Source organism: Crinia signifera, chromosome 1 (genome assembly GCF_055691185.1).
Source record: "Crinia signifera chromosome 1, ASM5569118v1, whole genome shotgun sequence".
Classification (NCBI taxonomy): Eukaryota; Metazoa; Chordata; class Amphibia; order Anura; family Myobatrachidae; genus Crinia; species Crinia signifera.
Genome location: NC_139217.1, coordinates 447700719 through 447772807, shown reverse-complemented (window position 1 = coordinate 447772807; position 72089 = coordinate 447700719). Strand labels below are relative to the sequence as shown.

General features: G+C 44.3%; 2 protein-coding genes across 2 annotated transcripts in view; both read right to left on the bottom strand.

Annotated features, from left to right (window-relative positions):
- Positions 1-12046, bottom strand: part of LOC146016973 (complement component C6-like) — a 35497-nt gene extending 23451 nt beyond the window's left edge. The window contains exons 1-7 of the mRNA XM_083151770.1: positions 11985-12046; positions 11670-11826; positions 11052-11196; positions 8166-8304; positions 4204-4351; positions 2064-2264; positions 79-319 (exon numbers count right to left, since the gene is read on the bottom strand). Coding sequence (XP_083007896.1) covers positions 79-319; positions 2064-2264; positions 4204-4351; positions 8166-8304; positions 11052-11196; positions 11670-11826; positions 11985-12046 — 1093 coding nt within the window. The remainder of the gene's footprint in view (positions 1-78; positions 320-2063; positions 2265-4203; positions 4352-8165; positions 8305-11051; positions 11197-11669; positions 11827-11984) is intronic.
- Positions 12047-20606: 8560 nt separating this feature from the next.
- LOC146020815 (complement component C6-like) lies at positions 20607-71343 on the bottom strand. Its single transcript, XM_083154311.1, has 15 exons — positions 71296-71343; positions 70125-70282; positions 69647-69803; positions 66102-66246; positions 65002-65140; positions 55675-55822; positions 54150-54350; positions 52994-53234; positions 52555-52677; positions 47791-47957; positions 43261-43486; positions 40867-41038; positions 25926-26037; positions 22535-22667; positions 20607-21070 (listed from the first exon to the last, which is right to left on the bottom strand). Exons 2-15 carry the CDS (start codon positions 70265-70267, stop codon positions 21060-21062), a joined length of 2118 nt encoding a protein of 705 aa, XP_083010437.1. The 5' UTR covers positions 70268-70282; positions 71296-71343; the 3' UTR covers positions 20607-21059.
- Positions 71344-72089: the final 746 nt, after the last annotated feature.

Here is a 72089-nt window from a genome sequence, read left to right as displayed (position 1 = left end):
TACTTATTTTACAACAGAACATCTAATGCAGCTGTTTTATGTGTCACTGCCGTAGGATTATCCCTATGACGGCCTTACCTGAATTCTTCAGTTCTTCTGCGCTATACTGGTAGAGAAGGTCGTACGATCCACCCATTGAGCCTTTAGTGATGTAATGGGTGCCAAAATTATCAAATATTCTACTATACAGAGGATAGTTGTATTCCAAGGGAAGGTGATAGAGATCCGCCAGAAAGACATTTGATAACCAGAGATTGTCCGTCTTCATAGCGAAATCTGACACCGAGATCACTTTACTGATCCTAATAAAATTAGAGTTCTAGAAAGGAAAACATATAATATAGTGTCTCATTATTAGTATCAGATGGATTTCATTCCATATGTTATAAATCTATTAGAGGGAGCTGTAGTTTGCTGCTTGAAGTTTACTGTTTGCCGCAGGTGGCTGTTCGTTCCAAAGTCTTTTAAGTGATACAGACCACAGTAGTAGAGACATAGGGGGTGATTCTCTTACACAGAAATGCGGTAAAAACCCCATTATCAGGGTTTTTACCGCATTTCTGTATGTGTCACCGCTGCGGAGGGAATCGCCAGCAAAAGCTGGCGATTCCCTGCAGAAGCCTATGGGCTTCTTACCGCAGCGCTGTATGAGGGAACCGTCACGGATCCCCCCCAGCATGCCCTGCGGCCGGCGCCGTGCTCTGCACATGCGCAGATGGACTCCCGGGTCACAGACCCGAAAGTCCCGCACCGGCACCGCATCGCAAGAAACAGTTCTTATCGCAAGAGCTGTCCCTTGCTTTAATGACCGCATAAGTTAGAGCATATTTGGTTATTAATAAGGCGATGCAAGGCGATACAGGGCCCATAGTGAGGACAGAGACGTAGCAGGGAATGGTAGGGCAGCATTGGATCACTAAAACAACATCGGGTGCAACACATTGGGACACAAGCCAAAACAAAGACAACCAGGAAATCTTCATCCAATGACAGAGATCCAGGGCCGGCGCCACCACTAGGCAAATCTAGGCATTTGCCTAGGGCGCCGGCCACTGGAGGGCGGCATTTTGCCCCCCCCCCCCGTGCCGCCCGCGTACCTGTCCTGCGGCGCTGTGTATTTAAAGCTGGCGGCGGAGGCAGCGGGGGTCACTCTCAGCCAATCAGCGTGCTGCCAGTGTTTTCACAACAGAAGCGCTTCCGCATAGCCCGGCGGATAGCGCTCGTTATTTCTAATGGACTGCAGGGACCCCCGCTGCCTCCGCCGCCAGCTTTAAATACACAGCGCCGCAGGACAGGTACCCCCCTCCCCCGGCACCGGACAGCGCCGCAGGACAGGTACCCCCTCCCCGGCACCGGGGCACCCCCACCCCGACTCGTCTGGGGCACTCCGGTGCCTTGCACCGGCCCTGCAGAGATCCCTTGCCTCTACCCTGCCCCTAAATGGCAGCATCATGCCACATTTTCCCAAATGTCATCGCCCCGTTCCCATCTGCATAATGGCATCAGATTGTCAATCAATGACAGTCAGATGCCGTAGTGAGTACTACATCGCAGGACCCATTTGTGCATCCCATAGCATTTGCCGAATAAGCCCCATTTTTCATAGTTTGGCCACACTCCTCAGTAGCACCAGGGTCTGCAATATGTCTTTGTGGCACTGTCTTTACCAATACTAGTTAAAGTAAAATCATGGTTTTATGGCCAGTGGGTCAGGGGTCTAATAATAATTTGGCGATTGTCCCTCTCCCCTCTTAAGGCCCCCATACACCTGAACAATATTGTACCCGAAAGTACAATTTTGAGTGGTTGTACGATGGATGGTATGCACATCGTGTGCACTGTGCGCATGGTGCGCGGTCCCTCGAGTCGCGAGGTCCACCGTCAGATCAGACGTGCTGTACTCTCATTGTGGTTGAACGAGCATTCAAACGCTCCACGACCTGCTTACGATCAGGGTGAGGTCAAATGTCGGTCATCCACATGTAAGGCCAGCTTTTGAGGTCACTGCCTTGAGCCCAAGTTCTGAAGAACACATGATCCCTGAAGTAATAGAATAACTTTACCTTTTTGTTAGAGGCTTGTACAGTTTCCTTAAATGATGATGTTGATGTCCATTTCGAGCTGGATTTCACACTGAATAATATTGGAATTCTAAAAGAGCCACCTCCAGAAGACTGTGCTGACTGACTGCTGCTACTGTCACGCCTAAAGCCATTCAGGCTGTCATAGAAATTAGAGACTACATCATCCGTTTCGTTCCCCACCTTTGGGAAGCCATGTCAAAAATATGTCAAAAAGTTAGTACTGTATAACAAAATATTCTCTTTTGCAATGTGTTTTGGCGGAACTCTCCTTGCCATCTTTTTTTGTGACCTTGTGTATCCACTATTCCCTACACAGACCTTTGCTGGACAGTAAATCAAACCTTTAACGCTATCATTTTACTTACCGATCTAATTAACCTTGCAGCAGCCAATCCTGGTGCCGTCTATCCCCAACAACCAACCAGAAACTGACTCTCATCAACCGGGGCTGATCTCCTCATTTCCGGCTCCCTATTCTCAATCGTGGTTCCCCCCCTACCACCCGATCCCTCCCTGTTTCTACACATTTATGGACTGTCCATTCTCTACTAGACTAGTGCTACTATTTGGGGCAGTAAGGATCGTGTAATGGTTATCATTACTGCTACTGAGGTCATGGGTTTGATTCCCACCATGGCTCTATCTGTTCTGAGTTTGTATATTCTCCCCGTGTTTGCGTGGGTTTTCTCCGTTTACTGCGGTTTCCTCCCACAATCCAAAAATATACTGGTAGGCTAATTGGCTCCCAACAAAATGAACCCTAGAATGTCTGTGTGTGCATGTACATGTGGTAGGGAATATAGATTGTAAGCTCCACTGGGGCAGGGACTGATGTGAGTGTTGAAATATTCACAACCATTACCAGTGACTTCAAATGGGGACCAAACATAACCACTAATGTCAAAAAAGCCCAACAGCGACTGATCTTCTTGAGGCAACTCGAGAAATTAAACATTCCACAGGATCTGCTGTGTGTTTTCTACACTGCAATCGTGGAGTCCGTCCTATGCTCCTCCAACACAATTTGATATGGGGGGGGGGGGCAGTAAAAATGACAAACAAAGACTACAGAGGGTGGTGAGGACAGCAGAGAAGATCATTGGAACTGGCCTCCCACCTGTCAAAGATATATACTCAGCCAGGGCTAGGAAGCGTGCAGGAAGGATTGTGTCAGACAAGTGGAACCCAGTTTACAACCTGCCTGTTTGAGATTCTTCCATTGGGAAGATGTTTCAGGTCCGTCCCTGTGAGGACTACCAGATCTGTAAGAAGCTTCTTCCCATTAGAAATCCACCTACTGAACAACTGAGTCCAAGCAAGCGAAATACTGAACTCTGCCCGTTAAAATATAATAAACTCTTAGCTAAATGTCCACTAAAAATGTACCTTAAGGATTGAAATGCTTAGAATGTATGTACTCCCCCTCCCCCCCCCCCCCCCCCACACACACACACACACTTCCTTCTTCTCGTTATCACACTGGTGCTGCTGTGTTGTCCACATAAGATTCCTAGTGTACACATGTATACATGGCCAATGAAGTTGATTCTGATTCTCTGTAAAGTGCTGCAGAATATGTATGCACTACAGTACATACGAAACTGTTAATAAATATATAAATTATTGATGTATAATAATACATCTGCTGCTACCATTAATATTGCTGAGGTAACCGCTATCTTCTCATCCTATATAATAAAAAGCTAATGCTGCTCCTCACCTCTTTGAGGTGAATTCAAGTGTTGTGCAGACCGACAGGCACTAGATGGCGCTTGACTGGATAATTTAAGTGTGTTAAGTCTGTTCAGACGCACACAGCCGCTGGCGCGGACATTCTTGTTATGTACAGTAGTTCTGTCATTTTAGTCCCGTTTCCTCTCTGCTCCTCCCCCAAATTCATCTTTCTGGTCCTTAGTTTATATTTACATGGCTCCTCCCTTTTCTCCGCTCCCCTCTGCATGCATCACTGCATCTTTCTCTGCCTCCACCCTTTGCTCTAAGCCACCTCCCCCTAACTACAGTGCCTCTCTCTTTTTCCTCTTTGATCCCTCCTAGGCCCTAGATAACTCTACAATATCCTGCATGCACATCATTTCCAACAAACATGAATGCAATGTACCTCAAATGTGATACTTTCTACATTTGCAGGAAGGCGATACAACTTTCTACTTCGTCCTGTTCCATTTCCAGAAACTGTTTTGCGATTTCCACCAAAATAATTGTTGTCGAATATCTCACCTGCGCTTTCACCGGACAGGTAGTTATACCTATAAGCCAGGATATATGATTGCAAAGCATCCAGTAAATGAGAAGTGGTAACACGATATCACATTTTAAATAGGATGGATAGGGGGATTTGGGACAATATGAATTAATTCCTGTTCCGAGACAATCACAATGGCACTCTACTGAATGCCAACATATTTATTTACCTGTAGATATCACATAAAAATATAGATATCACTACATGCTGCCATATTTCTGCAAGAGGCAATGCTACGGTAAAGGTCAATAAACTGCCTTTGTTGCAATTTAGCATATTCTTTCCATCTTTTTATGTTTGCATCTCGCAGGATATTTAAATAATTTGCATGTCCAATGCTGCTTTCCCACTGCAGACCAGTTTAAAGTACTGGTAATCTTAAATGGTATTTAAAACGGTATTAGCATTCCCACTGCAGCAGATTACCGTTTTAAATACCATTTAAGTACCATTCCCATTGCAGTGAACCGTGTAAAATTTACAGTGCCTACCCCCCCCCAGTGTAAAGAGTGAGTAATCCCTCCCCCCCCCCAAGTGTAAAGAGTGCCTAACCCCCCGTACCTGCCCTGTGCCCCCACCTCCCCTCCCCTTTTACCTGCACGGGGATGCAGGGCAGTGGGGAGGCAGCGGGGGTCCATGCAGGGTTCATGCGGGGTCCAGGCAGTCCCAGTGCCTGATGAGAACTAGTAGTTCTCACTTTGCACATATGTCATGAGTGCACGTGCATAATAATGAGCCGCTCATTACATATGCGCATATGTAATGAGCGGCTCTTTATCATGCACGTGCACTCATTACACATGCACAAAGTGAGAACTACCAGTTCTCATCAGGCACAGGGACTGCCTGGAGGCTAAATAACGTTTAAGAGGCATTCCCACTGCCTCTTAAACGTTATTTTAACGTGTAGGACTTGAAATGCCATTTAACTTTAAACGGTATTTCAACTCTGGCACTTTCCCACTGCAGCCTTAAAACGGTAAATTGCGCTGAAAATCGGCAATTTACCGTTTTTTAGCTGCAGTGAGAAAGGGGCATTAAAATAGCACAATTAAAGCATCAAGTTGTTGTTATTATTATTGCTTGCAATACTGCTTTCATAATGTTATTTCCTATTGAAAAGATTTATATATACAAAATTGTAGACCGGATATCAGGCGGTATAAAAATACCCATCTGTCCCTGTGACTGGTGTGCTAAATTAAATCGACAATCGGACTTGGGCCCTTATTCTGGTTCATTCGCAAACACAAATTCCTTCTCAAATGGACAAAACCATGTGCACTGCAGGTGGGGCAGATGTAACAGGTGCAGAGAGAGTTAGATTTGGGTGGAGTTTGTGCTTCAAAGTGAGATCTATATTGCAGTGTAAAAAATAAAGCAGCCAGTATTTACCCTGCACAGAAACAAAATAACTCACCCAAATCTAACTCTCTCTGCACAAGTTACATCTGCCCCACCTGCAGTGCATGGTTTTGTCCATTTAAAAAGGAATTAGCTTTTTCCAGTTAACCAGAATAAGGGCCAATGTCTAGGTCGATCCCAAAAACATTGACATGCACAAGGTCGACAATGGAAGAATAGTTGACAAGGAAAAGACAGACTCATGAAAAGGTCAACATGAGTTTTTTAAAGTTTTTTTTGGGTGTCAATGTTGACACTTGAGCATGTGGACCCCCACCTGGGGCCTGATTCAGACCCGCTGTCAGCACATGTAGGCTCAAAAAACAGTGAAAAACCCCATGTTGATCTTTTCACTGTCTACCTTGCCCATGTTGACCTAGGCCCATGTTGACTTAGGCTTATGTCGACCTTTCAGCATGTCGACCTAGTGGTGTCAATGTAATGACTGTCAAACAACTTATGTTCAACCAAATGACCGTTTCCCTTTTTAGTCATGATAGGTGTGCGATTTGAAAAATATTACATTTGCGAGTTTGATCTTTTCTATAGGAAAATATCTGGATGTGATTTTTGAAGTGCAAATTTTTGGTCACGGCAAACAAATGCAAATTTTAATAAAATTTTTGAACGTTTGGATACATTTCGCCCACTATCTTCTAGTGTGCACACTCAATATCGTTAATGACACACTTCCTTGACCAGCATGTAGAGACAAGGGAGGTCCTCATTAACAACGGCCGCGCTGCAGTCCCCCACCATCTATCCCTTCCCCGCTGGCAACGGCAAATGTGTAGGCAAATGCCAATGCCGTATGTGTACTTGCCGATGCCATCTGTGGACGCGCACAAGTGTGCATGCACTTGGCGATGATGGCAACCTGCTGGGTACTGCCAAAATGTAAGTTCGGTGGAAATGCGGGCCAAACTTTTTTAAAGGGGTAATCACTTAAGGTACAAGGCAGAATTATCCCTTTAAAAAAACGTCCGGGTTCAGCCAGCATCCCGCACTGACGCCGAACTTGGGCGGCGTAACATTCGGTCCCTGGCTTAAGATGCTGTGCATACAAAGGGCAGTATTCAATGTAGAAAATTCTCTGTGCATGGCGAGAGATTTTTTCTCTCGCCATGCACTCGCCGTGTTCCGGAGCCTCCTGCTCCCACTATTCAACGTATTTAAGACTCGCCGCCACTCGCGGCGAGTCTTAACCCCTGCAGCGGACGAGCGTCCGCGGCAGGGAGCTGACAGGGAGCCGTGGGACGGTGGCATCCAGGGAGATTAAAGTCTCCCTGGATGCCCCAGAACATATGTGGAGGGTAGGGGGCCCCCCCCGGGACCCAGGCAGCACAGGCTGCCCCCCCTATAGCCAGCGGGGGACCCAGTATTCACTGCACCCGAACGTGCATCGGGTGCAGTGAATATATGAATATCTAATGAGCGGCTCGAGCGCTCCGGCCCCCTGCTGGCTGCACTGTGTAAAAAAAAAAAAATATTTTTTTTTTTTTTTTATTAAATATATATTCATGTGCTATAAGCACATGAATAAAAATAACATGCCCCTTCACAGAAAAAAAACCCTGATTTTTTGACACAAAAATTAAAAAAAAAAAACCTTTTAGATTAAAAGTTCACATTCCAGCTCTCCATCAAAAGATGGAGAATTTCTACACGGAGAGAGACGGCGAAAATCACTTAGAAAGACGGCGAATATTTCACATTGAATAGGGTGGTTCACTTTTGGAGAGCAAAATGCTCCGTCCAGGGCGAAAAAAGCAAAAATTCTCCATAAAACACGGAAAATTTTTCTCATTGAATACTGCCCAAAGACTATTTATATAAATAGTATTTTAAGAGAATTGCCATGACGATTTTTTTATACATATTAGTTCAGCTCCCAAAATAGTTGCCTCCATAGGGTTCTACTAATTTAGCTCACTAAATGGCTGCCTCTATGAGGTGCTATTAGTTCAGCTCCTAATATGGCTGCCTCTATGAGGTGCTATTAGTTCAGCTCCTAAAATGGCTTCCTCTATGAGGTGCTATTAGTTCAGCTCCTAAAAGGGCTGCCTCTATGAGGTGCTATTAGTTCAGCTCCTAAAATGGCTGCCTCTATGAGGTGCTATTAGTTCAGCTCCTAAAATGGCTGCCTCTGTGAGGTGCTATTAATGCAGCTCCCGAAATGGCTGCCTCCATGAGGTACTTCAGTGTTGCGTCTAGTTCCAAGTAAATTTATAGGTTGAAGTTTCAAGACTATTAGTAGTAGAACGCACCAGAGAATAGTCAGGTTCTGCAGCATATATCAGTGGTGTTGATGGGTCACTCATACTGAACTGATTCTCACAAAGTTAAGCAATATGAATACTTATACTAATGACACAGGAGACTTCACTGCTATTGACTAAATGAGGTCTGCTTACCCGTTTCCCATAAGCTGAACTCCTGGAATATTCTCATATGTCCTCTTGACTTCTGGCTTCCTCCTACAGTCTCTCTCATCAGAATTGTCTCCGCAATCATTGTCTCCATTGCATTTCAATTTTGTGTCGACGCAGCGACCTATTTTGTAGAAGCCCAAAATTGTGAGCAGAGTCGTTTTTTTTTTCTTTCGTAACACAAAATTTTGTGGCTAAAACTATTTTGTTAAATATGATTCAACTTTACGGCTGTGTCGACGATATGAATGCTGACATGGAAGTCGACAAAATATACCCAGTCCCATTTTGTGCTCAAGGGCTCAAGTTTTTTGTTCTGAAACTTTGGGTTTTCCCCATTGTGTATCTTGTGCACGGTTTGTGACTTGCAAAGGGATTTTGCCATAGGACAGAGCGGCTGTTTTCTGACCCATGGGTTTCTGTTAAACCTTCTATCGGATGAGGTGAGTCATAGATGCAGATCACTTATAATAAATGTAAACTCTAAATAAATAAAGACACTGAGACATAAATTGAGACTGGCAAATGTCAGAAGGGCCGATGGCCAGGTGGGCCGATTGTCTGTCAGCTCAGCACCGCAGCTTAAGATACGTCATTTGCATATGACATCATGCATAGGCGCGCTGCTGCAGATTCCCGGACCGCAGAAGCACCCCCAGAGCCGGAGCAGCATGCCCACAGGGGGTGCACAGGCACCTCCCAATGAGCAGCATCCCCCCGCACTATTGCAGCACCTTCTAGTGATCGGCGCTGATCTGGGCGGAAGTTCCCAGTCCTCACATCAAGGCTGCAGCAGTACAGCCGCTCAGAGGGGGGAGAGTTCCGCGATTCGCAGGTATTGAGGGGTGGGGCTTAATGCCTCGAAATGCCTGCCCCATCAGATACCTTGGCTGGAGCCTGGATAATGTAGCTAGTGTGCTGGCCCCCCTGCCCACTCTCCCACACTCTCCCTCTCTCTCTGATACTCTGCCCACTCTCTCTGACACTCTGTCCACATGGTGTGTGGTATTATATGTAATGGGCATTACGGCATGTGCATAATGTGTAATGGGCATCACACATATCAAATAATGCACAATGGGTATCACAGTGTGTGGCATAATGTGTAACAGGCATTACGGTGTGTGGCATAATGTGTAATGGGCATCACAGTCTGAGGCATAATGTGTAATGGGCATCACGGTCTGAGGCATAACGTGTAGGGTGCATCACAGTCTGAGTTGCAATGGGGCATCACAGTGTGAGACACAATGTGTAATGGGCATCACAGTGTGAAGCGCAATGTGTAATGAGCATCACAGTGTGAGGCACAACATGTAATGGGCATTACGATATGTGGCATAATGTATGGGCATTACTGTATGTGGTGTAATGTGTAATGGCCATCACGGTGTAAAGTGGAACGTGTAATGGGCATCGCAGTGTGAGACGTAATGTGTAATAGGCATCACGTTCTGAGTAATGTGTAATGGGCATCATGGTGTGAGGCGCAACATGTAATGGGCATTATGGTGTGAGGCGTAATGTGTAATGGGCATTGAAGTGTGTTGCATAATATGTAATGGACGTTACAGTGTGTGGCATATGTAACCTGTAATGGATATTATGGCATATGCTATACTATTTTTGGGCGTGCACTGTCCCTACTGGCCCTATTTTACAAAAATTTGTCAAGCCTTGGCATAATCTGTAATGTCCGTAATGCCATATGGTATGTGGCATTATGTGGAATGGGCATTACTGTGTGTGGCATGTGTGATGGGCATTATGGTGTGTTCCATAATGTGTAATGGGCATAACGGTGTGTCCCATAATGTGTAATGCCTCCTTTTTGTGATGCCACACCTCCTTCCCATGAGGACACGCCCCTTTTTGCCGCGTGGCTTTGCTGCGCAAGGGTCCCACCTGCTACAGGTCAATGAGAGAAGTTCACTCCAACAAACCAAATTGCACTCGGACTGGTGACCTGCCGTTCTTTCCCGCCACTGCAAATCGTTCCCCATGGGAACGCCCATCGTTTTCATGGAAATGCCCATGAAACGCTGGGCGCTCCCTTGTGCGAGTCCTTCCGCCTGCAAACCCCCAACCCACCCACCGCCCGCACAGACCAGAATAACTCCCTTAATTTACCTCTTTACATATCCATTCATTCGCATTCTCATATCTGCCTCAGCTGATAATACATCAGAAGTAGCAAGTGTGTGTGTGTGTGTGCCCCAAACGGAGCTCTGTTAGGCCCTCTCCATTGGCTGCCGGTGACATTACAGAGGTGAGGAGCAGCATTAGGCTTTTACTATATAGGATACAGCTAGGTATGTTTATTTTATGTTATTTATATAGTCGTTTTGTTGCTGTTATAAATTTAATCCATTTAGTAGCCAGGAAATTCAGCTAATACAGCAGATGTGCACGATGATGGGCCAGTAAAAAGGGCCTGATTCAGCCATGTTCGCTGAGAGACTGGGCATGCGCGAGGTCTCCGCGTGAATCAAGCCAGCGTATGTAAAGGTGGCCATACACATGCAGATTTATCTGCAGATCTGTCTGGTTGGAACAAAAACATGGTTATGGATGAGACCAAATGACAGTTGACCATTTGAAGATCTGAAGATAAATCTTACTAGTGTATGGGCACCTTAAGACTATCACTGCGCATTGGGGCCATGAGGATTTGAAACACGTTACACTTTAACTAGCAGGAGGGGATGGGAATAATACAAATGTGATGAAACGTCCGACCTCTACAGAGCTATCAGTGAAGCATTTCATTGCAGGACACCACTAACGAGAATGTTGTGCCTTGCCATTGTCAATATACATAGGGCCCATTGTGTGTAGATAATGAGTGCGCAGTTAACATAAACAACTTACCAGTGTCACACCTGAACTTCTTAGTGCAGTCGGCTTCCTCGATGTTACACACTTTTTTCGGGACACACGGTCGGGAGTCTGACAGGAGTCCAGCGCAGCTTTCTCCTCCAAACTGAGAAGGGCGTTCTAACGATCGCACACGGTACTGGGAATACAGCGGGGTGTTAGCGTCCCTGGGCAGTACTGAGCTCACTGCTGGGCGTTCTGTGCGCTCTAGCATCGCTCAGAATGCTCAGCAGTGTCGCTGTGAGTGTAGGCCCCTCATACCTCCCAACTGTCACGATTACAGCGGGACAGTCCCGATTTTCGGGTCCTGTCCCGCTGTCCCACCCACGGCAGGCATTGTCCCGCTGCGGGGGGTGGCAGTTGGGAGACCCCCCAATCTAATAGAATAGATGCTGTGCGCATGCGCACAGCGTCTATTCTCGTATGAAAATGAGGTTGCGGCTAATTAGCATAAGCCGCAACCTCATTTGCATACGCCCCGCCCCCCTTTGCGGGCGCTTCGCCGCGCGAGTGTCCCTATTTCCCCAACACAGAAGTTGGGAGGTATGGGCCCCTTATTGCAGTGCCCTGCCCAAACTTGCATTCTTATTTACATAACCTCATCCATAGTACCTGCTTCTTGAGACAAGGATCACAATCTGACCATGGCCCGAAGTCACCGAGTCGGCAGTTGATTGGACATGGCTGTTCGTTGCACGATCGACTCTCATAAAACGTGCAAAGTTGTTGACAATTATTTTTCCAGTAGTGCTCATCGTAGACCACATTCCTGCAGATAGAGATAGCAAATTAGTGTGTTGGGTATTTTTGAATATCAAACTGAGTATGGTATCTTCTGCTGCCCGCATTGTGTGCAAATCCTGTTTGTACTACGTCAATACAATAAGATCTAATGCTGGTAGACAGTATCATCTTTGCCTTGTTCACCTGTTGTCTGGCTTTGCCTGACACAGGGCTTCAAGTGGTCCTGGAGAGTTATGGGAACTCATTACCTTAGCCACCTAATGCCAGCCCCCCCCCCCCCCCCCCCCCCAGTCCTTCCAGGGCCAGTGGTAGGGGTGGTAGGGTCTTTGTTTCCTCCCCTGCAAGCTACAGATGGAGCCCCTCTCATGCTTGCCCGGCACTCGCCAGAACGTCCCCGCTGGCGAGCGCTGGTGGAGAGGAACTCCATCAGACAGGGGGTGTGCCCCCTTTCCGACGGCTGGCGGCTGGCGGGGGCTAGTGATGGACTCGCCAGCCCCTGCAAAGAAGAGGCTGGCTCCATCTGTATAAAGCTGTTCTTCTGTTAGAATTACTGTGCAGGGATAAGGTGGAGCTAGGTTGATCTAGTTCCAACTGCCCAAACAATACAAGTGGTATAACTCAGGGGCAGATGTATGAAGCAGTGATAATATGGGAGGAGAAATGAGCCAGAGGAGAAGTGGCCCATGGCAATCAATCAGCTGCTCTGTATCATTTTATATTATGCAAATGATAGATGTTACTTCAGTGCTGATTGGTTGCCATGGGCCAGTTCTCCTCTGGCTCTCTTATCCCTGCTTCATACATCTACCCCTCAGTTCCATCCCATCCCCCTCCACTTTGACCCCTGGCCCGACCCCATATTTTTGATACATAATACTTGTAGGGCATCGTGGGTCTCTAAAGGTGCATACAAACTAGATGTTATGTTACACGATATGCATGATAACGACCATCGTTTTGATATTTTTGTGCATTATATCATTAATGATGTGTGCCTCCGTTGGTCATTTGTGATGTCCTCCATTATATGTATTTGTAGGATGATGGAGGATACCTCTAGCGAGAACTGCTAGCGCAGCTTAGCAATGGTCAGATCTCTGGTTGACCAGCAGTGGTAATCTTGGGGCATAGTTTACATGTTGCAGGGGCCATCTTGGGGGTGTGGTTGAATCATCCTTTGGGATCTGAGCAACCCCAATGCTGCTTGGCTATAAATTATCCCTGGTGGCAGGGGTTAAAGTGATGGGGAACGGGGTGGAACTGAGTTCCACCACCTCTAATGGTGAGTTGGAACATTTTAACCTCCACATTGGCCCTGCACAGTAATTCTCACAGAAAAGCATTTTAGTTTGCAGGGGGATGCCAAAAACCCTACCACTGGCCATGTATCTGCCTAATGGGGGGAGGTGAGGGGCTATAATTAGGTGGCATGGAGAAATGAGTTCCCCCTCCTCTGCATGACCACTTTATGCCCTGCCTGGTGGCAATAATGTTATAATGGGAATTGCATGTTAGAGCCCAGCAGAATTCACCAACAGGTTAGGCAGGGCCGAAGCTAGGATTTTGGTCACTTGGGGCAAGGCAACATTTGGCTCCACCCCCCCTTCCTGCACATATGGGTATCACATCCAGCACCCGGGGCAGGTGACCCTTAGCTGTGGCCCTGGGTTAGCACCTACCGTTGTCTCCTCTGAGTTCCGTGTTCACATGTTTTAGAACAACTTGACCAAGAGCCCCATGGGTAATGTTCACAAAAGCATGAAGAGGCCTCACCCACAATGCAGCTCAGCAGTAGCCATGTGACATAAATTCTAGGAGCCATTGATTGGAGCTGAAAAAAAATACAAACTCAAATTGTTTAGGAACACTTCAAATCTAATTTATTAGAGCAGTGGTTCCCAACCTCGGTCCTCAAGGTGCAATAGTTCACGTTTTCCAGGTCTCCACACAGAATCGAAGAGAATGAAATAGCTTCACCTGTGGATCCTATAAAATGTATCACTGAATAATGAGTAAACCTGTGCACCTGCCAGGTGACCTGAAAAATGTGAACTGTGTGGAGTACTGAGGACAGAATTTGAGATCCCCTGTTCTAGAAGATAATAGATAGTATATAATTGGTTACCCATAGCAACATCTCTCTGAAATAGAACTCCCATCTTAATAAATTTCCCCCAACAAGTATCCAATTATTCCTTTAGTCCGTCCATGACAAGTCGCCCTTTCCGCAACACTTCTGTCTTTACACCATGAACGTGCCCTTCGTTAAAATGCTTAGTGGAACTCTGCCATATTGTTTGAATCTATCTATATCATACCTTTCATACCTATCATACCTTTTTGAACCACATTACCCTACAATATCATAATATTGTTCACGGCACCCCTAGGTCAAAAGTTTTGTGTTTAGAAATTGTTTATAAATTTCGAAAAATGAATAAATTAAGTAAATTGTGTTTTTATGTCATCCTTAGGATCACTTTTGTAGTGAGGAGCCAGATTAGCTTTTGTTTGCCCACATATTTCTTGATTGGCAGACACCAACTCTGGTTTTGCCCATAAATATTAGGAATTTGAAGAACACAATCCAAGGGCCCGCTGCAAGTGCCCCGGGGGCACCACAGAGTGCCTTGGCACATGGTTTGGGAACCACTGATCTACTGTATATATATATATATATATATATATATATATATATATAAATAAATGTATATGTGTATGTATGTATGTATGTATGTATGTGTATGTATGTATGTATGTATGTATGTGTATGTATGTATGTATGTATGTATATGTATGTATGTATGTATGTATGTATGTGTATGTATGTATGTTTATGTATGTATGTATGTATGTATGTGTATGTATGTATGTATGTATCTATGTGTATGTATGTATGTATGTATGTATGTGTATGTATGTATGTATGTATGTATGTATGTGTATGTATGTATGTATGTATGTATGTGTATATATGTATGTATGTGTATGTATGTATGTATGTATGTATGTATATGTATGTATGTATGTATGTATGTATGTATGTATGTGTATGTGTATGTGTATGTATGTATGTATGTATGTATGTGTATGTATGTATGTATGTATGTATGTATGAATGTATGTGTATGTATGTATGTATGTATGTATGTATGTGTATGTATGTATGTATGTGTATGTATGTGTATGTATGTATGTATGTGTATGTATGTGTGTATGTATGTGTATGTATGTATGTATGTATGTGTATGTATGTATGTATGTATGTATGTATGTATGTATGTATGTATGTATGTATGTATGTGTATGTATGTTCGAGCATAACTCCGGAATGCCTCAAGCAATTTGCACCGAACCTGGTACACATATGACTTACAATCTGGAAAAAAATACTGTGGGGGGTAAGACTCCTCTACAGATGGAGCCCCTCTCATTCACTCTCAGCGCTGGCGAACGCTGGCGCAGAGGGACTCCATCAGACTGGGATGTGCGTGCGTCCCAGTCACTCGGTGGCCGGGCGGCGTGACCCTGCTCGTCTCCGCTTCAGGGAGACGGGAAGGGTTAGGGGGGGTTCTGGTCGGCGGTGGGGCGGTGCTCCATCGAAATGGGGTGCATGAGCGTCTCATGCGTGCGCCCACTTCCGGGGGCTGGTGGGGGCTGGCAATGCAACCACCAGCCCCTGCAATGAAGAGGCCGGCTCCATCTGTACCACCCTTGTGGGGATCCTGGGGGCTCAAAAAAGGGGTCTGGACACTACAAAGTGGGCCAGGGAAGCATGCAATGTTACATAACATAGAGGACATGGGGTTCAAGAGAAAAAAACCTGTGGTCAGATCCAGGAGCCCACAGACAGGTGTATGCCGGTCCCACCATGGGCATGGCGAGCAGTTAAGCTTAAAACAAAAGAAGGATAACGTTCAAGTAATGCACAACCAAACCCGAGCAATGGCTGGTACCTCAGCTGGTTTTACAATAAAACAATTCTGTGAATATTTCCAATTTAGGATTTCTTAGATAGTTTTCATTTTATCCTCTCGTGCAATAACTAGTCAATATTAATCAGCAGGACTTACCCGAGCGTCTGCTTCTGCTCTCTCTGTGTAAGAGACTTGTTTAACTACTGTAGGAGTCCAGGGTCTATGTGTATACATTGGTTAATCTTACACCATTCTTAACCCCCAGCTTCCACTGAACAGCAAAGAGCAATTTGTGACAATATTATTTTTTGTGTAACTGAACAATGTGAGTGTGTGTAATCCAATTGAGACTAGAGCTAGTATCTACTAAAGAGTGATTGTGATGGGATAAATTATACCCCTTTCACACCAGCCTAAATTCCCAGGATTTCAACCCTGCTAAGGAGCAGGGTTTTCCCGAGTTCAACCCAGGGTCCTGGCCGGTGTGAAAGGGATAGGGGTAATTACTAAGGTTGCCGGTCCTCGATGCGTGCTGTCAGATGGGGATCCACACAGGCGGCGGGCGCAGATGACAGGACAGGCGGCGTATATAGATGACGCAGCTCTCCGGTGCCCTCATTGCAGCCGAAGAGCTGCGTCATCTGCACCCGCTGTCTGACCTGTCATTCGCGCCCGCCGCCACTGTGGATCCCCGGCCTGCAACGAGGACCAGCAACCGGGGTGAGTACTCTCCACCTCCTGCCCGCCTCCACCGCCATTCCACTGCCTGCCCGCCTCCTCCCCGCCTCTTTACTGCCTCCTTCCCACACCAGAAAATGCAGGGACTTTTCTGGTGTGAAAGGGGCCAACCCGGGAATGGCCCGGCATATTCCTGGGTGGGTCCCTGCATTTTCTGGTGTGAAAGGGGTATAACTAATAAACACATACAACACCACGATAGATGGCCATATAGAAAGGGTGCTCACTTATCTATAAACTGATTCTATTCAATAGTTTTAATCAAATAACTCAAATAATTGTAGATTCCAGACCTTTTTTTTTACTTTACGGCTTATATAAAGTGCCCTTTTCTATTTATCTATAAACAATGTTTAATGTGGTATTTGCAGTATCTTAATACAATCTATATTGCAAATGTGATTAACTGTTGAAAAAATTAATCCCTTCTAAGATCTATCTACATTATGTTGGGCAGCACAGACAGTGTTATGGTTAGCATTGCTGCCTCACAGCGCTGAGGTCATTGGTTCGATTCATCCTTGACCCTAACTGTGCGGAGTTTGTATATTCTCCCCATGTTTGTGTGGGTTTCCTCCGGGTACTCCGGTTTTCTCCCATAATCCAAAATTATACCGTTAGGTTAATTGGCTTCCAACAAAGTTAACCCAAGAGTGTATATGAGTGCGCGTGTACATGTGGTAGGGAATACAGATTCTAAGCTCCACTGGGGCAAGTTATGCAGAATATGTGTGCGCACTGCGCTATATAAGAAACTGTTAATAAATGTTTGAATATTTTACTATTTCAATGTCTATTATCTGTACAGTGTTGCATTGTGCTCCCCCCCTTTTTTTATTTTTATTTGATCTGTTTTGCTCTTTCTTGAAAAAAAAAATAAAGATTATTGAATTAAAAAAAAAAACACAAACACACACACAACACCAGTCTTTAAAATAATTGGGGCCTACTCATATCAGGGGCTGGGTGACCTCCAATAATTAACTATCCAACTAGCAGCAATTAGCGGCGGTGAATACTAAACACTGGAGCAATTCAACCCTGTAATTCAACACTGCACCAGTGCGGGGGACAGCTGATCTGTAAATTAGCTGTTCCTGTAGTTAAGATTACTGCTACATTGGTAACAGTGAACAGTAGCACTGCTGAGTGTTAGTGCGCATACTTGGGATCATGCATACTCACAAAGAACCCTACTGCTGACAGATGGATCTGAGTATGGGTGTCTACGGTGGAAACTTTTTTTTATTATGTTTTTATTATTTATTTATTTTTCCAAATATTTTTTCTTTGGGGGGGGGGACAGCCCATATGTACAGTATTTGGCTGCTGTACATTCAGCAGCCAAATATGAATGGCGTTGGAAAATATGAATCAGGGGAATATGGTAGCTTTGTAATTTTTTGTTTGTACTGCGGATCGGCCATAATCGGTCATCTGATTATTATTATTATTATTAATGTTATCAGAAGTCCTGCACTCAGACCTGAATCAGGCCCTGTATGGTAGGGGTGAGTGATCTGGCTTTCTCTGGAGCTCCTGTCTCTTTTGGTCATCCCGGCAAGCGTTGGCTTCCTGAGGTGGGCAGCAGTGCGAGTTGTGTGCCTGGAATTGCCCTGGATGTGATACTACATGTGGTAACAGACCCACAACAGTTTGCTGTCTGGTACGAGCTCACCGCACTGACTTTTAGCTACTGTGCAACTGTGGATAGAAACATTTCTGCACATTTATACACCCCCTCCGTATCTTTGCTGGACATATATATGATAACATTTGCTGACTAGACCTTAAGGTTAGAACAAACATTTAACTTCCCCTTATCATATGTTTACTTCATGCATCCCGAGTGCCTCCTCGCCGGAATTCCAGCAAAATGTTCAGTTACAGTATTTCAAAACAATCCTAACAAATGTGTTGAAATGCATAGCCCAGTGGTTCCCAAACTTTTTTGCATCATGGCACCCTAGATTGTCAGAATATTTGTCACAGCACCCCTAGGTGCAAAGTTTGCTACCGAGAATTTCAGAAAACAATATTAAATTAAATAAGTTGTGCGTATATGTCATACTTAGGTCCAGTTATGTGGTGAAGGACAGGATTCACTTCTGTTTGTCCACATATTTAAAATCTGGAAGCCACCAGCACTGATTTTGCCTATTACATTGACCAAAAATAGTTTGAATCGGTTCTGGACAACCAAACCGAGGCACCCCTGCAAATGCTCCGAGGCACCCCAGGGAGCCTAGGCGCACAGTTTGGGAACCACTGGCATAGCCAGATTAGTTGGGTGAGTCGGAAAGGGTGAGGAGAAATACTGCCCCCCCTGGCCATTCAGGGGACCACTGGCTGAAGCAAGATGAGATCACTACCGTAGCTCTACCTCTTCTTCAACATCAGAACCAGGCAGTCAGGAAGTGAGCAGGACAGTATGCAGTGCAGGCAGAGACACCGCTGTAAGTGACCCGAGGATCCTAGATTCTTCTCCTCTCCATATACTGTATGTGTCCAGGTCCTGTGTATCCTTTTATCTAATGAGAGCATTTTTGTTTACAAACAGTTCTCTGTAGCCCTGTATCATTGTGTAAGTATTAGTCATACCTCCCAACAGTCCCGATTTTAGCGGGACAGTCCCGATTATCAAGGCCTGTCCCGCTGTCCCACCCGAGGCCGGCAGTGTCCCGTGGTGAGGGCGGGCTGTTGGGAGTCCCCCCTGTCGGCTGCTAAGCAGCGGGGAATAAACACTGTGCGCATGCGCACAGAGTCTATTCCCGCAGGCTGGGGGCATGGCCAGAGGCTCACAGAGCCTCTGGGTGATGCCCCCATAGCGTCAAAATGGGGGTGTGGCCTCATGGGAGAGCCGCAGTATAGGGCACGCCCCCGAAATTAGGCCATATCCCAAGAAATATTGTCAACTATTGTCACATCAACTATTGTCACGCCTCCGGAAGCTTGAAAGTTGGGAGGTGTGTATTAGTAGTACCAAAGATGCTGCTATTTTTCTGTGTGACCAGATAAATGATAGAGTTTATTTTTTCATGTGTATGTTAAAGTTGTTTAAGATGTCTTTATTCTATGCTTGCGAATTTCAGGCTGCCGCCTCCAGCTTCGCATTGCAAGTGGGGGTGGCTTGGCATATGGGGTGCATGCTGGTGGGTACGATGATGCGAAGAGGCAGAACAGGTGCGTCATTGTGGCCATACCCCCACTATAAAATGCTGAAATGACATTGTGGGGCAGGACCATGGTGACGTGATTCATTGGCGGGGGTTGCGTGGTGCAGTGCCGACCATTCGCAAGCCTTGCCCACTTACCCAGGGGGCTGGGAGAGCCATCTGGCCTTCCCGGGAAAGTCGGCTACAAGAAAACCTTTCTCAGTTAGTTTGCGCTATATACAGTACCCAGGCATTATTAAAGTACAGTATTTATTTAAATCTAAAGGCCCCATACACTAGTCCGATGGCGACTGCACCGATGGCCATCTCTACGCCGGAGCGGGACTGGGGCCGTGGTGCCCATACACAACATAAATGCATTTTAGCACTTGGCGCCTAGCGCCGTTAGTATAATTTTTAATTTGGCATCTAGCGCCCTTTGACCGAATTGGTGTCGGGGGCAGAGGGTTAACTTGAGTGCTGCAGCAGTCATTAACCCTGTGGCCACGGTGTCTCCAGCCCCAGTATGTAGTAAATTAGTAATAGCCATCGGTGGCGATACTGCAACCAGCCATCGATAGTAAAACACTATGGGATGGATGATCATCGATAGTTTTACCTATCAATGGTCATCCATTCTCTTTGACTGACTAGCCAGTTGGCCAAACAGAACATGGGGGAGGAGCTATACTATGTCTCGGCACCTTAAAAAAAAAAAAACGGTTTTGCTGTGCCATCGATGGAGGGAAACCTAGCAAAAGTATTCAACATCTTCCATAAACCATCGATGATTTTGAATCATTGATGGTCAATGGCCATCTCTAGCTGAGACAGGAAACCTTCTACTCTGTCTGGTAAGAGGACACATTACAGAAGATACCAGCTCACTGTGTGTTATAGACACATTACATCCAGCGCACAATCGCACACTTCCAAAATCACATATTACTCTGATTATAATAAATATATAACATCCATATAATACGGCAGAGGTGTCAGTGTAATAAAGTATTTATATATGGAAAACCTTTATTACATATTAGTGCAATTTTTGGAAAGAGAATTAATAATATTCTTATTATACAGCATCATATAATATCATCTACATAAATCATCAGCTCCTATACAGCAGAACACAACTGCAGCAATTCCGCCATATTAACATGAATTCCTTATGTAGATATTATATATAGGGTGAGGGTTTTTATATGGAGACAATGCACAGAGTAAGTCACGGGTCGGTACAGGTAACAAAGCACGTTATACAGTATGTATTACACAGTCCTACAGAACAGAGATATTAGCAGTCCGTCTGTGGATTCAAACAGAGTATGTCTCATTGTCATCCTCACTTGGCCATAAGCTGCAGACAGGGAGGGTGAAATGAGCCTTATATGATGCGCCGTATACCAATATGCCCCTGACGCGTTCCATGCCATGCACTTTCCTCAGAAGGTCCCTGTTTGGAATAAAGAAGCAGAATAAAGTCTTGTTAACAATGAACAATGTTTTAAACCTAATGGTTGATCATCTTTTTAAAGGACTACAGGGCCTCCTCATTCATAGCTGTCCGCCAACCTGAGGGTGACTCAGATGGCCAATGTTTACACAAGTGACACGCCGGACCCTTGGACACAGCAGCGGATAACACAAAGATGCCGGAAGCATCTAATAACCCGAGGCGCCTCCTGCAGGATTAGTATAGTCTAACACAGTAGCTGCATCTAAAGACATCGCTACCGTACTACTGAGCCCATCTCTGGCTCATGCCTGCTAAGAGGGAGATGTATCAAACCTTCTAAAGAGGCCAAGTGTGCCCTTAACAGCCAATCAGCTTCTGTATATATATATATATATCACTTATCAGGTACACTCTATAAAATAACACCTGTAAGCTAAATAGTTTCTATAGACGGGATACATACAAAATCCTGGCAGTCAGGATGCTGGCAGTCAAAAGTCGTTAGGAACCTGCCTCTACTTCCCTAACCCTCCCGCCCCATACCCTGACCCTAACCATCCCAGCTAATGCCTAACCCTAGCCCCTAAATCCAGCCAACTAAATCTACCCCCGCCCCACACACAAAGCCCTCTTCTAAGTGCTTAAACTCCCCCTCCCCCGCGGGCTACCCCTAATCCCGGGCGGGGGTGGGGGGGGGGGTGCTAGTGTTGATATTCCAGCATCAGCATCATGATTCTTTTGAGGTTCCAGTGCCAGTGTTCCGATGGTAGTCGTAATGCCATTATCAGTATACTCAGTACCGCATCCTGACCGCATCCCCTATGGATGACTTCTACACCTGAACTCTTTAGAACGGCTGATGCATCTATCCCAGCAGGGCATATTTATTGAACTATATTTGGAGGATATCCCCCAATAATGCCCATTTTCAGGGGTACACACATCTACTAAGGATCCCCAAGATCAGCAGCACCATAGGTTTCTAAGGGGGATGCGTGCTGCTGGATTTGCCAAGCTCCGGAAAAAATGAAACACTGCAGAGATTGTCTGCGGATGACATTAGCCTATAGTAGACTATGAGTTACCTTTCACTGTTTTTTTCAGGCGTGGGCCACATCGGTAGGGACTTCTGAATGAAGCCTAATGTTTCAAAAGCTTGACACTAAAGAAATCTGTGATTTACCACTTACAGTGGGACCTTGCAATTCATCACGAAGATAATTGTACCCAGCATTGGGGGAACAGTGAAGTTTTGGAAGCTTTGCTGGACTCTGGGTCAGTGCGCATAATTTGCTAATTCGTTTTATTGTACCCCTTAGTTGGTGACTTTAGGCTGCTGGTGTCAAGGAGAGTACCATCATTGAGAGCTGGATATACATAAGTAGACCTCAAAGTTTTTGATAGTCTATGCTACCTTTCCATATCAAATAAATAAATTCATAAGAAGAATACAATACTTACGAAGACACTGGACATCTTCTTGTTTCCACGTTCCATTTGGGAGACACCTTAGGAACTGGAACCCATAAAGGTCATAACCAGTGAAGCAGGTTACTTCAACCTCCTCGGCTACGTCATACCATCTCTTCTCATTCTGTGGGGAGAAGATCATTATTCTACAGCACATTCTTACATTGCAGGATGATTAATGAAAAACAGTCATTGAGTCCGTTTCTGAAGCTCTTTTCTGGTGTTGCACTAGTATGCCACCTGAATGGGCACCTGTTCTTTGAACTTATGTCTCCTCTGTGAAATAAAAGGGTCCTGAGATTTATGAAGAGACGGAACAAAGGGAAGAGCGGTGTATAGTATAATCTTCCAACCACCTACCGCCTGCTGCTCCTCCACATCTCTGAAGAACACCAGTGTTTCCAAAACTACTGATTGATTTTGCCTAATTTATTATGAGAGTCAGGTGACTTCCGTATTGTCTTTATTACATGTGGCGCTCATGTGTTTGAAGCTTTATTTCACAATGACGAATGTTGGTCACCACCAAAGTGCTATTGGAAGGTGTAAAACGTGGCCACTACAGATGAAACGCCTCTCAGCCAGCTCTGGTGCTCGCCAGAACGCCCCCACTGGCGAGCCAGTGCTCCATCTGACTGGGACGCGCGAGTGTCCCAATTTCCTGGCGGTAGGAGGTGCAAACCCTGCCAGTCTCCGCTTCAGGGAGACGGGCAGGGTTAGGGAGAGGAGCGGGGAGGAGGGATTGGGAGGCTGGGACCGGCGGCGAAGTGGTGGGGACCTGCGGGGAGCTCCGTAGTAAGGGGATGCACGCACGTCCCCTTCCGGCGGCTAGCGAATCCACCGCCAGCCCCTGCAAGAATGAAGGGCACTCCATCTGTAAATTTAAAAATCCTTTTCAAGGTTTAAATGGCCCTGCACCCTAGCAGTGGGACTTCTCCAACCTGCTTATCTCATTTAAATGAGCTCTTACTCTGCAAAATAAAATCGCACTTTTGCACAGGTTTGCAAAAACAGGTTCAATGTTCATTTAAGAACCCGGGTGAATAACAGTATAAGAATGCCTCCCAACTGTGCCAGTTTTCATGGAATAGTCCCATTTATCTGGTCTAGGATTGTCCTGCAGAACACCCTGGTGGTAGTGTGTATATGCGGGGGGGATTGGGATGCTGTTCACATTCATAAAATGGGCCTAATTCTGGTTTGCTCAGTAAGCAGCGAAGTTCGCTGCTTATCGAGCACTGAAATGACGCCCCGCCAAGAGCCCCCACTGCCAAATCGCCTCGCATGCGTACACTAGCAGGAGAAATCATTTGATGTTGCCGACCATCGTATGATTTCTCCTGCCTTCGGAAATAAAAGTGTCTGAACTGACTTTTAGTTCCTTTGGTGTCTCCCGAAGAGGGGACAGGCGCTGACATCCTGCGACGTCAGCTGCACGCCCCTGGAACATTGGGTGTTCCTATGGTCAGCCCCCTTCCGCCCCTGGCCCTTACACCCCGCAATGAATGGCCCAGCGAGTGTGTAACTCGCCGAAGCTGTTCGCTACCAGGGTTTGCACGTGCGCAGAAATGCGCATGCACAAACCACAACCATTCACGCTCACATCGAGTGATCCTGAATCCTCCCCAGTGTCTATTCACAGGAAAGAGGGACAGGAGTATGAGCGCAGAGCGTGCCCCCACATTGGGGCATTCGCACAAACCCATGTCCCCGTTTGCCGAGGTCCCTCCGCCTTGTTGGGAGAGAGTTCCAATTCATAGTCACAAGATGTTGGAAGATTAGGAACACGGACGATGAAGATATCAGTCCAAAACGCAACAATACGGTCTCCTTTGTAGCTTGCAGTGGACCATTATGCAATACAGAACACCTATCCCTTGTGTATCAATGCCTTTTTCCCTATAGATTGTAAGCTTGAGAGCAGGGCCCTCCTACCATTTGACTGTCTGTTGTTACCCAGTTTGTTTTATCCCTATTTCTAATTGTAAAGTGCAATGGAACCTGCTGCGCTGTATTAGAACCTGTTAATAAATAATAATAATAATAATAATATAGTCCTTTGGATGCTAATTCTATATAGATTGTGCATGGGTTGTGTAAACACTCTGATTGGAGCCAAACACTTTTTACCTAATGTCCATGTTGTTTGAGTGACGATGGCGCAGCTTTATGTTCCACATGAACTACGATTGGGAACGGTTAGAAGCCCGAAGCATGGTAAGCGAAGCAGTATGCATTACACTCAGTGGCGTAGCTAGAAATTTTTCTCCCCCCAGCCAAAAAAATTTCCGCCCCCCAAGAAGGGGTGAGGCGATGGACTACGGGCGCCGCTGGCTGAGCTGACAGGTGACCCAGGCAGCAGTGAGCGCTGAGCTGGTCCTGCTCCGTGCATATCTAATGTGTGGGGACCCAGCGCATTGTACTGACCTGGGGAGAGAGGCAGCTGCAGCCTGTCCTCCCTCTCCCTTCACAGGTGTGCGATCACACCAACACACAGCCGCAGTAAAAAAAAAAGGGGGGGGGGGCATGGCCACGCAGCTCCCAATTGGTCATGCCCCCTCATTTTACCGAGGCCCGGCAGAGCTATCACTGCCCCTGCTGTCAACCCTATGTTCCAAAGCCCTTTTAATACTTTGTAATTAAGGATATTTCTGTGGCTTATATCATTGATTTTGTTTGATCCATTTTGTTGGCTGCCAATCTTAATCAAAATAATTTCTAGTTGTTATAAGAGGAGATCACATAAATATAAAATAAGTTCACAGGAGAGAGGGACAAGGGGCATATAGCAGATACTGAAATAGGGTAAGCAGAGACCTTGCTGTTTGCATAGCCGGGAGCGGGGGATCAGGCATTCCTATGCTTCCGCTATGCCACTGAATGGGAGCCGGTGTGTGCAATTTTCCCACTTCCCATTCACTTTAATGGGTACCGGCAGCGATGAGAACAAGCACAGGCTGCTGTGCCATTACACTGCGGCACGCCTATGCCATTACACTCTGGCACACTGCTATAAGTAGCAAGGCTGTATCAGTACGCATCTGTATTGTATTGCTATATACTGTAGCGTCAGCCGTATAGCACATTAATGCAGTTCTATAGATAAAACATTAGCATTACTTTACTTCTTAGCTCACTGAAATTATGTAATGGGTGACACTGTCTGATATATTGTATATTTACCATAGGCAGAATTATTCCTACATCTGTTTACTGTATGTGAAGGTGTATGAGGGACCCTATAATAAAGATCACACCGCCAATGATCTGTTCCATGAGATCTAGAACATACAGTACATCTCTATGAGTTGCCTGATACCCGTCCTGTGAGTGCTGTATTTAGTACTTGCAGTACTGTATATACTGTAGAATAATGTCTTACTATTAACATTCCGTGTTCCGGTGGTTCAGGTTTCGGACATCCATTCTTCGGATCAGGTTTTCCCTGTTCAATTTCTTTTTTGTCATCATCGTCGTTAATACATATCGTTGCTCTAGACGGTAATTAAAAGATATATACATATAAATATATATATATAGAGAAAAGTGCCCCGCTCACACTGTAGAACATTCCAATAAAAATAACGCTGACGGCCCCAAAATGAGCCTTTCCCACAAATGAAATATTACCTGCAATTAATAACATGGTTTGCGGAAGTTAATCTCTAATATTTCATTGGTGCAGAGCACAATGAAACATGAAATCAGCATTTCTAAGGCTCATCAGTGACTCTGGCCTTGTCAGTTGTCTCAGGATCTGCTCACTAACATGATCGTTCTGGTGTGAACCCTACATAAGCCGATGGGGGTAATTTTGTGGTGTTATGGGGGCATCGACATAACAAGTAGCTGCTGTGACCCAAGACATGGCGGCCCAGTGTCTACCTTTGCACTCTAGGCTGCGCAGGCCAGAAACACGCAAGCGCTGTGATTACAATATTTTGCAATTGCATCTCGGTGAAGGATCCGGCATGCAAGGTGGTCTTGCCCTGTCCTGAGCACCTTCCTGTATGCTAGCAATGCATACCTCCCAACATTGTCATTGTAAGGCAGGAAGGGATCCCAACTGCCCCCCACCCCCACCACAAGACACGGACGGCATCCAAAAATGGGACTTTCCCACGAAAATCTGGACAGTTGAGAAGTATGGCAATGTGAGTTGTAGTTTTTGAAAATTTTCGTAAAAAAAAAAACAACCACTGGAGATCGCTCAAAAATTGATGTTGCTATAGGACTCTGGCTTTTAGATCCTGCTAGCGGCAATCATTAGCATCCTATGGCAAGTGCACCTGTAGATACAGACGAGACCCACTTTAAGAACTACAACCTGTTCTGCCCTCCGCTTCTTGTAAGAACAGGCCATGAGCCAAACAAGAAGGAAGCAGATGTAACCAGTGTAATCTGTATTTATCATCTCTAGCTGATCCGTTCCCTATCCTTTCCAGAACACGTATCGCTGGAGATTGCCGTCTTGTGTCTGCAATCTGTGGATTTAATTTATTTATGAATTTTGATCGCGCTTCTGATTTAAACTCATCCACCAGGGATTTATACAACCATAGAAGTATTAAGTTCCTGTATTCTTGTGGATTTAGATAATGTTAGCATATTTGAGCGGTGTATAAAAGTAGTTACGGGAAATCCCAACTTAATACTAACAAAACTCAGACTTATGGATGAAATTAGCTTACAGTGTATATATATAATATATATAAAAAAGTTGCTTGTACACAATCTATGCCAACATCGGGTGTTAGGTCATATAATCAAATAGTCTTGCACCAATTGCAGTATCCCATGGGTAATGCAAAAGATAGAAGCAGCACATCCAGTAAACATGATCAAAGCACAGTTTTAATGATAAAGATATGATACTCATCTCATTCACACAGGCTATAGCAGCTCGTTCTCCACAGATACAATACAAAGTGGAAGCAGCATCTTTAAAAGCCAAGAGACTAGGGCCAAATGTAATAGGGTGAGAGTTTCAGAAAGTGAGAGATTTTGGGAGAGTTTTCCCGTGTTTTTTAAAGCAGCAATCAATCACATGGCAAAATCAACCAGGTTTTGCAGTGTAAATGATTGCTGCTTTAAAAAACACGGGAAAACTCTCCCAACATCTCTCACTTTCTGAAACTCTCACCCTATTACATTTGGCCCTTTATATATATATATATATATATAATTCCGAGCTGCAGGCACTCTCTCTGATCGGGTTCTTGTGCCGGGGTGCCTTGTCAGGGTTGTAGCATACAGTGTATCCACGTGGGGCCGGCACTCGGCGGACTTGGAATCAAAGGCAAATACCCAGTAAATACTTGCAAAGCAAGTATGGGTATTTGCCTTTGATTCCAAGTCCGCCGAGTGCCGGTCCCACGTGGATACACTAATATATATAGCAGACAATGGACAAAGTGCGCCCTCTTAAAATATATCCACCACCAATAGAACAAATGGTGACAATGCGGTCACAATACAACAAATTTAATGTATAAAACAGATAAAATATAACAATAAAACAATGTATTCATCTGTGTGGAGTCATGGATTCTAAAACGGTCAATCATGCACAAAACCCAACGCGTTTCGTCGTTAAAACGACTTCCTCAGGGGTAAAAATAAGTGGTGAAAATAAGCATTATTATTTATACACTAATTGAAGGCTGAGAAATTAACAAAGACCTAAATGGTCAGTACTGAAGGTTCATTTAAAGGTACATACCCACAAGTAACCTAATGTCTCTCAGTCAAAGTGTAATACAGCTTTCATTAGAAAGAGAGGGAGTGGATCCTTAGCAGATCTCAATCCTTATGCCTGTCAGCATCTAAAGCATGAACTAAACATATACAATATGTCAGGGAGGGAGCAAGGTAGGACAGAGGAAAAATTATAATAATGGCAATAATAAAAATAGAAATGGAATAAAAACATACCAATTTCCATACCAACTGAAAAATGAAAGATGGGGTAATGTCCTGAAGAAATTCAGGATTATTCTTAAGTGTGGTACAAACGGACCTACAATTATGATGGATCATGTAAACCATAGGCATGGACCAAACAGAACAATAAGAACTGGGTAGATTGGATAAATTAGTGTGGATCAATAAGAATATAGGAATTAAATCCAATTCAATAATAAATTAAAATTAAAAGAAATGGGCGCTTCTCAAAAAATGACACAATACAGAATAATTATTATTAGTATTAGGGGCAAATGTTTGGAGGGAACAGGTACTCCCCAATAAATGACAAATATGCAAACATAAATTATTTCTAGGTGCATATAATCACCAATAGCAATTTGTGTGTATCATACACTAAACTCACAATCAATGTAACATGCTCACAGCAGAGAGCAACAGATCAAAAATAGTTATATTCCAATGGATATGATATAAATGATAGGAATAAATCACATTTAGGACACAGATGGCCAAGTGTCCAATATACAACATAGAGGGAAACATAATAATACAAGCCATAGTTCTTTGGAGAGAGAAAACCAGTTCTTACATACCTCACTAGTTTTAGTTAAGCAGCCAGATCAGGGACCAGACTTGAGGCATAGACGGGACAAGATAATAGACCCCGTAACATTTGATGGATCCAGGACGCCTCATAGATAGAGGCTATGTTAGTGTGGTGACATACTGATCTATGTTACATCTGCCCCACCTGCAGTGCACATGGTTTTGCCCATCTAAGAAGGATTTTGTCAGAAAGAATGAACCAAAATAAGGCCCATAGTGATAACCATCAATTGGTTGATGAAACAGATTTGGGCCTCAGATTAGTACAACAAAAAATACATTCACATTAATTATTATAATACATAATGAAAATTAATCAAATTGTGTATATTCACCGGAAACTATAATACAGTGCAACCTATAATAGTAGCATTTGGCATAAGAAAAAAGTTTTGTAGTGAATATGTTTTTTCAGAGTTCTGCAAGACCCATATAACCAGAAATAAGGTGCAACATATAATAGTGACATTTAGCCACAAAGTGAAAATGAATGAAATATTATAGGTCGATTATTTATAAGTGATAGGTAGATACAAGTCCTAACATTTAAGTGGGTGAAGAATATGAGTGCTGTGTTATAAAAGCGGAACAGTTATATGGGTTTAATAACCTAAATATTCAAACATTATAATTATCCAAAAAAGGGGGAGTATGAACTAGATTAGCCCAGAAATGAAACTATGTCTACGTTCTCATTCAGACCATGTGGATGAAGAGAATTCAATGAGTAAATCCAGAATGTCTCTTTTTTGGACAAAGTCAGGTCCCTATCTCCACCTCTAGGGTTTTCTGGAATTTGCTCTAATACAGTAAATGAAAAGTTATGGATATTGACACTTGAGTTGTGACACTCAAGGAAGTGTCTGGGTAGACTATGGGTAAGTAACTGGGGGGTGGGTGTGTAGCAGGGAGACCCAATGCTGGGACCACCCTAGAAACACACTACCCGGCGCTAGGCAATATAGAAGAATTTCTAGTATATTACATATAACTAAGTTAATACAGCTGCAGCATATACTCCTGTGAGTCTGTCACGACTCACACAAGTAGAAAAATAGAGGGGGGGGGATTGTGGAGTAAGTTGCGCTGCTGTTTTTAGACAAATATATATAAAACAAATAGACACACTATTGGGTGGCACGAGATGAATGAAGGATGGACACACTGTTTAGATTTAGATTATTTTATATGATAAAATAGAAAAGAAATTTATAAAAAATATAGCATAACATTTAGACATAAATTTAATAAAACAATTTCATAATTGGATGCAGTTATATATAAACAATACACCAATTAGTGATATCCGGTTGAATAAGAATTAGCAAGTAATATTGGCAGCAGACACTTAATAGTTCACTGGGCTGTGATTAATTCATGAAATATTCACCTATTGTAAATGGGGCAGTCCAGGACTGACAGTCTTAATTAAGGACAGTAGCAGCAGTGTTAATGAGAACAAAGGTATTTCACATATGCTCACCCTTGGATGTGGAGGATGAAAACTTGGAATTTCTCCAACGCTCAGTTGTTAAGCTGCGTTAGGCACTGATGACTTTGCTGATAAAACAGCTTTAGATGCTCCTCTCGGCTTCTGCCGGTGTAGCCAACCAGTGGTTAGGTATAGATTATACCTTTACTTGCCACGGTGGAGAAGGAGATATTGTGTGGTATGGATATCCAAGTTCCTCTGGTGCAGAGTAGGTATACTCGATGGAACAGCTGATGGCCGGCAGCGTGGGGGGGATCCGCTGCACTTCAGCTGAGGGATGAGGCTGGGGAGCGATGGTCTGGCGACAGGTAATTACCTGTATTGATAGCGAAGCGGCTTGTCAGCGCCGCGTACCTGCGACTGAGGGTGAAGCCGGCGTATAGCTATAGATAGCCTGTAGCGTGTGCAGGCTTTGCGGGTACTGTTATAGCTGCTAGCACGGTCCGGAGGTGAGCGGGGACGCCGCACTGATGCCGGCCAGGTGATGAAGATGCACGGCAGTAGCGGGCTCCGGAGAGAAGTTCAAGTCAGCGTGTGGCGGCAATAGAGCGGCAGCGTGTAGAGGGCTGCGCTTCTGTTGTAAAGTAATAGGTGTCTGCTTGCGTGGATCAAGTAAGTATGACGTCAACGCGTTTCGTCCCCTTCAATCAAGTGGGAACTTTTTCAAGACGGATGGTGTGTCGGTCTATGGAAGCTTTATTTAAAGGGAGCTGATTGACTTTAATTGGCTAATTGCAATCACTCACAACAGGTGATATTTCACCTCATCGGATATCTGTTATGTACATAGTGACTGATAAGACTATGCTTAAATAGCTTAGCCATTTATAACATAAAAACAATAAACAGTAGTAAACAGTGTGTCCTTTAACTTAATTCATCAATCAAATATGATGCGGCATTATACCTAATATAATGAAAATATTTACATATATACAGAGAGTCTAGTTTCTTGTCACCATGAGAAAAATTTTTTTTTTTTATATACACAATAATTGTAGGATAGACTTATAATCAGTAAATTTATTAATCTGAAGATCATTGGGTAGGCAGCGATTGATACTCACAATATTATGAAATATAAATTCCTATACATAGTTTATATAGGGAGAATAATTATTCTATCATCTATATAGAAGAAATTTATACATAGATGGAGGAGAGATCATTGAATATATGGGCATGTTTTTCAAAAGAGCAATTTTAAATGTATATAGAGAAATTTTTTTTATTATATATAACAGAGGAGAAAATAAAAATAAAAATAAAAATAAATATAAATATAAAAATAAAGATAAAAATAAATATAAAAATAAAAATAAAAATAAAAAATAAAAAATAATAAATAAAAAGTAAATAAAATATAAAAATGAAGAATATATAAATAAAAAATAAAAAATATAGGAATAAAGATATGAATAAAAATAGTTGGAAAGTACAGTATTAGTTCTATAATGAGTGCATATTCGCACTATAAGGTAATATTATAGAAACGAAAATTTATTTATTATATAGTTCTCACATCTATTGAGGAGAGGAGAGGTCATCTGGTTACTTCATATATACAATAGTTTGTTCAAGGCAGTATTTTTGGATATAAACATTCCAGTTTAGTATGACTATAAATTGGGGAACAACCAAAAATAATTTTTAATAATTCGCTGAAATACATGTAGTTCTTATTTATGTTTATTTATGTTTCATTACAAACCCTGGATAAACAATATCCCCAAGAATCAATTGTTACGAATCCGCCGTAATTGTGCACTAGATTCGGAATATAATGCACAAGCAGAAGTAATGATTAATAACTTTAGGAGAAGAGGTTACCCCGAAGTTATTCTCCAAGAAGCACTTAAACAGGTTAACATAACAAAAAGAGTAAGCCTTCTAGCCCCTAAACAAAATAAGAACGATTTTATTACAACTAACACCATTACATTTGTCTCAAAATTTAACAACAAGTCCCAGCAAATAAAGAAAATAATACTGGAAAATTTCAAACTATTGTCATATGACAAAATTTTACAAGAAACTCAAATTACCCCTAGAATTACCTTTAGAAGGAATAAGAATTTAAAGGATTTCATCTCCCCTAGTATGTTACCCTCATCAAAACCCAATCTGTCTTCTACTTGGATCCCCCCCAAACCTACTGGTAATTTTAAATGTAATAGAAATATCTGTATTACTTGTAAATACATGTCTAATAAGAAAAAAGAAATTATATCGACTCATAATAAACAAGTATTTCCCATTAAACAATTTTTGAACTGTGAAACCACATACTGCGTCTACGTGCTGGAGTGCTCGTGTAAACTCCAGTACGTAGGACGCACCACTAGGAGTTTAAAAAGCCGCTTCAGAGAACACAGAAACAACATTCTCAAGAAAATGCAAAATCACAGTGTCCCACGTCACTTTCTAGCAAAACATGAAGGTGACCCAAGTGGCATGTCTGTCACCGGAGTAGAACAAATCATCATGACAAAAAGAGGAGGTGACAGATATAGAAAATTATGCCTTGCAGAATCAGCTTGGATTTTTAAACTCGACACCCTGAATCCACAGGGACTTAATGAGGCTCTTGATTTTACTTGTTTGGATTAACTATAAAAGTTCCCCTCCACAATTACTTACGACACTTGCCTAGCATGGGATGGAGAGACAGGGATCCACCCGACATGCTCCCTTTGGGGTGACATGCCGGGTTTGCTGGACCCCTCTTGCTCCACCCCCTGAGAGACCATTAGTCATTTTTGTAAAAACCTTAGTCGATAGATCAATATAATTTAAAAGTTTAATCTAAACTGTACAATAAGAAAACATAAATAAGAACTACATGTATTTCAGCGAATTATTAAAAATTATTTTTGGTTGTTCCCCAATTTATAGTCATACTAAACTGGAATGTTTATATCCAAAAATACTGCCTTGAACAAACTATTGTATATATGAAGTAACCAGATGACCTCTCCTCTCCTCAATAGATGTGAGAACTATATAATAAATACATTTTCGTTTCTATAATATTACCTTATAGTGCGAATATGCACTCATTATAGAACTAATACTGTACTTTCCAACTATTTTTATTCATATCTTTATTCCTATATTTTTTATTTTTTATTTATATATTCTTCATTTTTATATTTTATTTACTTTTTATTTATTATTTTTTATTTTTTATTTTTATTTTTATTTTTATCTTTATTTTTATATTTATATTTATTTTTATTTTTATTTTTATTTTCTCCTCTGTTATATATAATAAAAAATTTTTCTCTATATACATTTAAAATTGCTCTTTTGAAAAACATGCCCATATATTCAATGATCTCTCCTCCATCTATGTATAAATTTCTTCTATATAGATGATAGAATAATTATTCTCCCTATATAAACTATGTATAGGAATTTATATTTCATAATATTGTGAGTATCAATCGCTGCCTACCCAATGATCTTCAGATTAATAAATTTACTGATTATAAGTCTATCCTACAATTATTGTGTATATATAAAAAAAAAAATTTTTCTCATGGTGACAAGAAACTAGACTCTCTGTATATATGTAAATATTTTCATTATATTAGGTATAATGCCGCATCATATTTGATTGATGAATTAAGTTAAAGGACACACTGTTTACTACTGTTTATTGTTTTTATGTTATAAATGGCTAAGCTATTTAAGCATAGTCTTATCAGTCAATATGTACATAACAGATATCCGATGAGGTGAAATATCACCTGTTGTGAGTGATTGCAATTAGCCAATTAAAGTCAATCAGCTTCCTTTAAATAAAGCTTCCATAGACCGACACACCATCCGTCTTGAAAAAGTTCCCACTTGATTGAAGGGGACGAAACGCGTTGACGTCATACTTACTTGATCCACGCAAGCAGACACCTATTACTTTACAACAGAAGCGCAGCCCTCTACACGCTGCCGCTCTATTGCCGCCACACGCTGACTTGAACTTCTCTCCGGAGCCCGCTACTGCCGTGCATCTTCATCACCTGGCCGGCATCAGTGCGGCGTCCCCGCTCACCTCCGGACCGTGCTAGCAGCTATAACAGTACCCGCAAAGCCTGCACACGCTACAGGCTATCTATAGCTATACGCCGGCTTCACCCTCAGTCGCAGGTACGCGGCGCTGACAAGCCGCTTCGCTATCAATACAGGTAATTACCTGTCGCCAGACCATCGCTCCCCAGCCTCATCCCTCAGCTGAAGTGCAGCGGATCCCCCCCACGCTGCCGGCCATCAGCTGTTCCATCGAGTATACCTACTCTGCACCAGAGGAACTTGGATATCCATACCACACAATATCTCCTTCTCCACCGTGGCAAGTAAAGGTATAATCTATACCTAACCACTGGTTGGCTACACCGGCAGAAGCCGAGAGGAGCATCTAAAGCTGTTTTATCAGCAAAGTCATCAGTGCCTAACGCAGCTTAACAACTGAGCGTTGGAGAAATTCCAAGTTTTCATCCTCCACATCCAAGGGTGAGCATATGTGAAATACCTTTGTTCTCATTAACACTGCTGCTACTGTCCTTAATTAAGACTGTCAGTCCTGGACTGCCCCATTTACAATAGGTGAATATTTCATGAATTAATCACAGCCCAGTGAACTATTAAGTGTCTGCTGCCAATATTACTTGCTAATTCTTATTCAACCGGATATCACTAATTGGTGTATTGTTTATATATAACTGCATCCAATTATGAAATTGTTTTATTAAATTTATGTCTGTAAATGTTATGCTATATTTTTTATAAATTTCTTTTCTATTTTATCATATAAAATAATTAAATCTAAACAGTGTGTCCATCCTTCATTCATCTCGTGCCACCCAATAGTGTGTCTATTTGTTTTATATATATTTGTCTAAAAACAGCAGCGCAACTTACTCCACAATCCCCCCAGACTATGGGTAAGTATCTTATTTTTAATATTGCGGATATGTTCCTGGATCCTTATTTTGAGTTGACGTTTGGTCTTTCCAATATAAGTTTTGCCACAATTGCAGGTAATTTTGTAGATTACGTAAATCGAATTGCAAGTTGTGGCTGAATTAGCAGAGTAATCTCTCCCGTCAATAGTACATTTGAAGGTTTTCTTCTCTACAAACTTGCAACAAATGCACTTGTTGCACGGGTTACATCTCTTCACCTTCTCCAGGAAGTTTCCACTTACCCCCTTAGATGATGGGGTCTTTAACTTGCTTGGGGCAATGATACTTTTGAGATTGTTGGCCCTTCTAAAGACCAAATCTGGCTTAGGGGGAAGATGTGGGCCCAAAATTTGGTCTTTAAGTAGTATATCCCAGTGTTTGGTGAGGATCTTTTTGATCGTATTGCCATCCTTAGTATACTGGGTGATGAACGGTCTCTTCATTTTCACTGTTGTTTCACCTGGGACAGTGGTCTTTTTAGCTAGGGTTTCTTCCCTACTTCTTATTCCCGCTCGTTGACGTGCCGCCTCAGTCTTCAATGGGTCATAACCCTTTTCCAGGAAGCGTTTTGAAAGCATGCGTGATTGTTTATCATAGTCCTCATACTCGCTACAATTCCGTCTGATCCGGTTGAACTGTGCAAATGGGACATCGTCCTTCCATCGAGGATGGTGGCAGCTGCTGTAAGGTATGAAACTATTGGTATCAACCTTCTTGAAGAAGGTTTTGGTGCCAACAGTTTGACCAACGTTCCCAATAAGTTCTAAATCTAAGAACTCGATGTTTCTATTATTGGTCTGATGAGTAAATTTTAAATTGAAGTCATTCTGTTGTAAATGAATCATGAAACTCTCAATGCTGGCAGTATCCCCACACCAAATGAAAATAAGATCATCAATGTATCTTTGATACAATTTGATATGATGTTTAAACTCAGATTCATAGATGAACTGATCTTCCCATACCCCCATCAGGAGGTTCGCGTATGAGGGGGCAAACTTCGTCCCCATAGCCGTCCCGTTTGTTTGCAAGTGGTATTTACCCTCAAACTCGAAGTAATTGTGGGTAAGAATGTACCTGATACTGTCCAATACGAAATTTATTTCATCCTGTGTATGGTCAGTGTATTTGGACATAATTATAGATACCGCCTCGATTCCCTTGTTGTGGGGAATCGAGGAATACAGTGCCTGTACATCAACTGTCAACTAAATGTAGTTTTCTTCCCATGTAAAATCAACAAGTTGGTTCAGAAGTGAAGTAGAATCTTTGAGGTGGGACTTGTTCTTTAACACATAAGGTTGAAGCAATAGGTCCACAAAGTGGGAGAGATTGCTGCTTAAAGATTGGATCCCCGCCACTATGGGACGTCCGGGTGGAGTTTTAACATTCTTGTGGATTTTCGGGATATGGTAGAATATCGGGACCAAAGGATGCTTTATGAATAGATATTCAAACTCTTTGCTGTTAATCAGCAATTTGGTTTTGGCATTCATTAATAGGTTGTATAGGTCCTCCTGAAATTTCTCAGTTGGATTATCCGGTAATTCCATATATGTAACTCCATCATATAAGAGTTTAGTTGCTTCTTGAAGATATGCCACTTTTGACTGAATGACTACAGCACCTCCCTTGTCGGCATTCCTTATAACAAGGCTGTCGTCTTTTTTTAAAGTTTGTAACGCCTTTTTTTCTTGAATGTTTAAATTGCCACGATATTTGGTGTCAGCTGATTTCATTCTTTTGAAGTCGTCATTGACCAGACTGTAAAAAATATCCACATTACTGCCCTTCGATTCAATGGGGTAGAATTTAGAGGGATTAGATACCCTAGGTTTATTCGTCTCGTTTGGCTCAATAGTCGGGTTTTTTAGGAAATGTCTCTGAAGCGTTAAATTTCTCACATACTTGTTTAAGTCAATAAATAGATTGAATTTGTCCGTCCGATTGTCTGGAGCAAATTTCAATCCTTTATTCAGTAATGCGATCTTGGTTGGGGAAAGGTCCGTCTCAGAGAGGTTAATAACCCCTGTTTCTGGTTTCCTTGGAGGTGTGGAGCTTTTCTTTTTGGGCTTTTTTCTGCCGCCTCTACATCCTCTTCTCCGCCATTGAAACCCCGTTTTATCTCTTGTGGAGAATCTAACCGATCGTACAGTATGTCCTCCTTCTGTAAGTAGGAATTCTTCCTTTCGCCTAAAAAATGGAGGCTAGTAGAGGGTCTTTCTGGGGAGGGTGTTCTGTATCTCCTCGCTCTTTCTCTATAAGATGGTGGCCTTCTTTTTAGGTCACGATTTTGTTCGTATTCGGGTTGAAATCTATCACGAAATGAATTATTTCTATCCCGGGGATAGTTATTTCGATAGTGCTTCCTCGGGGAGCGATAGGTCCTCTCATGGGGGTATACGGGTTGTTGCCATCTTTGATGGTCTTGGTATCTTGTCGTTTCATATTGTCGTTGATATTTTCTGGGGGGTTTGTCTTGGTGTTGGTATCTATTGCCAAAATTTCTATGGTTGTCTAATTCCATTCTCCCGTTATTAGACCAGTTATGGATTTGGCCATTAACATAGTCGTTTCTATCTCGTATAAATTTCTTTTGCTTTCTCTGGATTATCTCACTTTCTACTTTATCTAGTTTTTGTTGGAGGTCTACTAGATCTCTTTTAAATTCCTCACTGTCTGAGTACTTCTCGACTACTTTTTCAATCTTATTGAGCTCTGTGTCGATTCTAGACAGTTCTTTTTTCCTTTCATTTATGAGAAGTGACATCAATTTGTTAGAGCACTCTTCTAGTGTCCCATTCCATAAGGTCAAGAAGTTTTCATCCCCCATCCCAAATGTGGGAATTTTATTTATCCTTAGACCTCTCGGCACACGCTTGACTTCTAAGTATTTCTCCAATGTGGTGACATCGTACCAACTTTTTAATTCTTTGGTAGCGAGTTTTTCCACATTGTTTAAATGACTAAAATAGTCTTCATCCTCTGACATAAACACTTGCTCGTCCTCCAGAAACATGTTTTTGGCTCTTGCCGTTCTCTTTGTTCTATCATTGAATAACGGCATATTGCTCTTAAAAAGCAGCAAATCACGGGGTAGCTAACAGCAAAATCGGACAAATGGAGAGGATACCCTTTCAATGCGCTACAGGAAATATATGGGCAGCAACTAAGTGAGTCCCCCCTGTTAGTGGGGGAAAAAGGGGAAGAATAGCAGACAATGGACAAAGTGCGCCCTCTTAAAATATATCCACCACCAATAGAACAAATGGTGACAATGCGGTCACAATACAACAAATTTAATGTATAAAACAGATAAAATATAACAATAAAACAATGTATTCATCTGTGTGGAGTCATGGATTCTAAAACGGTCAATCATGCACAAAACCCAACGCGTTTCGTCGTTAAAACGACTTCCTCAGGGGTAACTGTCTAGGTGGTGAAAATAAGCATTATTATTTATACACTAATTGAAGGCTGAGAAATTAACAATATATATATATATATATATATATATATATATATATATATACACTGTAGGCAGATGTTTATTATTTTTCACTGTTTTCTGATTTCATCCATAAGTCTGAGTTTTGTTAGTATTAAGTTGGGATTTCCCGTAATTAGTTTTATACACCGCTCAAATCTACTAACATTATTTAAATCCACAAGAACATAGGAACTTGGCTGGTTGGCTGGTGCGTTATCTACTTCTACTTTATCTCCAGTTTATCGCTTCACCAGGCTTAACCCCTTCAGTGGTAATCCCGAGAATTTTCCGGACTATGCTTCCGTGCCTAGACTGGCAAGCCTGGAAAATTCTCTGTATTGCCATTGTTTAGCGCCGGGCAGCGCCACTATGCTGATCACTGAACTCAGCTAGCTACCTGGCTCCCTCTGCTCGGCCACGCCTCCTCCTCTCCCCGATGGACTGTAATGTCACGCCGGAGGCAGGGCTGGGCAGCGTCGCTGCCCGTCCCCAGGAGACAGCATGGTGTATTTTTTTAGGGAGTGCTACCCCTAAAAAACTCACCCATTGGAGAGTGCTCCCTAAAAAAACAAACAGGGGCAGTGGTACATAGACTCGGTAAGTTGAGAGCTTCGCAGCTTGCTGAGTCAATTTGAATGACCCCCCTGTGCTCAGGGGTTTGTACAATTTTTTATTATTATTTTTTTATAGCTAGGTTGTGGGTGTTATTTTGTCTAAACTATACCAAGCTTAACACATCAAGAAAATTTTAAAACTATCCTCCCTCTGATATCAGCATCAGGGTCAGAAGAGCATGTGCCGAGCTGTGATTGGAGGAGCTCAGCACATGCTGATAAGAAGAGCTCCTGATTGGAAAAGAGGGTCAGGTGCTCCTCTGCAGATCTCACAGCATGGCATGCATTGTCTGTGAGAATGCTTCCTGCCTCTTCTGTAGTCTCTATTTCTCTCTCTTCATATTTCTTCTCTATAATCTGTCCCTCCTCTCTCTGCCCAGCATCTGCCCCCTACTCCCTGTCTGCCCCCTACCCTCTGTCTGCCCAGCATCTGCCCTTACTCCCTGTCTGCCCCCTACCCTCTGTCTTCCCAGCATCTGCCCCCTACCCTCTGTCTGCCCAGCATCTGCCCCCTCTATTTGTGCCCAGCATCTGTCCCCCTCTCTGTTTTCTGGCCAGCATCTGCACCATCCTCTCTGCCCAGCATCTGCCCCTTGTCACTGCCCAGCATCTGTTCCCCCCTTTCTCCTTGCCCAGCACGTCACCCCTTTCTCTCTGCCCAGTATCTGTCCCCTCTCTTAGCCCACCATCTATCCCCTCTTTCTCTGCCAGCATCTGCCACCACTCTTTGCCCAGCATCTGTCCCCCCTCTCTCTGCCCAGCATCTATCCCCTCTTTCTCTGCCAGCATCTGCCACCACTCTTTGCCCAGCATCTGTCCCCCCTCTCTCTGCCCAGCATCTGTCCCCCCTCTCTGTGTGCTTTAGGCTGTGTACTCTGCACACAGCTGTATCACTGTATCTGGTATTGTCTATGAATCAGACACATTATTATCCTATAACATTGTCATGTTATAGGATAATACACAATATATTGTCCGGTACTTTGTGTTACATTTTGGGGTCACATCCTGAACACTCTTCTTTAATTGGACAGAATGCGCATTAAGCTATTCCCGTTTAATGACTTATGCTGGGCCTGGTTTTAGCGTGCCCCTAACCTGCGCAAAATTACCTTTCTACACAACGTCTGCTCAGGGCAACTCAAATCTACAGAACAGTCATTTCAATCATCTATAAAAATATAATACAAAGTAAAATGTATAGCATTCAAAATCATGTTACCTACTTGCTTTCAAACAGGCTGACGGAACAGTGCCCTTCCTGTGTCTGCGGACCCTCACAGGCTTTGCCCCCATTACGGGGTGCAGGGTTGTTACATTCTCTTGTCCTTCTTTTAGTGGAGGAACCATCACAGGCGCTCCATTCGGACCAGCAGCTCCAGGATCCATCAACTACAACTGGTGGATGTACAATATGATTCAGCATTGTGCATCTTATCATCATTGCATGGATAAAGGACTCTTCACTTTAACTAAGCTGCAATGTCACCAATACAACGAAAACCCAACGGTCAGTTACTGGGGGCAATATGACCAGCAGAGGGGGCTCTGTATGAGATCGCAGAAGTGCCCATGGGTGGGAACAGGGGGGAAAATACAGACTGGCCTGTCCGATAGACATAGTATAGACCAGGGGTAGCCAACTCCAGTCCTCGAGAGCTACCAACAGTTAATGTTTTCCAGGTCTCCCCCCAGAATCACAAGTGAAGTATTTAGCTCCACCTGTGGATCTTTAAATTGTGTCAGTCAGTAATGAGTGCACCTGTGCACCTGCGAGGTAAGCTGGAAAACGTGAACTGTTGGTAGCTCTCGAGGACTGGAGTTGGCTACCCCTGGTATAGACCTATAAGACAAGGGGCCAGTGTGAGATGTGAAGTCTAGGTGGGAAACCCTTTATTGGGGGGGGGGTCCCCCACTTCCCCAGGTACTCTGTCCAGGGCTGACCAGTCCCGGTGCTCAAGTGATTGCAGGGGGACCCCGGCTGTGGCATGACACTGCTGACTGTTGGAGCCCAGTGCTAGTTCCAAAGTACAGGGGGACCCCTACGTTTATTTTTAGATTTGGAACCAGGACTGGTCCAGGAGCCTGGTGCTGGTTTCTTAAATACGGGGGGGGGGGGGGATCATAGTGAACCAGGACTAGCTCATTGAGTGTGGGGCAGGTTATGCTTGGGGGGGGGGGGGGGGGGCAGGCCATTTTTTATTTTGTTTACTTTTATACATCTTTTGGGACAGAACCATGCACACATCTCACTATCTCACTGATCTGTGCATGGTTCTCCCAAACTCGCCAGGCTGAACCTGGTCTATTTGTTTTGCAATAGTTTTTTGGTCATTTTAAGGGTACGAATTGAAAATTTGCACCCTATTGCAATTGTGATTTTGATGTTTTCTATGAGAAAACATTTGGATCCAATTTTGAATGTGCAATTTTTTAGACAGGTCAAGATGTGTTAATTTTACCACAATTCGCACGTTATTGCAGGTGCAATTTTTGAAAACATGCAAATTCGCCCGTTTTGTCTACAAAAATCACACGTCTAAAAATTGCACCCTATTACATTTTGCCCCCCCCCCCCAACTGAAATAGAACTCCCATCTTTGTCAACTTTCCATGAAGTGTACTGATGTTGTATGTTTGTTCTCTTTGTATTTTTGCAAACTGGGCCTTATTCTAATTTCGAAGAAAAGCCAAAAAAGCAAGTAACTGTACATTGCAGCATCATACCTCCCAACTTTGTGTGACCTGCCATATCAGAGGTCCGAGAAGGGGGAAGAGCCACTGGAGGGATGGGCATGGCCTCCGATGGGCATGGCCTCCGACTCACATTTTTGTCATTTATGGGGTGTGTCCAGCGCTCCCCAAACAGCTTGGCAGCCCCTGGCTCCCCTCCCTACACTGTTTGCAGGCGCACAATATCTATTCAGTAATCACTGCCTGCCCCCCCCCCCCCCCTACTCCCACATCACTGCGACCTGCGAGTGGGACAGGGGGACAGTGTCTAACTAGCTAAACTCTCCTGCTGTAATCGGGAAAGTTAGAAAGTTCTGTATACCACCAAATCTGTTCCTGATAAAGAGTTACTTGCTTTTCTTGCATTACTTCCATATCAGAATCATACCCAGGGCCGCCAATAGGGGATGCTGTGGGTACAGCTATCCCGGGCCCCAGCCTCTGGAAAGGCCCGGGCAGCTAATTTTGCCCACCGCATCACCCCCCCCCCCCCCCGACTGCCACCACTGTGCTGCGCTCAGTGCACTGAACAAAGCAGGTCCTGGAGTGCAGACTTATTCAACCCAGAATGCCGGCGGCCAATTAAAAAGCTGCACCGGCTTTTGAGCCAATCAGAGCTCACGTACCGGCAGCCAATCAGAGCGGCTGCGGTACGCGAGCATTGGTTGACTCACCAGCCGGTGCTGCATTTTAATTGGCCTCCGGCATCCTGAGTTGTAGAAGCTCTGGGACCTCTGGGACCTCTGGGCAGCAGCTTAGTGGAAGAGGAGATAGGGGAGCAGGAGCCGAGTTATGATAAGTCAAGTGAGGAGGGGGAGACCGGGGCCCAGACTGGAAATGAGTCCAGAGACCCAAAATTCATGATGGCAGCTCTGAGTAGTAGGTACCTGAACTGTATTCTGGAGCTTGTTTTATACAGCTGTTCCCATATGTCCCAGCCTGACACACGCAGAGGCACTCTGTGTCCACTAAAACCGTTCTGGCATTATTAGGACATGGCGAACAGCGACATGGATCAAACGTTCCGGCATATTCCTCAAATGCTTTAATAAGGTTGCGTCGTTTCGTCACCGCACATGGAATTCCAGTTACTAAATCCAAGATTGGCTTCAACTGGAAAAATAAAATCCATTAAAAAACATTTGTTAGAAATTGTAACAGCCTCAAATAAAATTCTAATGATCATTTATACATTTAATTAATTTTGAGGCAAAGTTCTACACTAAGCAGAGTCATATTTACACTTAAGGGGCCCTAGGCAAGAAACCAGTTTGGGGCCCTCCTCCCTCCAACAATCCATAGCACTATATTTTTGGTGCTGATTGCAGGTGGCATTGATACAGAACGTTGGCATGTGCACAGTCTACCGATAAATTGGTATTGTGTACAAATCTCAGTACTTATTTCCTAACACGGCGCCCATCTCATTGATTGTATGCCTTAAGTTTAAGGTACTTAAGGCATACAGTCAACGCGATGGACCTGATTTTCTGTCAATCACCTGCTAATCTGCCGGTGAAAGAGAAAATCGCGTTGATCGCGTCCATCGTGGCCCATTATAATGGGCCGCGATGCGACCAACGCGATCAATGCGATCAACGCAAGTTTACATAGGGGACAATGGGAAATGGACCAATATGGGCAATTTCTCATTGAGTATGGTTATAAAGTATGGATAATGCCCCCCCATTGTTAACGCCACCCCACTATTGAAGTCAACCCGAAGCGTGGCGAGCACTCCTCCGACCTTTTCATACCCCCACTTTCCATGTCGGCATGGAGTTGATTTTATAAAGTGTGGCGAGCGCAGCGAGCCCCCGAGCCCGAAGCGAGCGGACGCGTATACCTGTGAAGTTATGCCTTTCCCCTCGCGGGGCTCGCTGCGCTCGCCACGCTTCGGGCTCGGTGGCTCGCTGCGCTCCCCACACTTTATAGAATCAACTCCACGCCGACGTGGATAGTGGGGGTATAAAAAGGTCGGAGGACGCGTACTGCCGCCCCTCGTGGGCTCGCTGCGCTCGCCACGCTTCGGGTTGGCGTCAATAGTGGGGTGGCGTTAAAATTGGGGGGCATTTAAAACATGAGGGGGGTTTTCTATTAAAATGGGGGGTTTGGGGGCTTTTTACATTGAAATCAATGTAAAATCGGGTCTCAGGGAACATTTTACATTGATTCCAATGTAAAAATCGGGTCGATTGCATCGATCGCATCGCAAGCGAATTGGTTGGCATGCGATGCGATCGACGCAATTTTTCCGACCCGATCAATACAATCAAAATCGCGGGCGCCGTGCTAGGAAATAAGTACCCAAATCTCAATCAGGCTCTTGTTATTATGGCAGTAGGCTTATTACCTGTGTCACATTTACAGTAAACTCACTGCCCACATACAGTGCATGAGACCATTTAGAGTGTCAAATTGTTTTATCCTATCAAAAAACATCAAAGGAATTTTGGGAGTGCGGGCAGGACCATGTGATGTCACAACGTCATCCCAGTGCTCCTCTAGGAACGTTTTGGATGGCCAGGATATCTTTAAGGGACTCTTTGGGATCTGCTGGGCCCTTGGGAGGTGCCTAGGTTGCCTTGTGGAAAATTCTCCTCTGACACTAAGCAGGCCTCTCCGACATGTGTTCTAGGCATGACTTTTAATGAAGAAGCATATCCTATGTGGGCCGGTGCAAGGGGTGGGGGTGGAGGCCCCCCGGTGCCGGGGGGTGGGGGGTACCTGTTGCGCCATCTGGGGAGCGGGCAGGGGGTCCATGCTGGTGTCTGACAGGAGCCTGCAGTGGTGTCTTTGCTGCGCGGGTACCTGCGGCGCTGTGTATAAAGCTGGCGGCGGGGGGGGGGTCCCTGCAGTGAATACACTGGCCGCACGCTGATTGGCTGAATCTCAGCCAATCAGCGTGCGGACAGTTTTTTCAATCCCGGCAGCACTTCCCATGCCGCCGCATAGCCCGGCGGATAGCGCTAGTTATCTCTTATTCACTGCAGGGACCCCCCACCACCGCCAGCTTTATACACAGCGCCGCAGGTACCCGTGCGGCAAGGACACCACTGCAGGCTCCTGTCAGAAGCCGGCATGGACCCCCCTGCCTGCTCCCCAGACGGCACAGCGGGTACCCCCTTTGCACGAGGGGTGAACTGCCGCCCTCCAGTGGCCGGTGCCCTAGGCAAATGCCTAGACCTGCCTAAAGGTGGCTGCGGCCCTGCCTATGTCATGTAGGCCAGCATAGTCTAACTTCCCAAAAATGTTGCTTCTTCAGGTGCCCAGAACCATTTCCTTGTAACAGTGAGAATTATTCGGTACTTATGTATTATCTGGGCTACCATGTTAAATGCACCCCATTTTTTCATACCCCTACTATCCAACTACGCATGGAGTTGACTTTATATAGTGTGGCGAGCGCAGCGAGCCACCGTACCCGAAGCGTATCGAGCCCCGCGAGGGGACGCGGTCTCATAAGAAAAACGGGAGCCCAGATATTACATAAGTACCAATTATTCTAATAATCTATAGCACAAATATGTAAATGTGGCATTTAAGGTGTGTCCAAATTAGAGATGTGCAGGTTCTGATTTACTCTGATTTACTCTGATTTCAAAGCAGGATCTTATTGGCTATCCCAAATCACATGTCAGTTGTTGACAGTTGATAGCCAATTAGGTCCTGCTTTGAAATCAGAGTAAATCAGAGCCTGCACATCTCTAGTCCAAATGAAAGGGAGACTTTTGCTGTAGCGGCGTTGTATCTAATTGCAGTGGTTTAATGTGTTTTCCGATAGATGGTTTTATGTTTTTCCCAGTTGCGCATGTGTAGTGAACTTCTCTTCCTTTTTTTCATTCTTAGAAAAGTCGTTTTGCGCAGTTGGATGTATGATGGATTCCTCCAGTTCAGCTCAAAGAGACATTATTCAATTTCTTCATGCAGAAGAAATTTATTGTAAGATGAAGCCGGTTTCCAGAGAGTAATGTCTTCCACGATGCATCATATTCTGGTGGTGTCAGTGTTAAGTGGCGGGATGCAAAAGCATCAAGGCCTTGCCCTTACCCGACATGCGCACATTGTCTCCAACCCTGCTACGATTTCATTCGTCAGAATCATCATCTCCCCACACGTGACATTGCTGCTGCACAACAAGTTTGGTTATGGCAAAGTTGGTGCACAGTGGATGCCCAAGCATCTGTCAGAGAATCAGAAGTTGGCGAGAATGTGTGTGTTTTTTGACACATCTCTTTTGGTACATGGAGCAAGGATCGGATTTCATTGCCAAGGTTGTCGCATGTGATGAGCATGGAGTGGCGGCATCTCAGCTTCCCTCATCCAAAATAAGTCAACTCTAGCTAGAAGGCGAGAAAAGTGATGCTCAGTTTATTTTTTAATGAAGAAGGACCTCTACTCATCGACTGGCTGGAATGGGATGGAACGGTTAAGCTGTACGGTACCGCAAGACGTTGTGGGGCTGAGACATCAAAAACAAGCGCAGAGGCAAGCTCTTGAAAGGGATAGTGCTGCTCCAGGACAACGCTAGGTCACATGTGGTCAATAAGACCCTCGACCTTCTGGCACAATTTCGATAGGAGGTCCTGAAACATCATCCATACAGCCGCAATATCTCCCCATGTGACTCCCATATCTTTGGCCCCTTATAAAGATAACTGAAAGGTCAACGGTTCACCTGTGACAAGGAGGTGCCATGCCACCATGGAAAACTGTATCCTTCAGCAACCCCGGAGGATCTTCACTGAAGCCATCCTCTCCCTTCCTACACACTGGAATCAGTGCATCAAAGTCAATGGCAAATATGTGTATGGCCAGCACTCTGTGAGCTTCTGGACATGCCCTCAGCCCCTCAGTAGCAATGGGCAGGGGGGACTCCCAACTGCCCCCTCCCCCCACTGAATGACACTGACAGTCCCAAAAAACAAGACTGTCCCACAAAAAATTGGGACAGTTGGAGGTATGTCGTTACCATAGTTGCAAGGAGTACTATGGGTCCTAGAGCTAAGAGTGACCTCACCCTTGTGTAGTACGAAGAGACCTTTATAAACTTTTGCTATGGGGCCTACAAATATCTAGATCCACCACTTATTAATACAGTAGCCAGGCATATGCATGTGGCTCATACATTATGACCATCATTGACAATGGAAGGTAATATACAATAAACAATCCCTAGAACATTTCCAAAGACATACATTATGTAGACAAGATAACAATTAAATATTTTTAAATATGTAGAGGTCAGAAGACAGTCAGATATAGGACATGTACCATGTAAGGGCACTCATGTAGCTTAAGACGTGTAAAAAAATGCAAAAATGACCAAAACATTCAAAACATAAAAAAAAAAATCTTTCTATAATTGAGCAGAAAAATATCAAAATATCTTATTTCTTAGGAAAATTTAGTCTTACCTCAAATTTCACCATGACCGGGTTGTCTGCCACAGACTCAACCCACTCTGTATAAACTTGATGCCCAGGGAAGGACCCCTTTTTCTGCCAGGCCAGTTTAGCTGCATATTCAGACCGTCCGCCTTTTGTGAGCGAGACAGACTTCTCTGATGACTGTAGAAATGAACCTGATCAGGATGAAATGGTGGGAAGAGACATGGCGGAAGGAATTAGTCTGTGGTATGCAAAACACAGGTAGATATATTTAAATGAATTCAGCTCTTTTTGGGACTTTTAGCAATAGCTTTATGTTAGTCACAGAGGATATTTCCCGAAGCATAAGCACCTCCATTTTGGGGAAGTGCCGAGATTTCCTTCTTGGTCAAAGCTGTGGTGACTGGCATGTCTATATAAGAAACTGTTAATAAATAAATAACAAATAAATGTCCCCATGGGTTCATAGACAGATTAAAGGGGGGGGGGCGGACACAGGGAATACTGTACCCTGGGCCCCCTCTTTCAGGGGGACGCCGTTCGGTGTACAGTGACATCACTAGCTATCCTGATGCCTGTCCCAATGTGTAAGTAGTACAGAGGCTGCTGCTATTCTTGCACATGACAAAATAGATGATATAATAGATTTAATTTTTCTATGTGCATTTTAAGGTTGTTGTTTAAGTTGTATTTGTTCCACTTCAAGAAAACTTTATAAAATAACTGTCTCTCATTTAGGTGGAGCTATACATAGTATCCAGGCATTATTGCACTATTAGTTTAAATATAATATACTCCAGTGGTTTAAAAGTAATAAACAAAACCCAGACAGGACAGAATCCTCTCTACAGGAACATCTATTTTCAGTGGTGCATGCATGAGGGGGATCTAAGTACCCTGAAACACCTGCTGACAGACAAAAAAAAAGTTTTAAATAATTTTAAACCCACTGACGCGACCCGCAATTAAGCCCCGCCCTGGAAATTAGCCCCGTCCTTTTTCAAACTTTCACGAATAGTGGGTTGTGAAGAAAACAGATATCCTACCAAGCATTTACCTCCCCCTGGGCAAAGAAAATGTAACTCCCCCTGGGCAATGAGCATTTAACTCCTCCTGGGCAACGAGCATATAAGCGCCATATGACAATGAGCATGGAACCCATGGCAACGAGCATGTAATCCCCCTGGCAACAAGCATGGAACCCGCTATGGCAAGGAGCATGTACTCCCCCTGGCAACAAGCATGGAACCCCTGTCAACGAGCATGTACTGTAGGTAAGTGCTGTGGAATTTGTATGCGCTATATAAGAAACTGTTAATAAATAATAATAATAAATAAAAGTGTCACCAACAATGTGATTAATCGCAGAAACATTATGCAATTAATCGCATTTAAAAATTGTATTAATTTCCCAGCTAGGGGCTTTTTGTGATTGCCCCTCTGTCAGAGTACCGGTGGCGAGGATTCTGATGTCGGTATACTGACCGTCGAGATCGCGACCGTCGGCCAATCATGCCACATCCAGATATTATGTATATTATTTTTGTATGCATTTACACTTGTTTAATGGACCAGGTACAGTATATACCGATTCACCTCAGTCTCCACCCCATGCGTCACTCCACCCCTCTCTGGAAACCCTCCCCTGCAAATCCTGCGTTTGACCCTGCTCTTAATTTATGACTGCAATCACCTTTGTTGAAATTCCTCTATTATAAATGAAATAGTTCAGCACAGGTGACACCAATCATATATTAAGAAGGAAGTCCAGGTAGAGAGGATTTGGGGGTTATTCAGACCTGATAGCTGCTCTATGACATTGCAGAGCCCTGCAATCAGATAGAGGCCACTCACCAGAGTGATAAGCACGCAGATCAGCAGCTAGCTGCAAATACATATGCAACTACAGTAACTCACCATAGAATGATTTTCCCAGAGTGTGTAGCATGTGGCGTAACCGGGAACCTATGCTTCCTGTGTGACAGAAACAGGTTGACCACAGGACCGCGAGTATGAGAGCGGACTGCAGCACCGCAGGCTTCCCTCATCGATCTGGAGGCTCTCGCCCATTTCAAACTGGTGAGCCAATCAGAGCTCGTGGTCCAGCAGCCAATCACTGTTGTTGTCGATACGCAAGCTCTGATTCGCTCAGGAGCCACTCCACATTTGAAATGGCTGAGAGCCTTTGGAGGGGTGGGGGAAGCCCGCGGCAATGCACTCCACTATTGTATACTTGCAGCGACGGAGGGGATGGGGAAGCCTGTGGTGCTCTCCTCCTCTCAGTGGTGGCGTTGTAGAAGAATGTGGCAGCGCACAGCAGGGGATGCAGGGTAGTATGTCGTACCGGAAAAATAAAGTATTTTTTAAAGGTACACCGTACCGCGCTGCATGTGTCCTAACAGTTGCTTGGTGTGACGGCTGCCATCATAAACATTTTATATGGCATGCTGAATGGTGGATAGTAGCAACTATCACCCAACTATCCACCAATCAGAGTAATGCCCCTTTCACACTGCATCCTCGACCCGAGTTATTGCCGGGCTGATGACCATCCATGGTCGAGGTGCGGTGTGAAAGCAACATTTTTCATTTCCCATTTTGCTATACAGTGTGAAGAGGTATCCTGAGTCCTGTTCACACTATGGAGGAGGCAGTGCTTGGAGAAGAGCTGCCTCCTCCCTCCACCTCCCCCACCCCCAATGAAGCACCGCCGCTACAAACCGCACCATCTGACGTCAGCGATCCAGCTTATTGTGGGAGCTAAACATCACAAATGCCGGGTAGCTGACGTTCATAAAAGGTCAGATGTTTTTGGTTCTGGATAAGTGCGGCCAGTAAAAAATAGGATCCAGGTGTTTTACTCATGTAATGCGAGCCAAGTTAGAAAATCAGACACAAAACAGCTCTATAAAGTCGGACATATTTAGAGATAGGTTTTTTTTTTACACATTGACCGCACTTTTGAAACAAAGTTTTTTTAAATAATTTATAACCATGAAAATCAAAATATACTTTGATCTCACACAATGGCACACAAGCAGTTTCTGCTGATTAAAATGATATGCAGCATGCCTATATTTTGTGTGTAATTGCAACTGTATTTGCATGCAAAATGTTATGCTACAGTGTTTTCCAGCCAAACACTGTAACATAATTTGATGTGGCGATGCAGCAGCAAATGCACACATAATATAAACATGTTGCAGCTGCATTGGCATACCAGATTATGTTACAATGTTTAGCAGGAAAACACTGTAGCTGCTAAAAGCTGGGGGCCCAGGTGCCAGTGATAGCCAAGAAGCTAGGAGCAGCTAAATAGTTCCTTTTTGGAAAAGAAATCCATGCGGTCTCTAGGGCTCATAATGGAAAATATTGTGTGTGTGTGTGTGGGGGGGGGGGGGGGGGGGGTAGCATGCCCTTTAAGAGACCGCTCCCAACAGTGTGTAAGCTCATGGTGGGCAGAAACCTCCCTGCTCCACTGGAGGATTCTGGCCTTCCTCCCTGATCTCACCTTGGACACATGTGTTGCGGTTTGACAGGTGTTCTTTAAGCAAAATCAAATCGACAACCTGTCAAAATTGATGCATGTGTACACCCCTTATATTCAGGGGCGTAACTATAGCACCGCAGGGGGGGGGGGGGGTGCTGTGCATGTGGGATGCCGGGGGGCTGCGGTGCTATATTACTGCCCCCGCCCCCCATCCCCTGCAGGCTTACCCGTCTGCGCGTCCCGGCTCCCCTCCTGGCTTCAATCAATTCTGTGGAGACGGACCATGATAAAATGGCCGCCCCATAAAGCAGACAGTTCTCTGATTTTATCGTGGTCCGTCTGCATAGAATTAATTGAAGCCAGGAGGGGAGCAGGGACGCGCAGACAGGTAAGCCTGCGGCGATGGGGGGGGGGACGAGGCCGGCGGGGAGGGGGGGAAGCGCCCCCCCCCCCATTAACGGTGGGGCGCCCCAAACCAAGCTACGCCACTGCTTATATTTTAACCCAAATATCCACTAAAAATGCAGATGTCGCTCCTATTTGTTATATCAATTCATATGAAAAATGTTGTGAAAAAGAATATTTTATTTCCTATATAAGGTGACATTACAGGTCATTATGAAGAATAAAAATGTTTGCTCTGCAAATTTCACACTATTTTGACAAATTCACTTGGCACGGTTAAAGGTTGACATTTTCACTGAGTCTACATTTTATTCCAACCAATATTTCAAACTATATATATTGACGGTGAAATTTAATAGTATGAAAGATTCAGAAAGTGAAAGATTTGTTAAGAAATCTCCATATTTTTTTTTAAAGCGGCAATCATTTACACTGCACAACCAGTTTGATTTAGAAAAACTGGAGATTTCTTAACAAATCTCTCACTTTCTGAATCTCTCATCCTATTAAATGTCACCCTGAATGTCCATGTCTGATTATGCACCTGTCAACATTTTTGCTGTCTACAAATTGAGGTCCACATGCAAAAGTATGTGAAAATCAGAAAGTGAGAGATTTTGGGGGAGTTTTCCCTTTTTTTTTTAGCGGAAAACATTTACACTGCAAAACCAGCTTGATTTTGCCATGAAAATGATTGCTGGTTTTAAAAAAAATGGGAAAAAAAACTCCCCCAAATTCTCACACAATTTTACATTTGGCCAGCCCCTGATTGTCAACATATAGTCCATGTCAACATTCTGGTCGTCTAAATATTGTACATGTCAACATTATAATGTCTATGTTTTCAATCTATACATTTTGACTGTCAAGCAATATATCCGTCCCGCCCCACTTGCCTTCATAGCGCTCTGTCATCTTGTTCGTTGTGCATTTGTTCTTTGAGTTAGTTATTGTCCAAAACAAAATCCTAATGCGCGTTTCCCATGTTGAACATTCTGTTGATTCTTCTTGAGTCAGCCCTGTTAAAAAAAATGGGGCAATTGTCACAGGGTCTGAGTTTGCCGGAGATCTCTGATCTCAGAGATTTTTCTAAAACCGGTAATCATTTACAAGACAAAACCAGTGTGCCGCTTTAAAAGAAAATTAATAAAATTCAATTTTAGCAGGTTTTTATCAAATTTTCTAGATTTGTATCTATGATTATAAATATTTTTTTAAATCAGTTTTTAACAGAACGAAAAACCGAATCCAAACCAAAACGAAAACATTGTGATGAAATAGAAGCAATACATGGAGTGTGTCACTGCCGTAGGATTATCCCTATGACGGCCTTACCTGAATTCTTCAGTTCTTCTGCACTATACTGGTAGAGAAGGTCGTACGATCCACCCATTGAGCCTTTAGTGATGTAATGGGTGCCAAAATTATCAAATATTCTACTATACAGAGGATAGTTGTATTCCAAGGGAAGGTGATAGAGATCCGCCAGAAAGATATTTGATAGCCAGAGATTGTCCGTCTTCATAGCGAAATCTGATACCGAGATCACTTTATTGACCCTAATAAAATTAGAGTTCTAAAAAAGAAAACATATATTTAGTGTCTTTTCTTTATTAACATCAGACAGATTGCATTACATTTGTTACAAATCTATTAAATAAAGAGTAACTGGCATGAAACTATGATTGCAACATTTAAGTACTGTAGGCCTAGTTACTACCAGTGCTATTTAACCTACTTCATTGGCCATCTTCCGGTTGGGCAATGAAAGTGAATATACTGTATGGGGCATCTAGCATCCACATTGTTCCTATCTGCAATTCAAGTTAACATGGTTATGGGGCAAGTAAGTTAATTTAAGGGGAGGGGGTTACTGACTGAACGGGGGCTGGGCTAGGGCAGCAGAATTACATTACAATATAACGAGGGGGAGGGGGTGGCAAAAAGAACCAAAAATTTTGAGGGGGCACAAAAATCAAATAAGTATATCACAGGGCAGGGCGGAACCATCGCCTGTGCAGCCCAAGGAGATCAAGGGGCCTGAAGCCTTTGCTGTCTGCACCTCTTGCCACCACCGCAGTCATTTCAGCTTTTTTAAAATCTTTAAGCGGTGGCATTATCCCAAGTCACAACTTGTCAGCCGGGTCCAGGGTACCTCCCGTCCTGGGGCCCGCTGCAGATGCCTTGTGGTGCCGTAAAAAGAAAGTGTAATAATAAGGATCATTTGACACTCCCTCCCTGACTAGCGGAGAAGAGAGATGCAGATTCCGGGCGGCCTGTGGCAGTGAAGATGCTGGGAGCCGCAGAAGATGGGCGGGCGGCTGAAGAGAGCGGTGGACTCAATTCTGTCACTACCCTAAAAACAGCTTTCAGAGGATTGCTGCATTAGGGCTATTTAATAATTGAGTAGCGCAGCAGATGTGAGCAGATCACTGCCTTGAGCCCAAGTTCTGAAGAACACATCATCACTGAAGCAATATAATAACTTTACCTTTTTGTTAGAGGCTTGTACAGTTTCCTTAAAAGATGATGCTGATGTCCATTTCGAGCTGGATTTCGCACTGAATAATATTGGAATTCCAAAAGAGCCACCTCCAGAAGATTGTACTGACTGACTGCTGCTACTGTCACGCCTAAAGCCATTCAGGCTGTCATAGAAATTAGAGACTACATCATCTGCTTCGTTCCCCACCTTTGGGAAGACATGTCAAAAATATGTCAAAATGTTAGTACTGAATAACAAAATATTATTATTTCTTTGCAAGGCGTTCATTGAAATTCTCATTGCCATCTCTTTGTGGCCATGTGCATCCAGTACTCCCTATTCCAGTAGTTCCCACTGTGTGCCGTGGCATACTGACGTGCCTCGGGACACTGTCAGGGTGGTATCCGCACTGATCATAGACTGACTCATGATAGACAGACATATGGTCGACCACTAATGGTCGACAGTCAAATGGTTGACAGGGTCAAACGGTCGACAGTCAAAAAGTCGACAGGGTATTACAGTCGACACACAATAGGTCAACAGGGTCTAAGGTCGACATGGAAAAGGTCAACAGGATTCAAAGGTCGACAAGCAATAGGTCGACATGGTCAAAAGGTTGACATGGTCAAAAGGTCGACATGAAAAAGGTCAACATGCATTTTTTTACACACTTTTCAGCCGACATGTGCCGACAGGCGGTATTTCATGCCCTACCATCCACTAGGGCGTGGAGGGAGAATAAAATAGTGTGCTGAGCGCAGCAAGGCACCAATCCCAAAGCATGCAGAGTGCAGCGAGCCATGCGAGGGGACGCGGTACACTTGGACGGTGTCCTATGTCGACCTATGTCGACATGGACAGTAAATCAAACTTTCAGATCTAACTAACCTTTTAGCAGCTACAGTAATCCTGGTGCCGTCTATCCCCAACAACCAATCAGAACCCTGACTCTCATCAACCTGGGCTGATCTCCCCATTTCCTGCCCCCTATTCTCAACCGGTGAGCTGAACTGTCCATTCTCTATTCGTTTCTTGCTATGATTATACAGCTACTGCTACCATTAAATTAATACTGCAGAGCTAACTGCTGTTTTATTATCATATATAGTGAAAGACTAACAATGATCCTTACCACTAGTATGGGGGGGGGGGGGATTTAAGCGTTGCGCTCGCCGGCGGCCACTAGATTGTTCTTGTCAGAGCAATTCCAGTGTTGTTCCATTCCAGCGCTGACATTCCTGTTATGTTGTTCTGTCATTTTAGTAAAGGCTCTTCCCATTTCCTCTCTGCATCTCCCCCAAATTCATCTTTCTGGTCCTTAGTTTATTTACATGGCTCCTCCCTTTTCTCCGCTCCCCTCTGCATGCATCACTGCATCTTTCTCTGCCTCCACCCTTTGCTCTAAGCCACCTCCCCCTAACTACAGTACCTCTCTCTTTCCTCTGTGTTCCCTCCTAGGCCCTAGATAACTCTACAATATCAACACCTGTATACACATCAATTTAACAAAAAAATGAACACAATATACCTGAAATGTGATACTTTCTAGATTGGCAGGAAGGCGATACAACTTTCTACTTGGTCCTGTTCCGTTTCCTGAAACTGTTTTTCGATTTCCACCAAAGTAATTGTTATCGAAAATCTCACCTGCGCTTTCACCGGACAGGTAGTTATACCTATAAGCACAGCATACAGGATATATATAGTGGGGAAACATACATTAAATGAAAAGTGGATACACAATCTCACACATGAAGATGATGGATGGGAGGGATTTGGAAAAATATAAATGAACATTTGTGATAGAGAGGTGGAGAAGAGGATACCTGCATTTCCCAATAGGGAAGTATATCTTCCATTCTATTAACATCCATGCATATATCATCCACCACCTGGGGTATAAAGAGGCAGAGAAGAGGATTTGCCTGCTCACAAAAGAGACGTACTGTATTTTGAGCGCCTGGGGAGGGAGCTACCGTCTGTATTTATTACATGTTCCAATGCATTTAGGTGCGGGAGCCACCTTTAAGGTTGATAATAGGGACGTGCACCAGCCACTTTTCACGTTTTGGAGGAGCAGTGGGCTATTGGTGCAGCACTGAGTTGGTTTGTGAGTGTGCTGTGTATCTGTTTTTATCAGTTTTATATCTAATAAGACCACTATCTGGCTTGATCGTGTTTACCACCAGGCGAGGAGCAGTGGGCGATTCGGCAGCCTTCGGCAGGCAGTGGCAGATAGGGAATATCCTCATCTGCATTACAATGTCTGTGAATGTGACACAGTTATCTGTGCTTAAGGTACAGTGCCTGCATTAACAACACTGCAGAATGGCTTCCCGGAGACACATGTAACACCCTATCTAAGGCAGTAGATGCACCAGCAGAGAGGTTTTTATATGTACGGCAGTAGAATGGAATGGAACCTACTGACCAGACATAACCAGATGACCACCAGCCGAGGAGCAGTGGGTGATTCGTGTAGCAATCAATGCCTCTCAGCAGTGGGATTAATGAATGGTGATGCAAGATGGAATTGTCCTTGGGCCCTCCCACCCACCCTTATGTTGTGGAAATAGGACATGCACACTTTAACAAACCAAACATTTCAGCGACAGAGCCTACAAAACTGTGGATGAAATGATTGGTTTGTTTGGGCCCCCACACAAAAAAAAACAATTCATATCTCCCTGTATAAACTGGCTATACAGAGACAAGATGTCATCGTTACTTGTCATCCTCCTCCTCTGATTCCTCACCCCCTTCAGTGTGTACTTCCTCATCCTCACAGATTATCAATTCGTCCCCGCTGGACTCCACAATCACAGGTCCCATTATAATCTCTGGAGGCAATTCCTGGTCTTCATTGAATAATTTGATAATCGTTGGCAGGTCCTTTAGGCTGGACAGATGTCCAAACTCCCTCCTGCCTGCCCTGCATCCCCGCCAGCGGGTTGTGTGGGAAATCGCAGCTGTTTCCTCACAGGCACAGGTGTGGGAGAAAATGAAGGAGGAGCTATAGCCGCGTCACGGTCCCCTTCAGATGACAATTTCCTGACCAGTAGGTCTTTGCACCTTTGTAGACTTGTGTCCGCCGTAAACAGAATGTATTCCTCTGACTTTAACAGACTGACCACCCTAGTATCCTGGCAAAGGGTATGGAGGGCTTCATCCACAAGAGTGACATGCTTTGCGGAATCATAACGCTTTAGCTCCTCCTTCACTTTCTCCAGCTGCTTCTGCAACAGCCTGATCAGGGGAATCACCTGACTCAAGCTGGCAGTGTCGGAACTGACTTCACGTGTGACTAGTTCAAATGGCTGGAGAACCTTGCACAACACAGAAATCAGCCTCCACTGCGCTTGTCGGGTGCAGCCCCAATCCCCTGCCTATGTCATAGGTGGCCGTGTAGGCTTGAATGGCCTTTTGCTGCTCCTCCATCCTCTGCAGCATATAGAGGGTGGAGTTCCACCGCATCACCACCTCTTGTTTAAGCTGATGGCAGGGCAGGTTGAGGAGTTTTTGCTGCCACTCCAGCCTTCGGCAGGCAGTGGCAGAATGCCGAAAGTGTCCACAAATTTTGCGGGCCACCGCAAGCATTTCCTGCACGCTTTTGTCACTTCTGATGAAATGCAGCACCACCAAATTTATTGTGTGTGCAAAACATGGCACGTGCTGTAAATTGCCCATGTGTAATGCCCGCACAATGTTACTGGCGTGTCCGACACCACAAATCCCCAGCGGAGTCTAAGGGAGGTAAGCCACTGGGAGATGATTCCCCTCAGTTTCTCTAAGAGGTTGTCGGCATTGTGAAACCTCTTCCTGAAACTGGTGATACACAGCGTAGCCTGCCTTGGAAGGAGCTGGCATGCAGGAGATGCTGCTGCTGTTGCGGAAGGCGATGCATCTACCCAGTGGGTTGTCACAGTCAAATAGTCCTTAGTTTGCCCTGATCCACTTGTCCACATGTCCGTAGTTAAGTAGACAGTGGGTACAGCCACATTTTTCAGGGCGCTAAGGACACCTTTTCTGACATCCCTGTACATCACGGGTAGTCTAGTGAAGTGGAATCTAGACAGGATTTGGTACCGGGGACATAATACATCCATCAACCGTCTAAATCCCACTCCACTTATGGCGGACAATGGATGCATGTCTAACACCAACATAGCTGTCAAGGCCACAGTTATCCGCTTTGCCATAGGATGACTGCTGTTGAATTTCGTTCTCATGGCAAACGACTGTTGGATGGTCAATTGCTTAGTGAAAGATGTAGCAGTCTTACGACTTGGGATGGGATGATGACCGACTCGCAGCAGCAGTAACAGCAGCAGCGGCAGTAGTAGGCGTACCGCTGCAGGATCCTCCGGAGGAATCTCGGATAGAAGAGGAGTCAGTCATGCTGGTGAGTTGGTGGTGTGCTTTTCAGGCGCTTGACTCCAACAGGAGGACCAAGGGATTTAGGTGTCCCTGGACTGCTAGCCACAGTTCCTGAACTAAACACTGATTTATGAAGGGTCTTCAGGTGACATATAAGGGAGGATGTCCCTAGGTGGGCAAGATCCTTGCCCCTGCTTATTGGAGCTTTACATAAGCTACATACAGTATGGCAATACATTTGTTGTCCGGATTCGGATAAAAAGAATTCCAGATCGTGTATAGGTGGAGTTATTGGTCCTCTGCCCAGGCATGATGATGGGATTTTTCATCCCATGGACAACAACTGTTTCCCCCACCCTGGTGCCTCATTTAAGCAAACCACCTCAGCATCCTCCTTGTCAACTTCCTCCTCAGCGCCAGCTACATCAATATCTTCCTCTCGGTCTACAACATTTACACCTTCATCATCTAAATCAGGAAATGCACTGTGGGTGATCCTTCCAGCATATGCAGAGGGAGTGCTGAAAATGGTGGAAGGACCCACCTCTTCCCGTAAAGCGATGAGAAGATTAGGCATTGCAACCACCAACACCCTTGGACTCTCCTTGGGGGTTTGTGATAACATGTCTTTTTTAGTAGGCAGAGATGTTTGCTGTGTTTTTGATGACAGCTGAAATCTCTTCAAATTTGTAAAGGGTGGAGTAGGAAGGCTTGCATGGTCATGTGTAGTTGAATAAAGGTCAGGGCTTTAACCGTTCCTTGCCACTCCGTGTTGTAAATGGCACATTGCCAATTTTAAGTTTCTCCTCCAATGATTTGAATATATTATTTTTTGGGTCCTCCTTTTACTCAACTTTGGCTTTTTGTATTTTACATATCCAGTACTTTGACACTGGACATCGGCCTTGGCAGACGACATTGATGGCATATCATCGTCTATGTAATCATTACTACTTGCATTTCCAGCAGATTCAGAAGTAAGAGGAAGCGGCCCTTCATCTTTCCCTATTTGATTCTTAAAATTTTGGATCTCCATTATTTTTATGGAGTTATGCAATATATTACACCACAGGACAGCACCTCTGGAGTGCAAGTATACACAGCAGTAGATGCACCAATAAAGAGGTATTATATATACGGCAATAAATTAATTATGCACCACCAGAGAGATATTATATATACAGCAGTAAATTAATTATGCCCCAACAGAGAGATATTTTATATATATATATATATATATATATATATATATATATATATATACGGATCCAATCCTGCCGGCACTCTGGTATACACAGCAACTTGCCCCGGTGCCATAAACAAAAGTCCATATAACAACTCCAAAAGAAAGAAGGCACTCGGGAAACAGCGGTATAAAGAAACACAAACGTGTATTGTTGAGCTTTCGGGGTTTGACCCCCTTCCTCAGAAGTCTGTAGTCGTGTTCTGAGGAAGGGGGTCAAACCCCGAAAGCTCAACAATACACGTTTGTGTTGCTTTATACCGCTGTTTCCCGAGTGCCTTCTTTCTTTTGGAGTTGTTATATATATATATATATATATATATATATATATATATATATATATATATATATATATATATATATAAGGCAGTAAATTAATTATGCACCACCAGAGAGATTTTATATATACGGCAGTAAATTAATTATGCACCACCAGAGAGATATTATATATACAGCAGTAAATTAATTATGTACCACCAGAGAGATATTATATATATGGCAGTAAATTAATTAGGCCCCACCAGAGAGATATTATATATACGGCAGTAAATTAATTATGCACCACCAGAGAGATATTATATATACGGCACTAAATTAATTAGGCACCACCAGAGAGATATTATATATACGGCAGTAAATTAATTATGCACCACCAGAGAGATATTATATATACGGCACTAAATTAATTAGGCACCACCAGATATTATATATATGGCAGTAAATTAATTAGGCCCCACCAGAGAGATATTATATATACTGCAGTATATTAATTAGGCACCACCAGAGAGATATTATATATACTGCAGTATATAATTAGGCACCATCAGAGAGATATTATATATACGGCAGTAAATTAATTAGGCACCACCAGAGAGATATTATATATACTGCAGTATATTAATTAGGCACCACCAGAGAGATATTATATATACTGCAGTATATAATTAGGCACCATCAGAGAGATATTATATATACGGCAGTAAATTAATTAGGCACCACCAGAGAGATATTATATATACTGCAGTATATTAATTAGGCACCACCAGAGAGATATTATATATACCGCAGTATATAATTAGGCACCATCTGAGAGATATTATATATACGGCAGTAAATTAATTATGCACCACCAGAGAGATAATATATATACGGCAGTAAATTCATTAGGCCCCAGCAGAGATTAATATGCACCAGCAGCATATTAATGTGCACCAGCAGATATATTTTATTTAGTAGATGCACCAGTACACTGTTCATTTATTAATATTTATTTATATGTCAGACTCAGTACATTAGATGCACCAGCAGAGCACACACCACCAGAGAGCAGAGCAGACAGTGGCACTAGTAGCAGGGCCGGTGCAAGGCACCGGAGCGCCCCAGGCGAGTCGGGGTGGGGGCGCCCCGGTGCCGTGGGGGTGGGGGTTGGTGGTGGGGTGGTACCTGTGCAAAAAACTTGCGTCCCCGGCGTCCCTGCAGTGCTGGAGCGTGCAGGGCTGTCCGTGCCGCCGGGGGAACCTGCGGCGCTGTCATTGTGTACAAAGCTGGCGGCGGCCGGCGGGGTCCCTACAGTGAATAGAAAATAACTAGCGCTTCCCGCGCCGCCGCGCGCATAGCGCTAGTTATTTTCTATTCACTGTAGGGACCCCGCCGGCCGCCGCCAGCTTTGTACACAATGACAGCGCCGCAGGTTCCCCCGGCGGCACGAACAGCCCTGCACGCTCCAGCACTGCAGGGATGCCGGGGATGCAAGTTTTTTACACAGGTACCACAGTTTACCTCCAGGTGCCGGCGCCCTAGGCAAATACCTAGAGCTGCCTAGTGGTGGCGCCGGCCCTGACTAGTAGGCACTGGCAGTCACCCCAGCAGCAAAAAAAACACAGTTCCAGTCTGTAACCTACCTAACCTAAAAAAGTTTGCACAGTAAGCACACTCCTATCTCTAACCCACTCACGAGTGACAAATGGCACTGGACGCTCGCTATTTATATAGAGAATCCGGCCGCATTCTACTGAATGAAAACATAATTTATACATCACATAAATCCTTTTAATAGTTTATTATTTTATATAATTAAACTTGATGCATAAAAAAGAGATGAGTTGCATTAGCTTAGGATGAGCTGCATTAGCTTACTTCATCTTCCTATAGGTGTCTCTACATGCTACCATATTTTGTTGCAATAGACCATGACAGTGTCAGCTCCTGTCCGGAAACAGGCTGCAACAATTGCAGGGTCTGACCAATCATCCCCACTTCCACCCGTCCAAAAGAACTGGATGCTACAATGGCAGGGTCCGACCAATCCCAGCTCCTCTGTCCAGGGGCAGACTTCAACAGATGCAGGATCTGACCGATCCCCCAGTTTCGCTGTCTTTGTCACAGCTTGTTCAGACAGCGAAACGCGTCAGTGCAGGAGAGAAACCAGCCAGCCTTCTTTTCCAACTCATGCTATACTCCTCCTTGATTTGCTGATCATCACCAAATTATAGAGTGGACATTTGGGCCACAGCATCTAGTCGACAGATCTTGCTATAGCAGTTTCTTCAATCCACCAGGCTAATCAACATCACCTTGTCATCATGAGGACATTGGAAAATTGGGCCACTGTATCCAGTCCACACATCTTCCTCCAGCGGTTTGTTGCTACCCACCATGCTGTCCTTTATTACCGTGCTATCGTGGGTTGGGATCATTTGGTCTACAGCATGATGGTTGATAGTCATTAGGTCGACACCATTAGGTCAACATGGGAAAAGGTCAACATGGGAAAAGGTCAACATGGGTCTAGGTCAACATGGGAAAAGGTCGACATGGTTCTAGGTCGAAAGGTCATTAGTTCGACAGGTCGTTAGTTCGACAGGTCATTAGTTCGACAATGTCTAGGTCAACAGTCAAAAGATCGACATGGGAATTTTCACTGTTTTTTTACTTGAATGTCAAGACAGTTGACATGGACACAGTTTGAAGTGCACCGCATCCCCTCGCATCGCTCGCTGCGCTCGCGATGCATTGGTCACGGTGCCTCGCTACGCTCAGCACACTATTTTATTCTCCCACCACGCCCTGGTGGATGGTAGGGCATGAAATACCGCCTGTCGGCACATTTTGGCTCATAAAACAGTGGAAAACCCCATGTCGACCTCTTGACTGTCCACCACAACCATCTATTCAAAGAACTGGCCACATCTAAATTGTTGCTCCCTATATACTCCAAATCAGCCACACTCATTTATATATTGTTTTTATTATTATTAATTTATTCATTCTTTTTATGTTAACAAATATTTTATTTATATTTAAAAAGACAATCCCACATATTAATTTGTAGCCGCTGCTATTTGTGTTTTCACATATTGTTGTACACTGGGCACTTTGTTTGTATGGTTTCAGCTCCCCAAATGGCTGCCTCCATGAGGTACTTCAGTGACGCATCATTCCATAAATTCACTTTGAAAATGGTCATGTTCCACAGCATACCTCAATGGTGTCGCCAGTTCTTACAGATGTGAGATGATTCAGGTTGGTTTGCAAAGCACATTTGGTTTGCTAATGGACAAAACCATGTGCACTGCAGGTGGGGCTCATGTAATGTGTACAGAGAGTTAGATTTGGGTGGGGTGTGAACTTAAAACTGATATCTATATTGTAGTGTAAAAATAAAGCAGACAGTATTTACCCTGCACAGAAACAACTTCCCCAAATCTAACTCTCTCTGTACGTTACATTTGCCCCACCTGCAGTGCACATGGCTTTGTCCATTAGCAAACCTAGGGTGAGAGATTTGGTAAGAAAGCTCCAGTTTTTTAAAGCGGCAATCATTTACACTTCAGAACCAGTTTGACTTTGCAGTGTAAAGGCCCCCATACATTAGGCCGACTTGTCCTAGGGACAAGTCGGACCCAATTTACCTGCGAGCCGCCCGGCAGCTCCCCGGGAGGCTCACATACAATTTGGCACTTGATGTGCCATTTTTACATGGGATAAATCGCATGCGATTTATCCCATGTAAAAAAAACCCCGGGGAGCTGCAGGGCGGTGAGCAGTAGTGGGGGCGGGCAGCGGCAGTAGTGGGGGCGGCCAGCGGCGGTAGTGGGGGCGGGCAGCTGCGGCGGGGACGGGCGGCGTTTGCGGTGAGCGCAGTGTACTTACACATAGCAGCAGCGTCGGGGACGGGACGCGCAGTGGCGGCTATTATATTTTTAAAATACTTGTCAAATGACCGTCCGCTCTCTGATTGGCTGAGAGCTCTCCGGCCAATCAGAGAGCGGCCGGTCATTTGACAAGTATTTTAAAAATATAATAGCCGCCACTACTGCGCGTCCCCCCCCCGCCGCTGCTGCTATGTGTAAGTACACTGCGCTCACCGCAAACGCCGCCCGTCCCCACCACCGCTGCCCGCCCCCACTACCGCCGCTGGCCGCCCCCACCACCGCTGCCGCTGCCCGCCCCACTGCTCCCCCGGTGTCTGTATGCATATGCCTGTCAGGTGGCAGGCATATGCATACAGGGAGGTCGGACGTGATCGTATGTACAGACCGTCCGACCTCCCTGATCCGGTCCGATGCGCACGGGACCGCGCATCGGATCGGATCAAATGTCACATACCTACGATTTTGGGCCGATTTCATCCGATTATCGGCACAAAGTGCCGAAATCGGATGAAATCGTCCCAAAATCGCATAGTGTATGGGGGCCTTAAATTATTGCTGAAGATTTCTTACCAAATCTCTCACTTTCTGAATCTCTCATCCTATTAAATTTCACTACAAATGTGCTTTGCAAACCAACTTGAATCACCTTCATGATTACTTACATCAATGACACAGGGGCCTGATTCAAGTCCCAACAATCCTGCTAACCATTTCATGAAGCACTGGTTGCACATTTGCAGGACCCTTATGCTTATGTGCAGTACTGGTCCTGCGTTCTCAGATAGGTTAGGGGGCGTGGCCTCCGAGTGCTGATGCTGGTATCTCCGTCTTCTGACTGAGATTCCCTGGCCTGTTTGTTGGAGCTGCGGTGGCCATGGTGACGCAGGTGATCCAATACTGATCCCTAGAACATAGCACTGGATCACCTATTCACACAGTAGGCATTTACTTACATCAGTCACCTCCTGCTGCATTACCATACTAGTGCATCTCTGCTGCTTCCCAGTAACAGCAGTGATGCCGCCTCCAGCCACATCTGAATTAGACCCTCTGCTATTGACTACAAATAACGTCTGCTTACCCGTTTCCCATAAGCTGAACTCCTGGAATATTCTCATATGTCCTCTTGGGTGGTGGCTTCCTCCTACAGTCTCTCTCATCAGAATTGTCTCCACAATCATTGTCTCCGTTGCATTGCAATATTATATCGATGCAGCGACCTAATTTGTAGAAGCCAGAAACTGTTATTTCATCACCCCAGACGCTTGACACCATTATGCAGCTACCATATACCGGCCAGACTGACATATCGGCTGGGTACACAGTGTTACAGTGTGACCCTAGCTTTACCTTAGTCTTAAGATTTCCCTTTGGCATAAATACAGCCAGTACAAAAAAATACGCACCCGCCTTAAAAACATGGTACCTGCTCGTTGCGCCCCCCCCCCACTGGCCTCCTGCCACCACTCGCCACTGCCAGGGTCTGTCACATCTGCCCTGTTAAAAATGTCTTTAAGTCCTTCCAAAAATGGCCACCACCTCCACTAGTAACCATAATAACGGTCTACTCTAAAGCAGTGGCCATTTTGGGAGGAACTTTTTCAATGGGAGGTAGACAGGACAGACCCCATCGAAAGTAGGAAGGGGGGAATGCCCTGACAATGGCCAGTGGAAGCAATAGCCCCCACAAGCCACCCAGCGCAAAGCAACCGCTGGGTCTGCTGGGGCTATTTCTGCGCCACTGAGACAGTTTCCCAAGCCGATATCTTTGGCTAAATTTATACAACCCCTGGCAATGAGCATGAACTGTACGTAAAAATTGGAATGACTGTATGGGGAGAGAGAATTTTTTGGCAGGCGGGTGCAAAATGACCTGATACTCGGATATGGACTACCGCACTCCCTCGCACCCATCACCCCCTCTACATGTATTCTGCACACTTCTCTAGGGAAACTGGTAAGCATGTGTGACAAATCAAGTCATCAATGGCCCCACCCTCACTGTACAATGCAAAATGCGTTACTGCACCACTTACCCTCAAAGAAGGGGAAATCAAAAAAGTAGAGATCTGATCAAACCTCTTTAGAACTGCCATTGTCATTAAATAAAACACTAAATTGGAGACAATACTAAAGAAACTTTTGGGCCATAGTAAAAGAATCGACAACAATACAACTTACCAGTGTCACACCTGAACTTCTTAGTGCAGTCGGCATGCTCGATGTTACACACTTTTTTCGGGACACACGGTCGGGAGTCTGACAGGAGTCCAGCGCAGCTTTGTCCTCCAAACTGAGAAGGGCGTTCTAACGATCGCACGCGGAACTGGGAATACAGCAGGATGTTAGCGTGCCTGGGAAGTGACGGTATAGGCTGAATGTGTGCAGATTTATTTATTTATTTATTTACAGGTTCTTATATAGCGCAGCAGATTCCGTTGCGCTTTACAATAGTAGACAGTGATAAAACAAACTGGGTAACAACATACAGACTTGGAGGTAGGAGGGCCCTTCTGCAAGCTTACAATCTATAGGGATATAGGGGGAAACACAAGGACAGGCACCAGTAATAGCATAGCATTCCCACCAAGTTACAAGTCCAGAAGGGTAGCTATATAATACATAAGTGCCTCAGAGGGTTATGCATGTAGAACTTAAACATTATAGGCTTGCCTGAAGAGGTGAGTTTTCAGGGAACGCTTGAATGTTTGGAGGCTAGCGGAGAGTCTTATTGTGCGTGGAAGGGCATTCCATAGGATGGGAGCAGCCCGATGAAAGTCCTGTAATAGTGAATGGGAGCTAGTGATCCGTGCAGAAGAGAGACGCAGATCTTGTGCAGATCATATATTGTAGGGATGCGGCCGTTAGGTCGAGAGTAATTAGGTCGACAGTCAATAGCTGGACCACTATTGGTCAACAGGCAAAATGTCGACACATGAAAAGGTCGACATGCACTAAAAAGGTTTTAAAAAAAACATGTTGACCTTTTCCATAGTGCCTAAAGCATGGCAAGCAAAGCAATACATGCAAGGGGATGGGTTACACTTATATACTTAAACACTTATTGGATATATGTCGTCATAGACACCAACATTTTTTAAAAGCTCGTGTCGACTGTCATGACAATTTTTTTCCATATCGACCAATTCTTGTGTCGACTTTTTGACCATGTGGACCTAATGCCCATCGACCTTTTTTATGTGTCGTTGACCTTTTGGATGTCAACCAATAATGGTCGACCTATTGGCCCTTATTCTGGTTGACTCACAAAGCTGCAAAGTTCCCATATGCAAATTGCCTGGCCCAACACCTCACACACCCTCCCCGCCCCCCGCCCGGACTTCTGTGTGTGAGCGCTGTGGGCACTCGCACACAGCGGCTGCACATGCGCATAAAAACCTATGCACAAACAATCGGTCCCCCTTGCGAACATGTGGGGACCGATTGAATCTGAATAACTCTATTGACTGTCGTCCTAATACTGTTGACCCTATGACCTACTGTATATCCTTATTGTATATGTAATTACTGATTGGTGGGATGCTCTCATACACATTCTCCACTGGATACCACTTATGCACAGAGAAACCACATAATAAGAAAAGAGATGGTTTAAACCTCTGGGATGGGGGCTGGCGTGGGTCCTGATCACACTAATATTTGTATCCTATGATAGTGTAGGGGGTGTGGTGCTCTTAGTTGTATATTTTGGGGGATTGTACCCTGGCCAAAGCCTCTCTGCTTCCAGGCTTCCCACCTTCCCATATCTTTTGTAGAAGTATGTGGTTTTGACATTGGTGATTTTTTTTGGGGGGGAAACAGCAGGTCACCAGTATGGGTGCAATTGTTTTAGTTGAGATATGTTCCCTTCATTGACTGGTAGAAGGCTATGCATTAGTTGCAGTAGTACATCAGGTTGGAAGTCGCACAACCCTGCAGACTCTGACTCCGTTTTATACCCCTTTTCCTAAAAATCCCGGGTTCTTGCACATGAACGCACATCAAACCGGGATTTTTGTCAGTGGAAATGGTGACAAGGTAAAAATCCCGGGTAAAGTGACCCGAGATCTTTACCCTGGTCACTAGCAGGGATTTTCGACCGGTCGGTCCTCGCACGCTGCCCGTCTGTCTGCCGGTACTCGCGCGCTGCCCTGCTTTCTCGGGTTTCCCATTTCAGTGGAAGCAATGTCAACCCAGAAAAACAGGGCAGTGGAAACAGATACATGGGTAGGAGACGAGTCAAAATCCCAGGTCCAAAATCTCCTGTGTGACCAGGGATTTTGGTGGAAAAGCGTTAAAATAATGCTGCTTTCCCAACAAGAAGGTGTCTGGGGTGTGCAGATTAATGCAAATTCAAATGATATTGTACCATTATCTACCTACTGTTCCTGCCACAAATCCTGCGAGGAGAAGATACATCGATACAAAGATAGATAGGAAAAGAAAGGAGAGAAGGAAGAGAGAGAAAGCAAAGGAGGGTGGAAGAGTGAAATGGAGGGATGGAGAGGAGATGGAAGTGAGAGAAAGGGAATGAGAAAAGAAAGGAGGAGTTAGCGACAGGGCCTGATTTGTATGCAATGTAAACCATTGGTCTTGAGAAATAGCGTGCAGGCCCCTCTTCACTGCAGAATGATTACATGCTGCAACATCTGGGGGAGGGGCAGGGCAGCAATCAGCTCCATTGTTCAAAACAGGGGCGTGACACACCAGTTCTGTAGGCAGACCAAGTTCACAGTCTGAGTCATTGGGGTCAGACTTCCTGGGACCAGCTGTCTGGATCTTACGAGCAGTGTGAGTAAGCTTCAGCTTAGGCAGAATGCTCACAGTCTTCTACCATTGCAAGTCGCGGTGGTTTGCGAAGGTGATCCACGGCTGTTTCCACAAATGCAAAACCTGGATCTCGAAGATGCTAACAAGAGGCATCTATCTCCTACAGAAGCCTTCTGCTACATTTGTATTTTATTTGTATGGAATTGCAGAGCCGCTTTCCTGAGGAGCAGAGGTAGGGAGAAGTGAAAGGAATCGAAGGAAAGAGTGATAGAAAGTGGGAAGCGCAGAGCGAGGGAGAGTGATGGAGAGGGGGAGAGGTAGGGGATGAGGGACCTATGGTAAAACATCTTGGGTGTCGGACGTCTCACCGACAGTCGGGATTCCGACAGTCATTACTCCAACGTCGGAATCCCGACTGCTCCACCGCGAGCGCAGCGTGGCGAGTGCAGCGAGCCCGCAAAGGGCTTTATTGTGCTCCCTTCCGCTGTGCAGTCGGAATTCCGACACAATGATACAATGATACACAATGATACAATCGAAAATGATAAACAAGAAGCCAATTAGCTCCTGTCATGTTACAGGCTTGGTTTGAAAAATGACAGGCAGGAGCTGATTGGCTGGCTGTTTATCCCTCTCCATTGTATCACTTTTTTAAGCTTGATACATCTGGCCCAGAGAGAGTTGAAGGAGGTGAGGTCAAACTAGAGGAAGAACAAGTGAGAGGGGATATAGGGGAATGTTGATGTGTGCATGGGTGGGGGGGGGGGAGAGATAGGGGGTGATATAATAAGACAAATTTAGATAGGTGGATGGGGGGAGAGGGGGGAGAGGGTTACTTATCTTCTTTGATCATCATAAATTGTGTCCCACATTTCCTAAAGCCCATGATACCAATAAGGAGGTTTGTTTCTTTTATTCTATATAATATATGGTATTCATAACCTCATCCATACTACCTGCTTCTTGAGACACGGATCACAATCTGACCATGGCCCGAAGTCACCGAGTCGGCAGTTGATTGGACATGGCTGTTCATTGCACGATCGACTCTCATAAAACGTACAAAGTTGTTGACAATTATTTTTCCAGTAGTGCTCATCGTAGACCACATTCCTGCAGATAGAGATTGGAAATTAGTATTTTACGCTGCTCACTGTGTGCAAATCCTGCCTGCTTGTTCCGCTCTGTGAGCTGCATTCAGCAAGCATCGGTAATGAGAGAATCCGCATTGGATTGGGAGCAGAAAGCCGCTGCCCACACAGAAGCAAACGATGACAATTGCAAAATTGCAATTGCATGGCAAATAGCACTTCACAGATCTACTTACAAAAGCCGAACCAGCATCTATGCATTCCACAAATCTGCTCAAGAACCAGGCATAGAACCAAGCTCCAACCTGTACAACAGAGAATTCACCACCAGCTTATCACTTACCGCTCTCTACTTTGAGTTCCTTGATCACATGTTTTAGAACAACCTGTCCAAGAGCCCCATGGGTAACGTTCACAAAAGCATGAAGAGGCCTCACCCGCAATGCAGCTCAGCAGCAGCCAAGTGATGCATATTTTAGGATACATTGATGACGTTCAGAGCTAAAAGAAACGCATATTTTTATCACTGTCCTAAAGCAATGATCCATAGCGTGTCTGTGTTACTACTGTATATTACATCTCACAGATATCAACAAATTGCATCTCACATTGCAGACGACCACTTTGACATCTAATGTATTAGATAATAAAGTGGTTGTCTAGCTATGCACCGGATCTCATCAGTCAATACATAGTATTAGAACGTTATTTATTTTGCTCTTTTGAATTAGACTATGTGGATTTAATCCTCCTACAGCCTGCGCTATAGTATGGCTGTCTGCAAGCCATGGTTCCCTGTCCAGGGGTCGATGGTCTTTCCACCGACAGTGGGGTTGTGATGGTTTTTTGGTGATGTCCACACAATATTTAACTCATAGCATCCAATCAGGCTTGCTACTTTTTTAGTTATACTTACCCCCTCTACCTAACCCCTAACCCTCTCTACCTGATGCATAACCCTAAGCCTACACCCCTTAGTGCCTGACCTTAATTCTTCCTCCCTGCAGCCTAAACCTAATCGACCCCTCCAACCACCCTGAAACCAAGGGCTAAGAGATCAGGCTTCTCCGGTGATGTTGGGATTCCAGCGCCAGTGTTTTGGCTGCTGGTCGGAATTCCAATGCCAGGATTTCAACCTCCGGCATCCCAATTCCTGTCATGCTTAAGACATCCCATTAGCAGACACACAAAAATGTTAGAGGTCCCGGTATAATATCCTTCTTTAATATATCATCAAGTGTCCACTTATACATGCAGTCATTCCATGATCTTCAATCGCTAATTTCCACAACACTGTTCTGTCTTTATACCAAAACTAGGACCTTTTTAAAAAATTAGTGGAACTCTGCCATATGCTTTGAATATTCCAGTAAAATAATTAGGTGAATATTAAGAAAATAGGATTTCTCATTTATCCACTCTCAAATTTAACAAATCTAAATTAATCTGAATAAATCTGAATATTTTAAAATAAACACTAATCCCTGGTACAAGTATCGATCAGTAGGACTTACCTTAGTGGCTGCTACTGTTGTTCTTGTTGTGTATGAGACTTGTCTAACTAGGAGTCCAGGGTCTGTGTTTACTTAGGTAAATTTTACACCATTCACCACACCCAGCATCCACTGAACAGCAAACAGTTATTTGTGATAACATTGTTTCTTTTCCATTCTTTGTTTAATTAAGCAATGTGTGTGTAATTGTGATTCAAGTTCTAGGCTAGTTTTTTCTAAAGGTATGGTATGGAGGGTTATTTACAAACAAACATGCACAACACCAATCCCTAATTCTGATAAAATATTTTTGGGTTCTATCCAAAAAATAAAGTATCCAACTTGTTACGAGTAGCAGAAGAAGGAAAGCAGCCCTGAAGATGAAGTTGATTCCTTCAAGCAAACTGGAGTTTGTAGAATATTAGGTAGACCCAGAGGTGGATTTAGACCAGTTTGGGGCCCTAATTGCTCAATCATCACCATGCCCCCATCACCTTCCTCAGTCACAGCCCCCATCACCTTCATCAGCCACATTACCTTCTTCAGCCACAGCTCCTATCACCTTCCTCAGCAACACATCCCATCTCCTTCCTTAGCTACATTACCTTTCTCAGTCATAGCCCCCATCAACTTCCTCAACTACAGCTCTCATCACCTTCCTCAGCCACATCACCTTCCTCAGTCACAGCCCCCATCACTTTCCTCAGCCACATCACCTTCCTCAGTCACAGCCCCCATCACCTTCCTCAGCCACAGCCCCATCACCTTCCTCAGCCACATCAATTTCTCAGCCACAGTGTCAATCACCTTTACCT

Bases quoted from the DNA above. Each gene is read 5' to 3' on its own strand.
- LOC146020815 (XM_083154311.1), bottom strand. From the start codon at position 70,267: ATGTATCCTAAAATATGCATCACTTGGCTGCTGCTGAGCTGCATTGCG. The intron at 55,823-65,001 runs GTAAGCAGACGT...CTGTGCTTATAG, and splicing joins GTTCAGCTTATGGGAAACGG to GTATAACTACCTGTCCGGTG. The intron at 22,668-25,925 runs GTAAGACATTAT...TTCTCCCCACAG, and splicing joins CGGAACACGGAATGTTAATA to AATGAGAAGAGATGGTATGA.